At 34.1% G+C, this 70159-nt stretch overlaps 7 protein-coding genes across 11 annotated transcripts; 5 read left to right on the forward strand and 2 right to left on the reverse strand.

Annotated features, from left to right (window-relative positions):
• Positions 1–1671: 1671 nt before the first annotated feature.
• On the forward strand, positions 1672–13911 carry LOC107434359 (DNA (cytosine-5)-methyltransferase CMT2). 3 transcript variants are annotated; one of them, XM_048464137.2, is made up of 23 exons: positions 1676–2608; positions 3371–3405; positions 3489–4215; positions 4836–4870; positions 5013–5115; positions 6005–6109; positions 6200–6319; positions 6424–6517; positions 7373–7578; positions 7686–7751; positions 7835–8065; positions 8548–8606; positions 8692–8758; positions 8842–9171; positions 9643–9711; positions 9803–9889; positions 9968–10055; positions 11383–11501; positions 11610–11711; positions 12565–12608; positions 12696–12765; positions 12853–12956; positions 13630–13911. In XM_048464137.2, exons 1-23 carry the CDS (start codon positions 1967–1969, stop codon positions 13805–13807), a joined length of 3681 nt encoding a protein of 1226 aa, XP_048320094.2. In that variant the 5' UTR covers positions 1676–1966; the 3' UTR covers positions 13808–13911. The 3 variants fall into 3 exon arrangements, 2 of the variants coding, with proteins under 2 accessions (XP_048320094.2, XP_048320095.2); XM_048464138.2 differs by having other exon boundaries at positions 1678–2608; positions 3510–4215; XR_007238043.2 differs by lacking the exons at positions 12696–12765; positions 12853–12956; positions 13630–13911 and having other exon boundaries at positions 1672–2608; positions 11383–11524; positions 12565–12599.
• A 641-nt stretch (positions 13912–14552) lies between these two features.
• Positions 14553–19130, forward strand: LOC107434372 (uncharacterized). The gene is made up of 10 exons (XM_016012385.4): positions 14553–15043; positions 15158–15223; positions 15427–15607; positions 16108–16304; positions 16414–16464; positions 16872–16963; positions 17060–17124; positions 17842–17954; positions 18372–18476; positions 18566–19130. Exons 1-10 carry the CDS (start codon positions 14726–14728, stop codon positions 18701–18703), a joined length of 1326 nt encoding a protein of 441 aa, XP_015867871.3. The 5' UTR covers positions 14553–14725; the 3' UTR covers positions 18704–19130.
• LOC107434378 (myb family transcription factor PHL11) lies at positions 18647–23351 on the forward strand. Of its 2 annotated transcripts, none has more exons than XM_025067475.3 (6): positions 18647–18787; positions 21320–21396; positions 21512–21575; positions 21735–21810; positions 22525–22594; positions 22744–23351. In XM_025067475.3, the coding sequence occupies exons 2-6, from the start codon at positions 21349–21351 to the stop codon at positions 23137–23139; spliced, it is 654 nt and encodes a 217-aa protein (XP_024923243.3). In that variant the 5' UTR covers positions 18647–18787; positions 21320–21348; the 3' UTR covers positions 23140–23351. The 2 variants fall into 2 exon arrangements, with proteins under 2 accessions (XP_024923243.3, XP_015901330.3); XM_016045844.4 differs by lacking the exon at positions 18647–18787 and adding an exon at positions 19970–21090.
• A 307-nt stretch (positions 23352–23658) lies between these two features.
• On the forward strand, positions 23659–25528 carry LOC125419145 (disease resistance protein RPV1-like). Its single transcript, XM_060817859.1, has 3 exons — positions 23659–23710; positions 24056–24623; positions 25013–25528. The coding sequence occupies exons 1-3, from the start codon at positions 23659–23661 to the stop codon at positions 25170–25172; spliced, it is 780 nt and encodes a 259-aa protein (XP_060673842.1). The 3' UTR covers positions 25173–25528.
• Positions 25529–26066: 538 nt separating this feature from the next.
• LOC107434370 (isoflavone reductase homolog) lies at positions 26067–30625 on the reverse strand. Its single transcript, XM_016045836.4, has 4 exons — positions 30097–30625; positions 26838–27078; positions 26506–26709; positions 26067–26368 (listed from the first exon to the last, which is right to left on the reverse strand). The coding sequence occupies exons 1-4, from the start codon at positions 30439–30441 to the stop codon at positions 26205–26207; spliced, it is 954 nt and encodes a 317-aa protein (XP_015901322.3). The 5' UTR covers positions 30442–30625; the 3' UTR covers positions 26067–26204.
• Positions 30626–32674: 2049 nt separating this feature from the next.
• On the forward strand, positions 32675–39695 carry LOC107408331 (uncharacterized). The gene is made up of 9 exons (XM_048463905.2): positions 32675–33117; positions 33200–33261; positions 33359–33473; positions 33589–33712; positions 34857–34937; positions 35709–36047; positions 36512–36678; positions 36774–37609; positions 38033–39695. The coding sequence occupies exons 1-9, from the start codon at positions 32777–32779 to the stop codon at positions 39514–39516; spliced, it is 3549 nt and encodes a 1182-aa protein (XP_048319862.2). The 5' UTR covers positions 32675–32776; the 3' UTR covers positions 39517–39695.
• Positions 39696–42217: 2522 nt separating this feature from the next.
• On the reverse strand, positions 42218–45131 carry LOC107406269 (uncharacterized). Of its 2 annotated transcripts, none has more exons than XM_060818155.1 (4): positions 45048–45131; positions 43167–44902; positions 42857–43054; positions 42218–42485 (listed from the first exon to the last, which is right to left on the reverse strand). In XM_060818155.1, the coding sequence occupies exons 2-4, from the start codon at positions 44871–44873 to the stop codon at positions 42360–42362; spliced, it is 2031 nt and encodes a 676-aa protein (XP_060674138.1). In that variant the 5' UTR covers positions 44874–44902; positions 45048–45131; the 3' UTR covers positions 42218–42359. The 2 variants fall into 2 exon arrangements, with proteins under 2 accessions (XP_060674138.1, XP_060674139.1); XM_060818156.1 differs by lacking the exon at positions 45048–45131 and having other exon boundaries at positions 43167–44709; positions 44832–44978.
• Between the last annotated feature and the right edge of the window lie 25028 nt (positions 45132–70159).

Raw genomic sequence — 70159 nt, forward strand, 5'->3', positions numbered from 1 at the left:
GTGCCTCAAGTCTGAGATTCGGGTTTTTTTTTTTATGTTCTTGAAGCAAAACCACAATTATATGTTATTTCTAATTCCGTCAATATACATGGGACAGCTAGACGCTAAATAACGTGTTTTATAACCAAAACTCAAAGCAAAGCTTACAAAAACGAGGTGGTCTCACAGCCACTCTCCTTGGAAACAAAGGAAGAAAAAATCTTAGGAAAAGAGTTCATAAATAAGGTATCTGTAATGTTATTTCTAATGTATCAATTACAAAAAAAATGAGCTATTAAATTTGTCTTCGTGGGAGACCAAAAGAAGAGCACTTTTTGGAATTTGCTCTTGAGGTATATGATATCCTGGATGATTCCTTTCGTTAACCAATGCGTGAGTTGTAAGTCAGTGTTGTTTAAGTTGAGAATAACGTTTCAGACGTTTGATTCAGACCAAATTTTGAACCACCCTTACTCTTTTGCCAAGATCATACCTTGTAAAATTCCGTAAGCTTTAGTTAGTTCTGGGTTATCCGAAAATAAACAAACAACCATGATTTTTAACATTTCACTATGTTGATCTCTAGCAACTATACCAATTATGCTGGTACAACTTCTGATTACTACATCAGTGTTGATTTTGATGTAATGTGGAGGAGGTTTGTACCATAACATCCTGTTGGAAATGGATAAGGGTCTTGCAAACTTGACGATAGATGCTTTAGCCTCCTTGAATCTTGTCTTCAACCGATCCATTGTGCTCTCCAGAGAGAAAATCTTATTGTCAGACAGAGTACTATTCTTATTATTCACAACTGTTCCAAAATTATAAAGGCATACAGAAAAAAGTCCTCTTGCTCATCAGTGTGTACTGATAGAACACCAATAGAATTAGATAATGAAATCAGCTTCTTATCTAGAGATTTGTCCACAAAAACTTTCCATTTAATACTCCATAGCATGGCAAATCAAATTGCTTTAGTCACTTGACAATGGAAGAACAAATGGCATTGGGATTTGATACACCCGCAACCATAAACACAATCTTTTGTTTCAACCATTGTATTGCGAGAAAATAGAAGTGGTTGCAAGTTCATGATTAGTTAGTTTCCCTAAGAAAAATTTGAATTTTTCATGTATTTTTGAAGACCACAGGTACTTCTGGGATTTTTGTCAATATCTTGTTAGCAACTAATATAGAACCGCCGACAGAAATAATCTATAGCTAGAAAAAATGTTTTTGTAACTTTTTTTAATTAATTCATACTTTCTTTTTTTCAACGTATTTTGTTGTGTAATTTAAGATAAATATAAGACGTTACTGAAACTACTATGACAATACTGATCATATGATTTATGGATTTATTTAAAAATTAAGAAGTGAAATTAAACAACCAGATGAAATAAATACAATAATGCAATGCCATGTGAATATATTTTATTAGATATATAAAAATAACATTTTTCTATATGATTTTAATTTTTCATTAAAATCCTTATATTTTGCCCAAAATTTTAAGTTGTCTAATTCATCCAACTTACATAACTGGACAAGTATCATATCGGAAGGAAAAAAAAAAAAAAAAAAAAAGGGAATGAAAGAAAAATATAATCCCATTGTTTACTGGATGAAGAAAAAAATAATAATTATAATAATAATAAAGAAAAGTATAGTCCCACCCGAACTTTTGAAATAGCGGTGCCGCGTAGAACTCAAAAAATGTTAAGTGCTGCTCCATCCAATCAAATCCCTTCCAGCCCTAAAATTCGAAAAAAAAGAAAAAAAAGAAAAAAAAAGCGGACTCCGCTGCCACGTCAGTATAAGAAAAGCCTGTTTTTCCTCGTGATACTTCGAAAATAGTCAGAGAAGAGTGAGCATCATTTTTATTTTTCACTTTTTACCCATTTTGGTTTCGGTTTTGGATTCTGGATTCGGATTCCCCCTCGTGCCGTCACTGTCGTTCTCCGAAATTGAAAACTAGATCTCAATGACACCTCCTCCAACATCCGAATCCAAATCCGAATCCGTCGGATCCAAATCCGAATCCCTGATAGTTATCGGAGAGGAGGAGGAGGAGGATATAGCGGATGAGGAAGATCGACCAAAGCCATTGAACATGTACCACCCGAATTCGTCGGCGGACAAGATTTCGTTGAGGAAGTCCCCGAGGTTGAATCCGATTCCTAAAGAGCTTAAACCGAGAAATGTAGCTAGAAAATGGCGTTATGTGGGTCCCGAGATGCGTCAGAGGAGGTCGCCGAGACTATCTACGGGCGCAAATGGCAATGCAGAGACGAGTCAGCGTGAATTGGCCGATTCTCCAGCTAAGAAGTTGAAAATGAATTCTCCGGCGATGAATTCCGGCGTTGAGTTCGCCAGGAAGTCTACCAGATTCGCGTCGCCTGTGGTTGTTGTGTCTGGAGGTCATGCAATTGGCAATGCCGTGACCATTTTGAGTGAGTTGGCCGATTCTGCGGCCAAGAGGGAAACTAAGAGAGTTAAGATGGAGTATGGAAATTGTGGTTGGAGAGATGTCGCCGCTGAGTTTGTGAGGAGGTCTCCGAGATTCTCGACGTCTGTGATTGCGGCTGATATTGGGAAATCCATGTCCGACTTCGTTAGGGTTCGCGTGCGTAAATTTCATTTTTCTTTTTGCCCCTTTTTGTCTTGGTCAATTTGTTTTCGTTTTATTATCATTATTATTATATTTTCCTATGATTATTTAATATTTACCTTGCACAGCTTTTGGTTACCTTAAAGATTAAAAATTTCACTTACAAAATTATATATTGTTGTATAAAAATTTAATTTTGTAAAATTTTTGTTTTATGTATAATCAAATGCATTAAGTTACATTTTTTTGAAACTTAACCTGTCAACTCTGCTGTTGGATTTTGTGCATCGAAATTCATCCCTTGTTAACGATTTTGCTTATTTATTGTAAGAGAAAAAAGGGACGGAATAATTACTCTATTTAGCAATTTTCTTATTCATTTGTTAATTTTAATTTGTTTATTTAAAATTATTTTTTTGGGTGAAAAATTTAAAATTAGGTGTTGCTCAAAGAAATTTGTTTATCTTTTATTTATTTATTTCTGTGAAATTTAGTTTTTTTGTCACCGCACTGAGTTATTATAACAATTAATGAGGACTAGATTGGTACGTTAATCCATTTATTAGGATAAGATAAGTATTTTAAAATTTTTATTAAAAAAGATTTAAAGAAGAGATGCTTCTTGAAGTTGTTGTTAAAGGATGTGACAAAAAATTAGTCTGGTTATTTTAATGACTTATTAGGCTTCTAAAATGGATACCCAAGATGCATTAAATGCCATATGCATATCATCTTTTTTCATAATTTAAGTCCTAACCAAAATTTTTTGTCGTGCAGAGTCAAAAGTCCAAGAGTCAAAACTTGAAACCAAAGTGAGTAACATTTACAAACATATTTCTTTACTTGTTTTCATGGTTGTCTAATTCTTTAATTCATTTTCACTGCAAGCTTAAAGTTTGCGTATTTACCATTACAGTGGTAAGGAAGAAGAAAAAGATTCAACTTTGGAATGCTTCGAAGAGGAATGCCGAAGGAGGTCTCCCGGACCGACCTTGACTCAATCTGGAATTGATAGTGGCTTTTCAAAAGCTTCCATGCAGAAGATCTCAATGAAAAAAGTTGTATCACCTAAGAATGGCTCTGTCGAACCCTTGTCCTCAAAATCATTAAATCTGACAACTATTTCAATAAAAAAAAGGGAAAAGCATCCTTTACCAAGAGAACTGACATTGAATGGAAATTGTGATACTGTACCAATGCTGTTAAAATGTTATGAAACCCAGTTCTTTGGTGAGAAACAAGTGAGAAGGTCCCCAAGGTTGGTGTCAGCAACTAAAAATGGTGTTGGTGAAGATGTGAAAATGGATATGGAAACACTGGATGAAACTTCCACCAGATCTACTGGATGTTCCTCCTCTTTGGCCATAGCTGAAAGAATCAGAACTAACTCCAACGGGGAACACTTGCAGTGTCCAAGAGGAGTGACTGATGCTGAAAATGTTATACCCAAGTGTACTTCGGCTAATTTGCTTGAGTCATATGAAAAGCAGCATCCAGAGAAAATTAGAACACAGATATCTTCAAAGAACAAACAGAAGAGTGGAGATTGCACCTTCTTCATTGGAGATCCAGTTCCCAATGAGGAAGCTCAAGAAAGGTGGCGTTGGCGTTATGAATTGAAGGTGATTGACTGGTTTTTAATTATTTTTTCATCTCTTTGATTTGAACTTCATATGCAATTAATGTTCAATAATTTGTTATGAACATGTTTAACTTTTCATTATTTTGGTAGGTTCTTGTTTACCTAGATGGCTTTTCCATGTCATTAGATCAGTAAAGATATTTTTCTCCTTCTTCTTTGTATCATTTATTTATATTTATTATTAGTATTTTTTTTAATATATATTTGCTGTTTAAGTGTAACATAAAATGCAACTTCTATGATTATTTTTGGTTGGTCGATTAATTATCAGCTTTAATTAGATGGCAAGAAATACTGAAAAAAATTGTTATTTGGAGTCTTAGATTAGTTTATGGCAGGGTCAGTTGTAAGTCTGCATTTATGATCAGGTAACCTGCAGCTTCATTATTATTTATTTATTTACCTAAATTTTACATCGCCTTAATGAAGTAATTGGATCTTTGACTTCCTCAATTCACAGAGTAGGCTATGTTCAAGAAAAGAAGCCAAGTTTTAAATAGAAAGTTCTATACATGTCATTAGTAATGATTCACTGTTCAATCTTCTTTAAATTTCACGAAATTGTAGAATTTTCTGATTTTGCTATTTCAAGTTTTGCAGAGTAAAAGACCAAACGCTCAAACCTTGAAGTTAAAGTAAGCACTATTCGACTGGCAAAAGTTTTTTTTTTTTTTTTTTTTTAAATTAATTTTTTGTATCCTTTGCTAGATTCAATGCTGTCCACTTTACTGCTTTATTATATTTTTTAACTTTGTAATATCGTGAATGCTTTTGTAGTGATGATGATGAAGATGAGGTAGTTCTAGATGTGGAATGCCATTTTGCTCAAGCTAAAATTCATAATAACATTTTTAGTCTTGGAGATTGTGCATATATACAGGTAATTTCTCTTTAATTAAGAGCTTATATTAAAAGTGATATTTATTTTCAGTATGCAATTCATACAGTTGTTTTCTTTCTGTGATTTGTACCACTACATTTTGTCATTTAGCATAATTTTAACTTTTACACTATTAATTCTTTATAGTTTGTTGGTACAAAAATGTGCTTTCCTTTGTTTGAGGTTGCGGATTCAATGCTACTTTTTATCCTTTTCATGCTGCTTTCTATTATTAGCAGTTTAACTCGGTAAGAAATAATGGTGGTTGAACTTTTAATGGAGTAACATGGAATATGACCCTAACACATTTTTCCAAATGTCATCATATTTGAGGTTAATCTTGCTTTATTACACCATTAACAGGCCATGGAGGAAAATATAATGTCATGATGAGTCACTTTAGCTGCATTATGCATTTAGATGCTGGCGGTTTATAGAATTGAATGGAAAACAAAGCAGTTATTCAAGCTTATCTCCTAGCAGATAGATAGTTAGGTGCCATTGATCCCTCAGAGTCATAGTTTATTAGGTAATTACCAGCCAAATTGAGTGGTAAGGCTCAATTGCTTAGTTCAGTGCATGTGTTCTTAATAATGGTTATCAAGGGTTGACATGGTTTACAGTTTCATCTTAAAGACTCTTTTTCTTTTTCTAATGGTGAGCTGCAGTATTATAGGTGTACATCAACAACTTTTCTCTTTCTTTAATCTATTTGTTTGTTCATATTTTTTGGTGGTTGAGATTTGGGTGTGGTGGTAGGGCTTACTTATATGGAGCAATCTTCCAAGAGATTATTATTTCTGTATCCATGTGATAAGAGTTGTCCGTAATTGTCCACTTCTTAAAATAATCATATCAAGGTTGATTTAACTGTTAAGCATCATTTCAGGGTGATGAGAAACAAAAGCATGTTGGCAGAATCATAGAATTTTTCAGAACAACCAGTGGAGAAGAATATTTCAGGGTCCAGTGGTTTTATAGAGTAGAGGATACAGTGAGTTAATAAATCTTTGTTGAAGTTTACCTGATCATATCCTTTAACACGTCCTACTAATTATTTTTCTTGTATTGTTTTTGTCCCCAGATCATCAAAGAAGAGGGTGCTTTTCATGATAAGAGACGGTTATTCTATTCTACCGTAATGAATGACAATTTAATAGATTGCATCATTTCAAAAGTTAATGTTTCACAGTTATCACCTAGGGTATAATCCAAATTTTTTTCTGTATTAAACCGCTTTTTCTTCACTTAAATGTTACACTTTCAATGCATTGGATTCCTTCTTCAGTATTTTTTGATTTGTTGCAGGTAGGTGTAAAATTAAACTCTATTTCTCCATCTGATTTCTATTATGATATGGAATACTGTGTCGATTATTCAACATTTCGTTCCTTGGTGATGGGTAAGTAATTTCAACTTTTAGATAATAAACACAACAGTTTGTCTTCCTGGAATTTTCCACATATAGATAGATAAATAGGCATGGTCTATGCACATGACATAATATTGGATGCATAACACAATAGAACTGGAGAAATTCATGCATAGCTACTTGGAGCATGTGAAAGCCATAAGATATAGATAGTTGTCTTTTCCATTTCTAGATCCTTAAGCCTTGCTGCTAGGCATGTTATTTGCTAAGCTGCCTGATGTTTAGCCTGGGTTGTAGTCTAGGAAGGTTCCCCACTCCCAATCATAGATTAAACTTGATTTAGCGTCATCACATGATTGTTTCTTAGATGAAAAATTATTGTTTTCAAACCAAGTTCGTATTTAGCCAAAGCAGATAGTATTTTACCTTTCTGTTAAATGTTTATTATGTTAGCTTGACATGCATAGTTGGATTCTGAGTCTCATCGTTGGTTAACATGACGGTAGAGCGTAGTTGTTTGTGCGGTCTTATGTTCAAACCGTGTATCGTTTACAAAATCTAAATTATGTTGTTCTCATCCATACTTTATCCTTAAGAAGCATAAAAACTCTAGGATTGCATTTAAAATTTTGTTCTTGCCTCAAGATTAAATCATATTGAATGTCTTATGTACAAAAGACAATAACAATTATATATTTAATGCAATCCGAGTTGCACCATTAACCCTAAACAGTTATGTGGCTTTTCTATATTTGTATAGTTTCTGTCCCTAACAGGTTTACTAAAAATTTACTTAAAATGTAAAAATTTGTCAGGGAATCTAAAGTTTTTGCTGAATGCCAAAATCTAATGCTTGACATAACCTAGTTGTCTATTTTGCTTCAGATGACTCTAGATATAATCATTACATGGCAACTCCAAGTGGAATTGAGACAGTCACTACAACAGGCACATCACCTTCTTTGAAAAATAAGGCTGCTACCAAAAATTACACTGAAGAATTAGCGCTTTTAGATCTGTATTGTGGTTGTGGTGGCATGTCAACTGGATTGTGTCTTGGTGCCAAACTTTCTAGTGTTAATCTAGTGACAGTATGTGATGTGTACTTCTAATTTCATTTTTTTTGGGGTGAGTCTTACTTCCCATCCTTGGCCTTAAGATGTTCTGTATCTTATTTATCTCTTTCCTTTTCATTTAGAGATGGGCCCTTGATAGCGATGAGTCTGCGTGTGAGAGCTTAAAGTTAAATCATCCACGGACACATGTGAGTATATCCTGTCAATAGTTTGGTCAGTGGCCAAATCTGCACTGTTTGGGTGTTCTCTAAAACACTATTTCTCTTTGTAGGTCAGGAATGAAGCTGCCGAGGACTTTCTAGAACTATTGAGGGAATGGGAAAAACTGTGCAAACGTTACAAGTTAAATGATGTTGAGAGGACATGTCTATCACGATCAGAAACATCAGCATTAGCTGAAAAGGAAGATAAGGTTTTTACTCGGGAATTTGAAGTTTCAAGACTAGTTGATATTTGTTATGGTGACCCCAATAAGACCGGCAAGCGTGGACTAAATTTTAAGGTAAATAATACATACCTAGAACACCTGTAAAGTGGTTGAAAGAATGAATTTCCTCCGTCTCCATTTTAGCAAAATATTCATTTGCTTCCTGTTGCTTATGGCTCTAAATGGACTTAAAACAGAATACTGTATGCGTTTGTTCTTACGAAGGTTCAATAATTTTTGTAATTGAAAATCTTACTAATGACACAACATATGTTGATAAACTGTATTAATGTAAGTAACAATAATTATTTTGCATATGTTTACAAGATGTTGGCTAGGTTTTTTCTTTGCTAATGTAAGGAAACCATAGTAATGAAGCTTTGGCCGTAATAATTTTTAACTGAATATGCAGATTTATAGTTAAGCATGTTTGTGTAGTCAAGTTTCCTATTTCATGCCAGTTCTTTGGGAACTTGACTAATATTCATATTCATTAACTCTTGTTTGATATTGTAGTTTTGGTGAAGATGATTTTCTACTCTTAGCTGTTTCGTTAGGTGCACTGGAAGGGTTATAGTAGCAGTGAAGATACATGGGAGCCAGTTGAAGGGTTAAGGTACTATAACCTGCTGATAAAGATTTGATTTTATCTAAAGGCTAAAGGGAAAAGGATAAATGTTTTTTCATGTGTATTTTATCAGAAATTGCCAAGAAAGGTTACGAGAGTTTGTAAGAAATGGGATGAAATTGAAGATCTTGCCACTTCCAGTGAGTACTTTTGACCATTAAAATTTTAAATTATTGTTTTCACGTTGCTTCAGACGAGATTCTTATGAATAAATATATTCCAGGGTAGTGCTGATGTTATCTGCGGGGGTCCTCCTTGCCAAGGAATTAGTGGCTACAATCGCTTTAGAAACATTGATTCCCCTTTAGAGGATGAAAGAAATCGACAGATAATAGTCTTCATGGACATTGTAAAGTTTTTGAAGCCAAGGTATGTGTTGATGGAAAATGTGCCTGACATTTTGAGATTTGATAAGGCTTCCCTTGGAAGATATGCCATAAGTCGTTTGGTGCATATGAAGTACCAAGCAAGACTTGGAATGATTGCTGCTGGCTGTTATGGCCTTCCACAATTCCGGTTACGTGTTTTCTTGTGGGGTGCTCATCATAGTGAGGTGAATTTTTTTCTTTTATCTTAGTCCACATTAAGATGATTAATCAATGAGGAAAAAATACTGATCCTTTTATTATGGGCTGATTACATATCACCAGAATATGTTTCAATGTTAAAATTGGCCCATTGGTAAAAGGGAAGTTTACATGCTTCCTTTCCCAAATTGCCAGGGCTATTTCACTGCAATCATCGCTAAATTGTACTCTAGTAATCTGAAAAAAATAATAACAATAATAATATTGGTATTAATAGATCGCAGTGGTAGAGACTCATACACAAAAAGGTGATTCTTATGATAGAGACTCAAATGCAAAAGGGTGATTCTTATTTTTCCTGCATATTAAGTTTATCACTAGTTCTACATTAGATGAATCAAACTTATCCAACATCATAATTCTACTTGTATTAAGGACTTTCTCTCCATGAGGTGATCAAGAGGATCTACATGACTTTTCTTTATTGTCTCTTGCAGAATCTACCCCAATTTCCACTTCCTACACATGATGTAGTTGTTAGATACTGGCCTCCAGCTGAGTTTGAGGTACTGGTTATTTCATTTGCTAGAATTTTTGGAACATTGAGACTGTATTTTTCTTCCACAATTAATTTTAACTTTGTTACTTCATTTGCAGCGCAACACCGTTGCTTATGATGAAGACCAGCCGCGTGAACTGGAAAATGCTGTAGTTCTTCAAGATGCCATCTCTGAGCTTCCAGCTGTACTCTTGTGATTTTTACTTTATTTGTTAGCTGCTTTATTAAGCTCTACAGACTTCTAATCTAGTTTGAGCTTGTAGGTTACAAATGATGAAACACGTGAAGAAATGCCATACCAAAATCCTCCAGAAACAGAATTTCAAAGATTTATAAGGTCGACAAAATTCGGTAATGTCAATCTTCTACTGCATAATTGTAGAAGTTGATATTTATTTGACAATTTATAATGTTAACTTACTTCCTACATTATCAATGTGACATTCTGATTCCCTTCTCTCCACTCCTAAATCTTGGTTCACGAATAACGTGGTTTTATCCACTACTCAGCTTTCTTACTTTTGATGTCTGCGATAAGCTTCTTGAATTATGAATATGCTAATTTCTAATTCTACCCAAAAAAAAAAAAAAGAAAAAAATTATTCTTTTTCTAATTAGATCAAGAATACACTGGTTGGAGAAACCTCTGTTTGATCATAAGTGAGTTAAAATATCATACTTGAGATGTCTTGGATATGTAATTTTGTTTGAGAAATCTTAATACTGCTTTGGCATAGTCTTTCTCTTGAGGTAGATATTTTTTTGGTAATTCCTCTTTAGGTTATTGTTGCTAAGGTAGTAATCCATCTCTTAAGCTACTTATAGCTTGCTGCTGAACTCCATTATTTTGTCCTATGTTTCTGCTTTTTATGCATGTGGTGTTTCAGCTCATTGAAAAAAAATATGTTTAACATTTATTTGACATCTTTTAGGTCAGAAATTATTTTTCAATTTGTGCCCACCTTTCATCGTGCCACCTGATATTGATGTCCAAAATGTTTTATTTTGTGTCAGTTCTGCATCCATTTAAGGTATTACAAGTATAGCTTTCATGAACTTCCATTTTCACACCTGCTGACTTTAAAATTATTCCTCCACAAGTACCTCTGATAGTACGTCTTGAATTATGCCAACCTAAACTTATTACTCTAATGTTTCATCTTTCACAGTTGGGCTTTACTTGTGGGTAAGGTCAGAGTGCATAAGGCATGAGAGGGTACAAGAATATAATGGTAATAGGATAATTATGCTTGAGAAGAATATGATAAAATTGTAAGGATAATATGCAAAAGAAGAAAAGAAATTGGTAGACAGCAAACTGCTTCCTGCACATGCTCTAAGTTGGCTTTCTAGAGATTCTTGAAGTTGGTTTCTTAGAGGTGCTCAAGTTTTGGGCTTCACTGTCTTAGTGGGTTTTTTGAGATGTTGACAAACATCTCAATCTCAAAGTAGGCCGTTTATGACCGCTTCAAATGGAAGTTTGTTTCTTTGAGCTGTACAAAGGGCACAGTGTTTTAGCTGCTACTTATTATGCCCAATAAAATGGATTATCGATTGATTGTTTGATTCTGTATTTATTCAGAACTCATAAGTATTATATTTCAATAAGTTTCTTATTCTGGTCTTTCAGTACAAATTATTGTGTATATGTTTCATTTTGTTTTTCTCTCTTTTCTAGAGATGACTGGTTCTGCTGTAGATGGCACAAAAGAAGCAGAATTTTTACTGTATGATCATCGAGCTTATCAATTGAATGTTGATGACTTTTTAAGAGTTTGTCAAATCCCAAAAAGAAAGGTTGGAAAAATATGACTTTACAGGTTGGATGAATACATTGCAATATACTTCTCTCAGTTCTAAACTTTTTTTGACGGTTTGTTGCTTCTAATTGTAATCAATTTTCAGGGAGCAAATTTCAGGGACCTCCCTGGTGTTATTGTAGGAGGTGATAATGTCGCTAGGCGGGATCCATATAATAATGCATTATTGCCATCTGGAAAGTCATTGGTAAGAAATTTTCTCCTTTTGCTGATATAAAGATTATATAACATGGTACCAAAGTTTTATGTCCTGTCTTGATATTCCTGTCATGGTGATTTCACAGCCCAAAAAGGGCAAGACTTGTATGCTCACATGCTAAATGTTGCTTCTAATTTAGTTTGTTTGGCCGAGAAACACGTATCTGGGCTGATATATGAATCAATGCTAATAGTGATGAATTTCTTCATATTCTCCTTCTATCTGATTAAATTCCATATAATAATAATAATCATGTAAAATAGAAATCTTGTTATAAGTTAAAATCAATGCTAAAAGCTGAAGCTGTTAAAAAGAGCCCATCTATATATATGAAGCTAACACAAACACATAATAACATTCCCCTCTGTGTGTGCAAACAAATTAAATAAGGCCTTAGACATGCAAAACAATGGTGGTAAAAAACAAGGACAAGGACCAGAAGGATTAAGATGAATTAGAGAACTTGAGCTCTTTGTTAAGTTACCATAAATTCCTAATACTTGCTGTTAGGGAGTGGGTACTTTGTATATCAAGATAATGCATAGTCATGCTAACACCATCCTCCTGGATACTCTGTGTAGATCAATGCATTACAGTAATACTTCCGCTAAACTGAATATGGTCAATTTGCTTTTGTGTATATGAATGAGTAGGGAGGCAAAGACTCTTAAATGAAATTATTGTGCCAATCTATTACATATGGTAGTACAAAATAAAATCAACTAAAGTGAAATTGAAACAATAGAAATTTGTGGGATAGACTATTCGCATTCTGGTTCATAACATTTGTCCTAGTGGAAGGAGGTTGACGTGTACTGATTTCCATTTCATTTGCCATTAGGTACCAGATTTTGCCTTCACTTTTGAGCAAGGAAAGTCTAAGAGGTTAGTTATCTTCGACTCTTATCCTTTCTGCAACTTATTCATGTCATATCTTTTGTTTTTGTGTCTAATTTCTAGACATGTTTATAGACCGTATGCAAGGTTATGGTGGGATGAGACAGTGCCCACCGTAGTGACAGTACCAAATTGTCATAATCAGGTCTGGCTCTTTTTCTTCTTCTTTTCCCTAATTATCATGGAATCAATTCTCATGGGTGACGTTGTAATCTTTTTGAAACCTTTTTAGACAGCATTACATCCAGATCAGGACCGAATTCTAACAATACGAGAATATGCAAGGTTGCAAGGGTTTCCTGATTATTATAGATTCTGTGGAACGATTAAACAAAGGTATGACCCCTCTATTCTTCTCCTGAATATGGCAGCTAATATAGATAAAAGCACAGTTACAGGTAATTATGAAAAGAGGATGTCAATTTTCTACTTTACATTGTACTGATCTGCAATTTCATATCTATTCTGCAAAGCTTTGGTTTTTTGTTTTGTTTTGTTTTTTATTTTTATTTTTTAATCTGTTTTCTTCATTTCCTTTAGAGACAATCTCTTAGGAAGAGAAGCAGTTATTTTGTAGTTGCTTGATATTTTTTTGGTGTGTATTTCACTGCTTTTGCAGTTGCTGAAGATTTGAATGATGATGAAACCAAAGTAAGAAAATGATGTACTTAGAGAAGAATGAATCCTGAAAAGGCTAAAACTAAATTAAACTTTCTATGAGAATTGGGAATAATGCATGTCTTGACTTGTAAAAAAGGTTTAGCATGTTTTTTGGCATAGGGAATATATTGGAGCTTGATCAAAATGGTCCAAAACATCTTTGTTCTGTGCAATGAGCACGGTTGAATTGCTAGAAGTCATAGATAAACAAAAGCTAGTTTTAGATAAGAAAATTGCCTTTTTTCAGTTTTCGGATTTCCAGTGTTTAATCATAATACCCTGCCTAAAGTTTACTAATGTTCCGAAAAAGAATTTGAGTCCATTGGAGTATTTCTTTTTCTTCATGCAGGTACTGTCAGCTCGGAAATGCGGTGGCGGTTCCAGTTGCCCGAGCATTAGGTTATGCCTTGGGATTGGCAATTCAGAAGCGCAGTGGCAATGAACCTCTCATGACTCTCCCCTCTAAGTTTTCTCATTCAAATTATTTCCAATTGGAAAAGGTTTTGTCTCAAGAGACTGACCAGTAGTTTTAGGCCGCATCAACTTTAATTTTAGCCCTAGGTCAGAAAAACTGTTGGCCTCTTTAATTAAATGACTATTTTTTTATATTTAAATAATATTAATTACTGCATGTTTACCTTAATAAATATTTTCCTTGCTTCGAATATCGTTGAAGATGTTTGGCTTGAATAAAGTCCTTATTGATTTTGGGAAATTCTAGACTGAGGAAATTTTAACCAAAATTTTGGTATCAGCAATTTGACATTGTTTCCTTGATTTTGTCTCTTATGATTCTAGGACATGGTTAATTTAACAACCATTAATAAACTACCAAATCATTTAATATTAAAATTTTGGTTATTAAATTTGGTATATATAGTACTGCCCATTGATTTTTATTCTTTTTCTAAATGAGTGTCAATTGTAATCGTTTTTATATGTAGGGATGTTGAGAATTAATTCTTTTAAATAATAACTTATATTTTCTTACGATCAAATGAAGAATCCAATGTTTGAACATTATTAATATAATATGCCAATTAAATGTTATAGGAAAATCAAATATATAAAAATAATTACAAATAAGATTAGTTTTGGATATACGAAATTATTATATTAGAAACTACAAGAAAATATAATTTAATAGACTTGTTATTTTTCTTTTTTACTGGGGACTTTTTTTTTTTTAATCTTAATAAAATCATAAAAAAAATTAAAATGTCAAATTTAAATGGTGATATAAATATCCAGCTAATAATTATTATTATTTTAGACTTGAAAAAAAATTAAGCAGAGAATTCTTGTATGCTATAAATACCAGAGGGTTTCAAAACCCTCCAGCCTCCATTGTCAGGGTTTAAGGAAGCTCCAATTTCTTTCTTCCAATTCATTCTTCGAAGCTCGATTTCCTCATTTCGTCTTCCTAACCATTGCTCTGAAAACCGATGGCTGCTTGTGCTAGTACAGCGAGATTCCTAATTTCAAGAGCAACATCGTCCAGAATCTTCCACCAACTTCTCCAACCTCGCCCTCATGATTCTCCTCCAATACACTCTCATTTCCTCAGAAACTTCCACTTCTTCGTCTCCCGAGAGTTCCACTCTCGAAGTTTCCAGAATCTTCGTCCCGCTTTTTCCAAACGCAGCATGGTCTCGGCCCCCGACCAGAGTCTCGACGAGTCCTCCACTGCTGCCACCACCGCTCTCGGCCTCGATAACCGTGTCCCAGCCACCATCATCACCGGTTTTCTCGGTTCTGGAAAGGTTCGGTTCTTTTTTTATTTCACTTTTGGGTTTTTGCTTTTCCGATTTTTATTGTTTGGTTACCGAGAAAGTGTGGGACTTGGAATTTCATGCGGTGTATTGCTTGCGATGCAGACGACTTTGCTGAATCATATTCTCACTTCGCAGCATGGAAAGCGGATTGCAGTGATTGAAAATGAGGTACATGAAATTATGTAAAATGCTTACGTTTTTTCTACTTTCTCATGGAAAGTGCTTTTGTATATATGATACATATCCAATTTATTAGTTTTCTAAGTAATGAAGAAAACTTATTATTCTCATACAATTTCTTATTTAAAAATATATAGGCTATTGCTGTTATTTCTTCTTTAATAAATAACAACGTGATTACTGTAATGCAGTTTGGTGAGGTGGATATTGATGGATCATTGGTTGCTAGTCATTCCTCTGTAGCAGAAGATATTGTCATGGTTAACAATGGTTGCCTATGTTGTACTGTACGCGGAGATCTGGTTAAAATGTTGTTGGAGTTGGTTAAGAAGAAAAGAGATAAATTTGATCACATTGTTATTGAAACCACAGGTAGGTTAGTTACACTTCAACCTTTGGAATTTTATAAATTAACTGGGTTAGCTGAGGTGGGACTTGTTTTAAGTATGTGCTCAAATCTTTTAAGTGCCACAATTTTGATTTCTATTTCTGAAACTAAAATGGTCACAATTTTAAAGACTTATATCAAGTTGATGTTTCCCTTAAAAGAATGAGAAAAAGATATAGAGATAAGAAAAGAAGTGGGTAAGGAAATGAAGAAAGAAATGGTTCCTTCCTTTAAAAGAAGTTTGAGGATTGAATATCAATGATCAGCTTTATATTTGATATGTGTTTGCTGTTCTTTGGTCCTGTGAGATTTGAGTAATATTTTCAGCCATTTGTGCGTGTGTGTGTGTGTGTGTATTTTTTTTTTTTCCATTTATGGATATTAATATACGATAAGGATCAGCTTTGACGCTTGGGGATTTCTCCTCCAAACTGCATGAAGAGCCAGTAAGGGAAACCTGATTGCTATTAAATCTTTTTTGTAGGACTCGCTAAGCCTGGTCCTGTTATAGAAACTTTTTGTATGGATGAACTAGTCTCTCGGTATGTGAAACTGGATGGAGTTGTTACTTTGGTTGATGCCAAGCATGTAGTGCAGCATCTGGATGAAGTGAAGCCAAGATTTGTGGTGAATGAGGCGGTAGAACAAATTGCTTATGCTGATCGAATTATTTTAAACAAGGTTGAGTGTTGTTGCTATTTCGTGCGTGCAACTTATTAATTTTACGCACTATTAGTCTCAAAACTTTGGCTATTTTTGTTTCCTGATGAAACCATAACTGGTTTGACAGATAGATTTAGTGACTGACACTGAGTTGGAGATATTGACTAAGAGAATCAAGGTAAATTCCCCTGTTCTAATATACATGATCTACTGTGTTTGGTTTGCTGATGATGGGACAAATCAGAATATAGACCTATTCGGGATTTGAATTGGATGAATTAAAATGGGCCATGCATCGAAACTAATGTTAAAGTGATGTGCAAGATGGTTGATAGATAATACTTTGATTATAGAATATATTAATATTCCAATTTTGTATATGATTGTTCCCATCAAATTAATTATGCAATTTCAACATAGAAAGCCATGGTGTTGGTGAACTTTAAAAGGTGGTTAATGCTTCTACCATGTTTTTCTGCATCTATTGAGTTTTCCAAGATAGAGGTTTCCCACCTTCCTAGGAAGAAGAAAATCCAGAAGAGTATTATATATCTTAACTTATTACTTTTTGTGAATTGATAACAGCATATCAATGGGATGGCACAAATTAAGCTAGCAAAATTTGGATCCGTCGACATGGACTTTGTTTTAGGAGTGGGAGGATATGATCTTGAAAGGTCGCTGTCTAATCTTTGACTATATGCTTTCTTGCATGTTAAACTAACATCATTGTCAAGGCTATAATATTTCAAGAAGTATACTTTAATTTGCAGGATAGATTCTGAAGTTCAAGTAGATAGTTCCTGTTCTGGAACCCATCTACATGAACCTGGACAAGGTATCATTCTTTTGCCCTTTTTTTTTTTTTTTTTTTGGGGGGGTTCTTTGTCCTGCCTTCTGTTCATCCTTCCTTTGGCCTCATTAGTACCTCATTTTGCAATGGAAGAAATTGAAAGGGGGCACAAAAAATTAAAATCAGTTGTATAAATTTCTATACAACACATTTGGGTCAGCTACCAAAAAACCTGGAATTTTTGGTTGTCTTAATATAGTCCCTAGACTTCTCCTTCTTAAAAAACCTAAATTATCATCCAAGATTTATGATATAATGTCTAATAGGTCATTTGTTAGGGTTGGATGGAGCTGGCCACATGCATACTGATAGGCCGACTACATAAAAATATATTTTTGAGTTAAATTTCGAATAAAGCTGATTGAAAACATAAGAAGACGATGTTGTTTCGGTCCTTAAACCTAAATTGTACTCCATTTTCATGATGAAAGAAGAAATTTGCTCTCTTTTTATGTAATACATGGATATTGGTCTTCCATGTTGATGGGATAGAAACCAATGTAGTAGGTATACCTTTTTGTTGATTACTCCATTGTCCATCCTAACATAGCATATCTATTTGTATTCCAAATTCGATTATTATATAGTTTTTCATTGCATCACAATTCCTTAACATGAGCCTTTCTCAAAGCGAATCTTAGATCCTTTTACTTTTGATCCACTTTTCTGTTGTGTGACTGTGACTTTGCATGGTTATTTCAGAATGCCATGATCATCAGCATCATCATCATCATCATCGTCGTCATGATCATGTACATGATTCAGCTGTCTCTAGCATTAGTATTGTGTCCGAGGGAACCCTTGATCTTGATGAGGTAAATAATTTATGTATTATACTGTACATACGTTGTTTATTTGTGTGTATGAGTGCTTCCTTTGCACAAACACAAACATACCTATGTGAATATTAGTTGAATGCATGTGCTGGGGATACATTGATAAATTGTGCGTTTCTAACAAATAAGGAATGCCTTATTGAAAAAAGAAAAGAAAAGTTAGCTCTTTGTAAGTCTCAAATAAATTCTGCCTTCTATTTGTCGGAACTTTTTTTTTTTTTTTTTTTTAAAATTTTATTTTGGGGTAGAAAATCTGATGTTTGTTTTCCCGATAGAGTCAATAGCCACTTGTATTGGCTATTTGCCTTTCTAGTTTCCTATTAGATTTATTTACCTTTTCCTATAATCTAATTTTAGAGCTTGAATAATCTTTCTTTTTGTCTTTTTATGGACCAGGTTGATGATTGGCTTGAAAGACTAATTGAAGAAAAGGGAGAGGACTTATACAGAATGAAGGGTGTCTTATCTGTAAATGGATCAGATCAGCGTTATGTATTTCAGGTTCTCATTTTTAATGATGGATATCGTGTTTGTTAATTTTGTTAAAATTTACATCTAATTTCTTTTTATTTCTGTTTTCCAACTTCCAGGGGGTGCATTCCACATTGGATGGCTGTCCAGGCAATACATGGGGATCCGATGAAAAGAGGATTAACAAGCTTGTGTTTATAGGAAGAAATTTGGATGAAGTTGCTCTAAGGAAAGCTTTCAAAGGGTGTTTAGTATGATGGAAAAGGTCGGCTCATATTCAATTTTGTGACAGTGGATCAATGCGCTGAGAACATGCTAAGAACGGCACATAGAATCACCGGGTGAGTGTAAGATAATGAATAATTTTTTTTGGCAGACTTGTTACTCAACTATTTATCTTCTGTGATTAATCCATTTTGTTAAAAGATGATAGTTGTTTTCTTCTTTTTTTCCTCGATGATATTGGGGGTGGGAATTTCGAACTCAGTATCATTGTTTAAGGAAGCACTGTATTATATTGACTTTGAAAGATGATGGTTGAAATTTAACTATTGAAGACTTAAGCTAGTAAAGATTGTTAAAGATTTAGTAAACATTGAATATTTGTACTTTCACAATGATGAAGAGTTTGTTTACCGGACATTTAAACGAACATTATTATTGAATGTAGAATTGTTTGAAACATGAGTTAGAAAATATGAGGATGATGAAATATTTCATCTTTGATGATGACGCTAATGATTGTGACATGTACCATTATTTAAAAGTTGAAATATATATGTATATATATATATATTTTATAACTTTTGAGGAAGCTGCTATGCAAATCAATACATAATCTAGTAATAGAAGCACAACGTGTTTTAGGCCATAATTATAAAATTTGTATATTTATTCGACTTCAAATGTATAATTCTATTATTATGTGACTGGCTAACATATACTTGCATAGGTGTTGATATGAGTGGTTGTATTAAAAGTCAATTCATACATAATGGTATAACATAGAAAACTTCAAAAACAAATTCATACATAGAAGTATAACAGAGAAAACTTCAATAACCATACTTAATGGGTATTGATTTGAGTGGTTGTATTAAAAGTCAAATTCAAACAAGCATAAAAAGTATTACATACCGATTAGATTTTTGAGAATTTCCATTATTATTAACTTTTGGAGTTGACTTGTAAATGTGTATATATATATATATATGTTTTTTTTTTCTTTTTTTCTTTTTTTAATTTTTTCCCCGAAATCAGAAAGATGAAATAGAAGAAAGAGACAAACTGTAAATCATCATCAATTTCAAAAGATTTAACGGTACGACAGAGTATATAGCAAATACCAAAATTTCCAATATTGATTTACTAAAAAGCAAACAAATGACATTACCCAGTTGAGAAACTCCAATTAAACTTTTTTATTTTTTGTTTTTTATTTTGGTACATTGTCGGATAATGTACGACATAGAGCTGGTATGGTAAGGAAGGAAAGAGGGAAAGAGGGAAAAGGAGCAAAAAGGCTTTCGAAGGAACAAAACAAAACAGCCACCCCACCACCACCACTACCACTACTACCACCCTTCTCTCCCAAAGTGGGACCCACCCGTAAGGGAATATTCTCGGGTCAACTTCATCAGCCCCGTCGTCTGCGGTGATTACGAAGCGTGTCCTTCTAATCGGGTGGACCCTACATGTCCTCCTCCTCCCACATGGCAATGAAATGACTTTGTGCTCCCACCTCCTTTCCAAAAACCACCCCCCGCCACGTGACTCCTCGAATATTCTTCTCCCTCTGCTCGCCGGCGAATATTCCACGCTGGCATCCACCTGGCATCTAAATTGATTCCTCTACATCCTCACCCTCTTCAATTCCCTATCAAATCCGTCGGATTGTTCCTTAAGTGTGAGAGTATTTCAATCCAACGGTTGTCAAATGAAGTAGAGGAACTCAGGAGGAGAAGACTATAAATCATTGGTAATATTATCAAATAGCGTCCCATCATGGTGTCTTCAGATTCGTCGCCGAGCTTCCCTCTACATGTCCTCCTTCGGATTCTCATTTTTATATATTTTTTTAAAAAAGTCAATAAAATAAATAAAAATGGGTTTTTGTTCGACTTTTTGAATCAAAATCAATGAATTTGTTAAAGAAATGGTGTTTCTTGAGGAATGAACATTAAGAGAGCAGAGAAGAAGATTCTTTCTTCTTTGGTGGGTTTCTAGGAAAAGCTTCCTGATTTTCTTTCTTGTTGTTGTTGTTGCTTACTTTTTTTTTTTTTTTTTTTTTTTGGCCTTTTTGAATTGATTGTGAAATTTTCACGGGGAAGAAAGAATGAGAAGGATTGGTTCGAAAAAGCAAAAGGTGGGGAAATAAAGAAAAGAAGAATCTAATCCGAATTTTGGGCTTTTTTTATTTTATTTTTTTAACGGAATTTAAAAGCATTCAAAAGGAAGGAACACTTAGTGAGTGAGTCAGTGGAAAGAGAGGTTTTTTGTTGAATTTGGGGAAGAGAAATGGAGAGGAATTTCGGATACGAAAATGGGGTGGTGATGACCAGAGACCCAAAACCCAGGCTCAGATGGACGGCTGATCTTCACGATCGATTTGTCGATGCTGTCACTAAACTCGGTGGCCCTGACAGTATGTCATTTTTTTTTTTTTTTAAACCTGAATTATAAAAAAGAAAAATTGGAGATTATTATAGCTGAAATCGAATTATGATAATTCCTGATTTTCTTTTTTGGGTGTATTTTTTGTTTGCATTTTTTGAAGGACATTAAATGTATAAAGTTTGTAACAACTAAAGTAAGGTCTAAATATGGTGTCTCTACCACAATTCTAATGCAAAAAAACTTTTGAATTGTTTCAGAAGCAACTCCTAAGTCTGTCTTGAGGCTGATGGGTTTGAAGGGCTTGACATTGTACCATTTGAAGAGCCATTTACAGGTTTTAAGTTTTTTCATAATTTTCTTTTTGCTGTTTTTTTTTTTTTTTTTTTATATATATATATATATATTTTTTTTTTTTAGTAATTGGACGTTTTTCCTTCTTTGAATTGCAGAAGTACAGACTGGGACAGCAGGCCAGGAGACAAAACCCTTCAGAACAAACCAGAGACATTAATGGTGAGCCAATTTTCCTAAAGCAAAAGTAGTTTCCTCTTTATTCTTCTCTCACTTTGGCATTTTCTTTTAATAATCTCACCCTCTTTCTTTTGTTATTCTGGCAAAAAGAACAAACTTGGAAATTTCTTTATAATGGGCATTACCTTTTGTGGATTCTAGGTGGTTCATATGTACAATTCAGTAACAATTCTCCAGGGACTAGCACAAATTCATCAAGATGTGATCTCGATCAAGCGTATGTGAATCCTCATTTTCTCATTTTTTGATTTTACATTCGAAACCCCTATTATTTTAGATTAGCTTCAATAAGTAGATATTTGGTATTAGTGAAATAGATTTTGATGTTGATGCTGAAGTTGTTTCTGCCTTTTAAGCTATAAATCATCAGTAATTTCTTACTCTGGACTCCCTAATGGAGCCTGGAACGACCAAAACATGGAAAATGTCTTCCTTTTTTTTTTCTTTTTTTTTTTTGGTGTCCCTTTGGTTACATAATTGGACTCCCTTTGCCTTTTAGGTATTTATTCCTTTCTTAAGAGAGTGTTCATTATGGATGGTTTGGCCTTTTAGACCCGATCCTATTGGTTGAAGTACTGTAAAAAGCAAAGAAAAGTCTAATTAAAATATTTAATGCAGTAGGGGGGAAAAAAGTCTGAAGACGTCCCCTGCTGATCTTGCTCAGAATAATGGAAAAGTAGGCTATATATGTATATGTAACGCCAACTTAATTTTACCCTCAGTTTTCCTTTCTGAAAAAAGGAAAATAATGGCAACAAAAACAAAGCAGTTTTCTTCTTTGTTCTCAAAAGCTTAGTGGATGAAATAGAATCTGCCATCTGTCGAAGCATAGATAAAGCATTCATAAACAAAATCCATTTATAATTTTATTGTTTCTTCATTTTAAATATGGCAATACCTTGATACTAATTTCATGCTATTGTGAAAACAGTGAAATCCCAATCGCAGAAGCTTTAAGGTGTCAAATTGAAGTGCAAAAAAGATTACAAGAACAACTTGAGGTATACATATAAATTTACATATATATATATATATATATATATATTGTTTAGCTATCACTGCATGCTATATTTTGCAGTTCACTGTCAAATTCTCTCTTCCATGGTCTGTTTCTTTCGGCTATCTGTGAACTAAACCTTTTCACAAACAGGTTCAGAAGAAACTGCAAATGAGAATTGAAGCCCAAGGGAAGTATTTGCAAGCCATATTAGAGAAAGCCCAAAAGAGCCTTTCAGTGGACATGAATGGCCCTGGTAGCCTTGAAGCTGCAAAAGCCCAATTGACAGATTTCAATTTGGCTCTGTCAAATTTTATGGAGAACATCAATGAAGTAGATAGAAAAGAAGGCATACTTGACATGAATGATGTTTATAAGAAAGCCAATGGTTCGACTTTCAATGTGTATGAAGAGGGAAATAGAGAAGAAGCTAAAGATAGTAAGCTTAAGGGTTCCATACACTTTGACTTAAATGCCAAAGGTGGGTATGATTTTATCAGCTCTAATGGAGTTGAATTGGAACCCAAGATGTTTACATACAGAAGATGATATATATATATATATATATATGTTGTTGGTGATAAAGCATGTGCCTTGACAGTTGCACACTTTTGTTTTCATGTAGTTTATATAAAAATGTAGTTAGAAATACTAATTATTTGATGCGGCCATTACCTCTTCTTGATTCATAAATTGACTCAATCTTTCGATGAACTTCATATGTACAAAAGTAATTAATACATCATATTTGGACTGCGTTAGTATTAGCTGAATTTATCCAAATTACCTGTATTAACAGGATTCAAATTTTTTTTTTCCCCTTTTTTTTTTAACCAAATTCGCATGGCCCTTCGTGAAGAAAATTAAAATTACCATTGTTTAATAACATGTTTAAAGAATACTCAAATAACTCCCTATATATATATATGTTTAATTTTTAGTTTCAGTTAACATGCATATAGTAGCACTAATATATTTATAGTTTGGAACATCCAATTGGGCAATACTCTCAAAGTGGTTTGGAACAAGCACATGCATATAAAATTATATTATTATATAGTTCCTTACATGAGAGATAGTGCTCTGTTTTTCTCTGCTTGTTTTAGCATGTCGAATACCAGTTGATAGTGTAAGAAATCAGAAACACAGTGAGCTTGAGAGTTGAGAGGATCCAACACTCTCGAGGAGCATATGCTCGCGCAATAAATAGAGAGACATAGATCAAACAATAATTTGTATGGGCGCGGAGCTATCAGACAATAATTGCTTGGTAAATATCGTACTATAACATTGTCTCTTTCTATATATTTTGTTTAATTAAGAAAAGAGCGATCCTAACTAGGGTTCTTTGTAAAATTATCAGTTAACTTGATCAAACTATGCTCTCCCTAGAGAATTATTCCCATTCTGAATGCATATAAATAGAGAGACATAGATCAAAGACCCATTTGCTACCCTTTTTGAGTATGTGGATTTACAAGGTTTTTATGTGAATATACATATGTCTTCTTCTTCTTCTTCTTCTTCTTCCTCCCTTCTTCTTCTTCTTCTTCTTATTGTTATATGAATCCTCTACGAGAGTACGATGTGTTTCTTAGTTTCAGAGGTTTGGACACCAGCCATAACTTCAAGAGCCATCTTTATGCTGCATTATGTAGGAAGAACATCAAAACTTTCATAGATGATGATAGACTTAAAAGAGGAGACGAAATATCACCTGCACTTGTGAAAGCTATCAAGGAATCAAAGATTTCTGTGGTCATTTTCTCAGAAAACTTTGCTTCTTCCACATGGTGTTTGGATGAACTAGTTGAAATATTTGAATGCAAGAGAAAAATGGGACAGTTTGTGATACCGATCTTCTTTGGTGTTGATCCATCACATGTAAGGAAACAGGAAGGGATTTATGGAATTGCAATTGCAAAACTCGAGAAACGTTTCAAGAACAACAAAGAGTATTATAAGGTCCAAAAATGGAGGGCTGCTTTGACTGAAGCAGCCAGTCTATCTGGTTGGGATTCACAAGTCACCAGGTAATTAATTAACTCTTAACTTCAAATATTATTTATACATTTAAAGAGAATTTTCTTTTAACTAAGAATTATTTCCAATTTATAATAAATGATAAAATGATGTGACGATGACACCTCAATTAATAATTTGAAAATAAAAACTAAATTGGAAATATGACAACTAAATTAAAGAAATGACAATTTTTTGTTGATATTTGTCATATCACTATGTCTTCTGATACTTCTACATGACATCTCTCGGCAAATATGTGTGTGTGTGTGTGTGTGTGTGTGTGTGTGTTTTCTTCCAAGAATAGATTAAAATTTTCTGTAGATAATTAAATCCTTTTTTACTTGTCTTTGTCTAATTATAATTTATTATTACTAATTTGTCCTTCAATTTATGCCAGGCCTGAGTCAAAATTAGTTGAGGAAATTGTGGATCATATTGCGAAGAAATTGTTCTGTTCTATGTCTTCAAACATGTTAGTTGGAATTCGAATATCATCAGTAATTTTAGTACTGACAGCTGTGGTTCTAATGTTTATAGAGATTGGGAAGCGAAAATAGATTTGTTAGCTAGCTGCTCGAGAAGAAGAAGAAGAATTGTTAGCTAGTTTGGATTGACACCTATATGTATGGCTTAATTAATTGGGTCAGAAAGCTTAACATTGATGGAAGCTTCAAATATCGAATTCTGAACGGGCTTTGATGGAGTGATTTTTTAATAACTTGTTAATAGGAAATTCTAATTACTCTGAGATTTAGCTATATATCGGTCACAATATATCAATGACATTTATGATGGCTAAAAACATTATTTAACTACAAATGGAGACTTTTAGCGACCATATTTATTGTAGCTAATGCCCTTGCTTTTCAAAGTGTGTGGGTTATATTGGAAAGAAATGTATTGTTATGCTCTATATCTTCAAAAGTCATGGTACAGCCCTTGTTCTAATGCTTGTCGAGATACTGCAAAATTAGCTTGGAATGGCTCCTATATATGGCTTATTATATGAGTGATTATTGGAACAACATATATGTATATGTATATGTATATATATATATATATATATATATACAGTCCGTTTATGGTGCGGACAATCCTCATGCAGACCACAGTATTGGTGACGCTTTTTCATAGTATTGGTGATGATTTTCTAAGAAACCGTCATTAATATTATAAAAAACTGTCACTAATACTGCAGTCCTCATGTGGACCGTTTTCACCATAGAATTTCCGTATATATGTATATGTATATATATATATATATATATGTCTAGTATATAGAGAAAAATCAAATTAGTCAAGTAATTTTAAAGAAAAATCAAATCTCTTTTTTTTTTTTTTTTTTTTTTGTGCATTACACATTCAAAGCTGTTACAAAAAACCAAGCTTACACTCTTCACACACTTGCCCCCCACCCCTTTTAATATTGAGATCAAAGATTCCAATTCATATCAATCACAGAAGAAACACTGACCATTATCATTGGTTATTCCCATAACTCATTCAAATTGTTCGCTAATTGATTTCCACAAACTTTTATTACATCACACAATTAGAATATAAATTATATATATAATGCTGTGAGAATCTTAGAGATAAATTTTCAAGAATTCATCCATTCGGGTATATTTGACTTCGGGATATAGTTTGGAAGCTTCTTCTTCATCTTCTCCTAGTTCAAAGTTTGTCAAGCATCCTTCATAGAAAATATGGTAAAAATGCCCCACTCCTACTTGGCCTGCGTAATCCATACCTAAATGTAGACAAAAGACAAAAAAGAAAAATAATAATAAAAACTTAGAATTAAAAATCACCATTTTTATTAACAATATTGGTTTATCTTCGATCTTTTAATTAGACTTGAATTGTGCATATACATAAGACACATACCTTCCATGGAGGCAAGGAAATCTTTTCCAGAAATGCTTGTCTTTTCTAGCTTCTTCCCACTAAGATTTTCCCATTTCTCTACCAATTCTCTTTGGGAGAGAATGTTTTCTGGTGGCCTAATGTAGATTGTTTTGTTCAGTGTTCGAGGATCATCTATTGTCTTAATTGTGTATGTTCCCACATCATCTTCGTCCACATAAATTACTAATACCACATTAAATATTCAATATAAATTATCTGATATATAGAACCTAATAAATAATTCATATATATAATAATTTATATACATTTATTAAAAAAAAAATCCAATATATATATATAGAGAGAGGTACCTTTGGTGTTGCCATCTCCATACAAAAGGACTTTATCTTTTGGAGGCAATAGTGTAGCCATTTGAGAGAGATTGGCGGCAAAATAAGAAGCAAAGCAATTAGCAGAAACATAAGTGAAAGGGATTTTGGCAGCCTCTATTGCTTTTCTCACTTCCATTTTCTCATCAAATGTTACTCTTCCTGGCTCTAGTGCATGTCCCATTCTCGCCGGATCGATACCAAATTCCGATGGCAAAAAACGCTATCAAAAATTCATTTGGAATCATCACTAATTAATCAAATGTTTCATTACATTCATTTGCTCTGTGTGTTTTGATGTTAATTTCCACAGAGGAAAAGAAAAAATGGAAAAGGACAAAAATAAATAAATAAATAAAAATTTTCTCACATGTTTTAAATTTTCAGCTTCAAACACATAACCTCTTAAAGTCAACAATGATAATAATAATAATTAATTAAAAAAAAAAAAAGGTAGGGAAGAAGTGTTTTTCTTCATAAACAGACACATCTCTGTGTATAGGTGGGTAGTGGAGAAAATTATTTTAATTAATTAATTTTTTTGTTTTCAATAGTCAAACCAATGAAACAGATAGGAGACCAGATTTTCGAAAACTGTTGCATTATGTTCCAACCATTTTCAAACAGATAGATTATGCATGGACCAGCTAGGTGCTTTAAAATATACCACATAAAATAATTGGTATCGATAAAAAGTGGTGTGGAGAAGAAACAAAAGTTTTCACATCCATACGGCCATACAGATAATACCAACAAATTAATATTTGTAATAAGTAAATATTAATTAGATTCATTGAAATCTAATAAGTGGTACATGTAATGTCCAGAAGCAGTCGCTGACAACTTTATGTAATTCCTTGTCATTATTTTCCCCTTTGAGGAAGAAAAGTGCTGCACGATACTACTCTAAATGAATAGTGACACTAAAAAATTAATAATCGTCCACTTATAAATGTTTTTAATCGGTTCGTATATGGTGAGGACGGTTTTCGTGCGGACCACAGTATTAGTGATAGTTTTTTATAGTATTGGTGACTATTTTCTAAAAAACCGTCATTAATATTATGAAAAACAATCACTAATACTGTGGTTCTCATACGGACCGTTCTCACCATAAAATTTTCATATTTTTAATAAAAAAAAAAATATATATATATATATATATATATATATATATGTAGCATCAGATTATTTCAGAATGACTATTTATTCTAAGCTTTATAAAATTCTCTACAGTCTTTAATTTGCAATTTGAATAAAAATGACAGACAAAGACATAAATAATTTAATGCTAAATCTCTTTTCCATACCTGTTAATTTAGGGATAAGCTTCTTTTGCTTTGATTTGAAATTGATACAAAAACAAATGAGAGTGATAGTTAATTTTCTAAAATTTCAACTTATATTTATAGTTCATCAAGAATTTTTTTTTTTTCTCTGTTTATATGATCAAGACCACACGACCAGGATTGAATCCCTACTTGTCCATATTCATATAAGCATAATTAAATTCTGCCAACTTGACTGAATTTAACATATCGAAAAAGGAATTACATTTTTTTTAAATCAAAGTTTTCATTTAAGATAATCAATGAGAAAAAGAAATAACGACAATAATGATCTTATCAGTCGGTGAGTGCATGTTACAAATCTTTGATTCTTTATACAATAGTATGATCTGTGGGACCCTTCTCCTCTAAGTGGTCTACGCAGAAGAAAAAGAAACAAACCTCTTTATTAGTTTATTGACTTATCAGCTTTGACTATTTGTTTATGTATAATTTGTTTCAAGGGGCCTCTACAAATTTGATCACCTACCACCTTATGACTTTTTTTCTGTTTTCAGTACTTTAAAATTCTCTACCTATATCTTTGTGCACCAAGTTCAGAAAGGTTAATTTCACTAAATTATGAATAATTAGTATTGCCCAATTATTAATATATATATATATATATATATCAACAACTTTGATAGAAAGCGAATTACCTTTCCATATTTCCCAACCTAATCTATGCTTTTGATCTCCTTCCTTAATCCTTATTCTAGAAACTATATAATGTCGATATACGTTTCAACTACTTCAAGTATATAAATATATATATATATATATATATGTTATATGTTTCAACAAAATGTTTATTTTCAAACTATAGGATACTTAGTCAATCAATTTTATTTGTATTATACAATCTCATGTACTTTTCAAAGTTCATTACTATTCTTTTTTTGGGCAAAGTACTTAAGTTGATTGAATAATATATATATATATATTAAATATATAGGCTTCAAATAGCAGAACCAATGGTTTCTCCAACCTAAATATCTATTGCATGCATTATGTTGTGTATTTAGTTTTGTTAACTCAAACTATACTAGTTAAAATTGTTCAATTACCAAATTAATTAAATTATAACTAATATCCCAAATATATTTAATTAAATTTGTTCAAATGACCAAACTGTTCCATTTGACTCTGTTTTAACTAAAAAAAAAAATGAAAAAAAAAGATGAAAAATATTAATTAAGTACTATTTGGCCACATCTAAAAAGTACTGGGCCAAAATATAATTCAGCTTAATTATCTTTGCTTATCTCCTGAGGTAGAAAACCAAAAATTAGTTTTCCCCAATTGTTTTTTTAACTAGCATAATTATCATTATGATCATGGGACTGTCCAATTACTAGTTGATGTCCAATTAGTAGTTGATAACATATATATATATATATATATATATATTTATATTCTCAAGTTAAATTCTATCATAAAACTTTATGCATGTTAGGAAGTATACATACGATGTCGTTTACCACCACCTGATTAATTTCTTCAGCTAATTCGGGGCATGATCAATACACCTTGAAGCAAAACTTGGAATTATTCCAAAGAATGAGGATGGAATTCAGTACTATTATCTTGAAAGGAATTCTCATTACTTTTCTTTGTTTGAGGCATAATTTTTTCGAATTTAATGTGAATCATTAAAATAAAGACAGAAAAAAGGAAACCAAAACAGAAAGTAAAGACAGGAAAGAGAAAATAACCAAAAAAAAAAAAAAAAAATATTTGCAGAAAGAAGACAAAAAAGAACCAAAAACCCTTTCGAAATTAATTATATTATATACAATATGAATTTTCTTTTATCTGGGAATTCTGGACAAATTTTGTCAGACCTATCATAAGAATAAGTTAATTAATTTAAGTTTTAACCAAATACTTAATAAGAAATTATTTAACCTTACCTTAACATTTCCTGCTAGTTTAATGGCTTCCACAAGCTTGAGCTGCAACAAAATATTGTGACTGCGAAAATGCACACCGGACATGGTGGAAATCACAACATCAACAAGTTTCACCGCTTCAACAAGGCTCTGCAAATCAGAAAACGAAGCTTCGACTAGGATAGCTCCTTGCTTCTTGAACTCCAAAAGAAGTTGAAGCTTTTCAATGTCAAGCCCAATCTCTGGTCGTTTAAGGACATAGGTTGGATATCCTTGGCTTAGACTTGCCTTAACTATTCTCTTCCCTATATACCCTGTTCCACCCACAATAAGAACTTTGCTCTTTCCCATATTTTCCTTTCTCATATAATATTGTTTGGCTTCCGATCGAGAAATTGAAGAGAACCTCAGTGACTTATATGGAGAGAATTATCAAGCTCGTTTTCCGACATTTCATTTTCAGGGAAAAAAAAAAAAAAAAGGAGAAAAGGAAATTCGTTTAGATTGCTTGGCAATTCCTTCTCCACAAGTCACTCTTCATAGTTGGTGACATAAAAATATTGAGAAAGTTTTTTCAACCTGTTGATGGAGTTACGTCAATTATGTTGAATCTGTAGACATTTGTTTTTTTACTCTATGGTTATATAAAAAAAAATATCTTTATTGATTATTATTAATTAATTAACATTGTAACAAATCACTAATTATGGGGATGCACACATAAAAGTTGTTTTTGTAAGATCCAACTGTTTTATGTGTGATTAATTTGTTCTGTTGCCCCCTTTTTTTTTTTTTTTAGGGACAAAAATAAGGAAAATTTTAGACTGTTTAAGATCTAAGGGTTAATTTAGATGTGAATAATGGTAAAGATATCAAATAAATCTAGTTGATTACTTTTAATGTTATTTTCTAGACAGTTTTGTTATAGTGCATATCAGGTATATCGATATTTGTTGTGTTGCCTGGTTTTTTTGCTTTTCTTCAGACGATGTTTAGGGCGTAGTAAGGGACCAATTTAAATATTATTTTGGAAAAAACTAGATGTTAACTTGTCGGCATTTTTCATTAACTTATTTTATTTTTTTTCCCTGGTAATATATATGGTCAATCTTAAACCTTCTTTTTTCGAACTATGGTCAATCTTAAAATTAGAAAACCTTTCTTCAAAAAAAAAAAAAAAAAAGAAAAAGAAAAAAAGAAAAAGAGATTCTAGATGATAATTATTATTTATTTGACCGATTCCATAACTACATTTTTTCAATAAGCGCTAACAATAGTAGACATCCAACGTAGAATATAAGTGGAGCAACATCATTTTCTCGTGGAAAAGTTTTATATATATATATATATATATATTTGTATATAGTTTTAGATTTTTATTCTTTGGAAATCTAATTTCCATGTAACATGGCTCACTATGTTGCTCACAATATGGAAAAATTTGCAACTTGTGTAATACTCGGATGGAGTGGATTAAGGTTGGCCTAGAATTTGTCTTAAAAGAAAAAGAAATTCTACTTTATATTTGACATTTTTAAATGTGACAAATTAATATTAATGATTATCATTTATGCTGTAATACTTCATTTTTATTGAAAAAAATCTGGTATTTTTCTCACTTGATGACATTTTTGATTTAGAATTTTTAAAAAATTATCCATCTTTGAACTGTTATCACATTTAAACTTCAAAATAGTCCAACCATTTAAATTTTAAAATTTAAAATATCAGAATTATTATTATTATATTAAGAACACCTTGCACCATGCCTATATGCATCTTTTTACATTTTTCAAGTCATTACATCACGTGAAGATAACTCCACGTTGTCTACTTTAACAGATATTTAGGGAGGAAACAGAACAAGTGGTTCAAAGGGCTAAAGTGGCCTAGTTCACCTAACTTGGTTCCAAACCAATATAAATGTTACACATTACAAATTGTTTTTATATTTCTGTGGGTTGGCGTTGGCGCATCATTAATCATTAGACTTCTGATCGCTCCAACATCATCATCATCACAACCAAGTTGCTTTTATTTTTTTGGTAATATCATCACAACCAAGTTGGGTGAGCAGAGACACACATATACCAATTTGTGTAAATCATACTAATATGGTAAGAGTATACTTATTATGGTGTTGAACTTCATTTATGTTTTTGCCATGTGTTTACAGCTAAACACAAAACTATACATGCTAAAATATTATATTTATAAATTTAAAAATAATTTATTTTCAAATTTTCTGGATTTTGTGATGTGCAATAAATGAGAGAGTGGTTTTATAAAAGAAATAGTGTATCGTCGCCAAAATCTACACAACTATTAATTTTGGCCGAAATAAAAAAATAGTATTTGAAAATTCGCATTGTTCAAAAATATTAGTTATTTTCTCCCAAAATTACGTCAAGCTGATGAAACAAGAGGGTAATATTGTAATTTTATTCCCAAAAAAAAAAAAAGAAGAAGTTGAACAGATAGCGGCCCAAAAAATATCAGCTAGTGGGCCACCGGAGGATCCTATTCAACTATATGGGCCAATAGAATATGGACCTGGATCAGAGATAGGGGTCGTTGGATTGAAAAATGGGTCGAGACAATGCAAAACAGAGGGAATAGACGAAGAAGATTGATTTTAGAAGAAGAAGAAGAAGAAGAAGAAGAGGAGAACGTTTGGAGTTGGAGTGAGTGAGTGGTGGAAATGGAAGAATATCCGGAGGAATTGAGGAGTCCACCGGTGAGTCTGGTGGCGGTGGTTGGGTGCGGAGAGCTCCACCAGGCGATTACGACGCACCTCCACTCTCAGCAGCCTCCGATCAACTCCCTTGCACTGCCCGACGTTTCCAAGATCTCCTTTCTTATATCCCCTAAACCTAAAACCGATTCATCTTCTTCTGCTGCTGTTGGAATTCTGAAGAGAGATTGGCTGCAGAAGCACCGCACCAGGATTCCCTCCGTCATCGCCGCACTTTTCACCTCCGATCGCATCTCCGGTGATCCAGCTCAGTGGCTTCAGCTCTGCTCCGATCTCGAAGAGCTCAAGTATTATTTTATTTTCTCCAGCCATTTGATTTTGTTTTTTGTTTTGGAAAATTGGTTATGAAATTCTCTGTTTTTGCGGCAGAGCTTCGATTCGTGCGAGGAACATTAGATTGGTGCTTGTTGTTGTGCATTCTCATTCCAAGGGTGTGTTAAGCATTTAATTCGTTTTTTTTTTTTTTCAGTTAATTTTTTTTTGGCTTTGTGGAAAAATTTTGAATTTTGTGAATGTATTTTGGTTTAGATGACATCACTGAAGATCGAATGCTAGCTTTACGAAAACGAGCTGAAGTTGATTCCAAGTACATTATTACGTTTAGCCAAAATGATGCTTTTGAACTCAAACAGTCTCTTCACAGGTTAGTCATTTACTTCTTCTTTATAGCCATGAACCATGAACCATGACTACCTCAATTTGAAAAAAAAAAAAAAAAAAAAATTAGAAAATTTTTCATGTTCATCATATTGATGCAGGTTGGGGAGCATATTTGCGGAACTAGCAAACACATATTACAAAGACGAAGGGCGAAAGATTAAAACAAAAATAGAGAAGAAGAGTTTTAGTTCAATCGAGTTGAGCATTCGCTATTGCTTCAAGGTTAAGGATCTTTTACTTGGATGTTTGAGTAAATAAGTGATTAACTGTTCTGAAGTGTATGATTGTTTTTGTTGCTTTGAATTGTTTACCGCAACCATTACTTTTCAGTTGAATATTGCAAAGTCAAGTGTGGTACAGAAAATCTGACTAAAAGTTATAACAGGGAGATGGTTAAAAAGAGATCTAAAGTAGAATGCAGAGAAATGAAAGGGGTTTATAGTGCCTTTTACCTATGTACACTGAGAGATTAGAAACTTTCACTGGTGAACATAATAATATTAGAAGAACTACTGTCTTACTTTTCTAGCCCTATCCCCAAATACGTGTCTCTGAAGAAATATGACACCCTCTGAAGCTCTAGTTTGAGATGGTAGACAAGTCTTTATCATGATGAAGTGTAAGCACACACATCACACATCTTTCATGATGACATGAAAATTTTCACCTACTGAATCCATAAAGATAGGAGATCTGGGCAGGCTGAGATTCCAACAAAGTGGTTCTTAAAATACATGTTGGAAACCAGCATGGCTCAAAGTTTTGAGTTGTTTAGTTTGGGCCCCTTGTACATTAATCTAGAATTCCATCTTAACTTCGTGATGGTTCACAAATATCTTCAACTAGCTGCCAGGTTTCTTAAGAAGGAATGCATTTATCTGCTTTATTTGGCTATGTAGAAGTCTCTTAATGATGTTGTAGATTTCGCATCATGGTGTTGGTGTGTACGCACTGCTTACGATGTTAGGCTACCAGTTTTGTCCATTGAGTTCACCTGTTGGACTCAGTTAGCCCATTAAAAGCTGAAGAATGATACAAAATGGGACGTCAGTGTTGGTGTGTACGCACTGCTTACGATGTTAGGCTACCAGTTTTGTCCATTGAGTTCACCTGTTGGACTCAGTTAGCCCATTAAAAGCTGAAGAATGATCCAAAATGGGACGTCAGATTAGTTTATGGTTTTCGGATGCAAAACTCTGACATTTGGATATGCGTCCAGTTGACAAAACTTTTATTCAATTAGGATCCTCTATCACTTTGAGCATTTTATAATCCATCCTGGAGGTTTGCATTTTATATCTCCATGAATTTTGTTCTTTCTGATCCTGTTTTAGCTGCTGATTAGTTTTCTTATATGAATTGTTAGGTTGCTGTATATGCAGAGTTTCGAAGAGATTGGGTTGAAGCTTTAAGGTTCTATGAAGATGCATATCATGCACTACGCGAGGTATGTTCACGGTTGCTTCGCTGATTTCCCCATTTACTTTCACTGTCTTAGTCATGCTCCTTGTATGCCTACTTTTATGTGCTAGTTTTAATCAGTAGATGGCAGATACCTAGCCAACCCATGAAACAGGATTTTCTTTATTGTGACAAGCATCATCATTTAATTTCCTTATTTTCTGTTGGAAAAAAAAAAAATATTGTGGAAGTGGCTGCATCATCAAATGCTAGGGTATCTCGACAAAGTTTCAGCTGTAAAATTTGATAGATGGTTGGAGTCTTTCTGGTGCATTTGAACCTTATTCACATAATAAAGAGAATGAGCCGAATTAGTCATGCTCCTTGTATGCCTACTTTTATGTGCTAGTTTTAATCAGTAGATGGCAGATACCTAGCCAACCCATGAAACAGGATTTTCTTTATTGTGACAAGCATCATCATTTAATTTCCTTATTTTCTGTTGGAAAAAAAAAAAAAAATATTGTGGAAGTGGCTGCATCATCAAATGCTAGGGTATCTCAACAAAGTTTCAGCTGTAAAATTTGATAGATGGTTGGAGTCTTTCTGGTGCATTTGAACCTTATTCACATAATAAAGAGAATGAGCCGAATTATTATATTTGACTTCTCAAGTGATTTGGAATCTACGTTGGCTTGCATGTGCAGTTTTGAATCTGTTACTTACAATCATCTATCAAGTGGTATCTGCATTTCTATGACCCAGGGATGTCTTAAGCATTTATATTATCTGTCATTTTGATTTAATAATTATGCAGATGATTGGGACATCAACTAGAACTACAATCCAGCGCTTGGTTGAGATAAAGACTGTTGCAGAACAATTGCATTTCAAAATATCAACTTTGTTATTGCATGGTGGAAAGATTCCTGATGCAGTTACATGGTTTCGCCAGCATAATACTTGGTACAAAAGGATCATAGGATCACCAGAAGCTGTCTTTCTTCACTGGGAGTGGATGAGTAGACAGTTTTTGGTATTTGCTGAGTTGCTGGAGACAAGTTCTATAGCCATTCCTACTATTTCATCTGTAATTGTAGGCACTGCTGAGAGACCTTTGACTGAGTGGGAATTTCATCCTGCTCATTACTATCAGGCCAGTGGTCCTTTTTTCTTTCAGGCATCATAAATTTCACATATCCAAAAGAGTATGATGCATTGTATTGTAAGAAATAATTTTGAGCATAACTTCATTTGAGGGAAATATTTATGTGTACATATACTTCTGACAATAATTTTGATGCTTAGGCCGCCATATAGAGCAATGGTTCTTTTCTGGCTATTAAACTTATGCAAACTTCCCCTTTCCTATTATTTGTGAATCCCTCTCCCTAATTTCGTGAAAAAAAATTCCATTACCCAGCTTTTATTTGTTATTCAATTGTCAATATAGCTAGGGTCAATGATAGTACTGGCAGGATGTTTCCAATTGTCCGACTGAAGTATTCTCTGATTGTAAAGATAGTGTGAATTATGATTAATTTGCTGTTAGCCACTTGCATTAATAATTTTGAACTATAGCTTTTACTGATTTAAAAACAATATGTAACCTTGAAACAGTTAGCTGCTCACTACTTAAAGGAGAAGAGATCTTCCTTAGAATTTGCTGTGTCAATGTCTGAAAGTCTTGGTGAGGTTGACTCTAGTGCTGAATCTGTGGTACCTTCAACATATGTGGGTCAGTTTGCTCGATTAGTTGAGCAAGGGAATGCACATGTTATGCAACCGTAAGTCTCGGTTAAAAGATAATATCTTGTTTGAATATCCTCATTCATTTGCGATGATTCTAACTAAAACTTGATATTTTTATATCTCTTGGCAGTCTTACTGATGATGAGTATACACGTTATGCAGTTGCTGAAGGTAAAAGGTTTCAGGATTCCTTTGAAATTATTGCTCTGCTCAAAAAGTCATATGAATCGTACAGTAATCTTAAAGTCCATAGAATGGGCTCTTTTTGTGGGTTCCAGATGGCCAAAGAATATTATGGTGTGGGAGATTTTAGCAATGCAAAACCACTCTTTGATGGTATTGCAAGTTTATACAGACAAGAAGGGTGGGTGACTTTGTTGTGGGAGGTATTGGGTTACCTCCGAGAATGCTCAAGGAAACAAGGTATGGTAAAAGATTTCATAGAGTACTCACTTGAAATGGCTGCGCTGCCTGTATCATCCAAAACTGGTGACCAGCTTTTCGGATTTAAAGAATGTGGTCCAGCTGGCCCTGTTAGTCTCCAACAAAGAAAACTAATACACAATGAAGTTTTTGGGTTTATTTGTGGAGAACTGGAGTTGGCATCGTCTGACGAGAGTGCAAATCTCAAAGTTACTGTAGATAATCCACTTCACCTTGAGATTGATGTTGTCAGTCCTCTCAGATTAGTTCTTCTTGCTTCTGTTGCTTTCCACGAACATATAGTCAAGCCTGGTTCATCCACATCAATTACACTATCGCTTCTATCACAACTACCCCATACGGTTGAGATTGACCAGTTAGAAGTCCAGTTCAATCAGTCTGATTGCAACTTCATCATTGTGAATTCCCATAGACATTCAGGTGCCTTAGTCGATGGTCACCAGGGTCACCGTGTAGAGACTGCTTCTTCTTTGTCATTGTCTACAAATAGATGGCTACGGCTGACATATGATGTCAAATCTGGTAAGTCCGTTGTTATTTCTGTGTTCACAAATGTATAGATTATACGTGTGTCAACTGTCTTACAAACAGTCATCAATTTCGTCAGTGATCGATCCATGATATATATATATATATATATTTTTTTATTTATGATTGATCCATAATATATTTTTTTATGTGTCTCAGATTTTTATAAGCACTTTTGTTTTGCCATTTTTTGGACGTTGAATTATAAGACTAGTCATTTTGTGATGATACTTGTGTCCTTACAAACAGTGGTCAATCCCATCAGCAACCAATACATGATATATATATATATATATTTTTTTTTTTATGTATGATTGATCTGTGATATATTTTTTATGTGACTCAGATTTTTCTAATCACTTTTGTCTTGTCATTTCTTGTATGTTGAATTATAAGAGTAGTCATTGTGTGATTCAGATGAAAGTGGAAAGCTGGAATGTATATCTGTTATTGCCAAACTGGCACCCCACTTCACAATCTGTTGCAGAGCTGAAAGTCCTGCTTCGATGGATGAGCTGCCTCTCTGGAAGTTTGAAGACCGTGTGGAGACTTATCCAACCAAGGATCCTGCTTTGGCATTCTCTGGCCAGAGGGCTATACAGGTTGAAGAACCAGAGTCACAAGTCGATTTAAATTTAGGTCTTTCTGGTCCTGCATTTGTTGGTGAGAGCTTTTTAGTCCCTGTTACTCTGGCCTCCAAGGGACATGCTGTTTATTCTGGTGAGTTGAAGATTAATCTGGTGGATGTGAGGGGTGGTGGCTTGATCAGTCCTAGTGATACTGAACCCTTCTCTATGGATACTCATCATGTTCAACTTCTCGGTATTTCTGAACCTGAAGGGGAAGATGAATCTCAACAGGACACGGACAAAATCAAGAAAATACAAGAATCTTTTGGATTGGTTTCAGTTCCATTTCTGAAATGTGGAGAATCATGGTCATGCAAACTGGAAATCAAGTGGCATAGGCCCAAACCAGTTATGCTCTATGTGTCACTTCGTTATAGTCCGGATAGCAATGAATCAACTGCTCAGAAAGTTAATATCCACAAGAGCTTGCAAATTGATGGAAAGACTGCAATCATGATCAGCCATCGTTTATTGCTGCCATTCCGGCAGGACCCATTATTACCCTCGAGGATTAAACCAGTTAATGATACTGATCAGTCACCATCACTCCCTTCGAATGAAACAAGTATACTCATCATTAGTGCTAAGAACTGTACTGACGTGCCATTGCGGTTTCAATCCATGTCTCTTGAAGTAGATGGTGATGACTTTGGAAATTCATGTTCTGTGCAACATGGTGGTGAAGACCTTTCAGACCCTGCCCTTGTTGTTCCAGGTGAAGAGTTTAAAAAGGTTTTCAGCATTATTCCAAAGACAAATTCTTCAAAGATTGGGTTAGGGAATGTATGTCTAAGGTGGAGGAGAGATTCTGGGCTTGATGAGCAATCTGGCACCACAGTAAATTCAGTTTTGACTAAACAGAAACTTCCCGATGTGAATCTGGAGGTATCGCCTTTGGTACTGAGATTGGATTGTCCTCCTTATGCAATTCTTGGAGAACCCTTTACATATTTTATTGAAATTCAGAACCAGACACAGTTGCTTCAAGAAGTTAAGTTCTCGTTGGCAGATGCACAAAGCTTTGTAATGTCTGGGTCACATAACGACACTGTCTTTGTTCTTCCAAAGTCGGTGCACGTCCTCAGTTACAAACTGGTGCCACTTGCTTCAGGAGTGCAACAGTTACCTAGATTTACTTTGACCTCCGTGAGATACTCAGCTGGGTTTCAACCATCAATTGCAGCTTCAACTCTTTTTGTGTTTCCCTCAAAGCCTCATTTCAAGATGATTGATGTGCAGGACAAAAGGATAAAGTCCCTTGCAACTGAATAAAAGGTACATATATTCTATGATATAATATTTTTGGAAAAGTTTGGTAACTGTAGGTCGAATAGAATGAATTTAAAGACAGTTGAGTACGGTTGTTGTGCAATTTCTTCATTAAAGTTCATGTATACCACTATATTGATATGTAGTTGCAAAATTATTTAGAAAACAAGAGATTTAAATTACGTTCTTTTGGAAGTGGAAATTGGCTTTCAAATATGTTATTATAATTGAAAATCATAAGCGAAGGCGTAGAACAGAGATAGAATCCATCGTAGCTACTTCAAATTAAAGAAATTTAAACTTAAAAAATGACGGCTATTTAGAATAAAGTTTACAACATAAACACAACCTATAATCACGTATGGAACACTGCGGTAGCATAAAATACTCTAGACTTTGGAGTATCCAAGTCCATGTTTCAAGGCTTGGTCCTTTAACTTTTTACAATACTATTGCATTAAGTAATCCAAATCTCGTGTCTACATGAACGGTTTAAACATAGAACTAAAATGCATTATCTCTTTTGACATCAGAAATTCACTCTATCTGCTTGTATTCAGAGCAGAGTAATAAAAGTTTACCGAAATAATCATCCAAACTAGTCTTTTCAGACTGTTCAAAATAATCCATCTGACACCCGTCCGAATCATGTACCCAGCTCTCGACGTTCTCATTCTTATAAGAAAACTGCAAAATCCAATAAAAAACCAACTTAAATGACAAGAAAGAGAGGAAACGGTAAACAAACTTGAACACACATTGATATGAGAGAAGAAAAAAAAAAAGAAAAAAAAAGAAAAAAAGAAAAAAAGGAAAAGAAAAAGAAATAATTGATAATGATATAACTCTTTACATATCCAATAAAAAGCAATATATATACCTTCAATGATTTTACTCGTGATCCCTCAATGAAAGAGATTATTTGGATGAGGAGCAAGCCAAAGCAAAGCATCAAGCGCTGAAGTAAGATATGTCAGGCTTTCCGAATCTTGAGATTACATAATGGCGGAGGAAGCGACCTTGGTTCCAAATAAAGCCACTCTCACCATTCTATTTCCCATAAAAACCGAACAAACAGAATGTAAGAGAAAAAAACAAAGTAATGAAAACAATTAAATCATCCGGTACACAAAATTAACGCATAAATGTATACTTACATCCTTAGAAGTCCTGAAACTGAGTGTTAATGTCCGGCAATATTCACCAAAGCATTCTAAAAAATTCCTCAAATTGATAAAGAACTTGGATTTCCTGTCAAGTCGACAGTAGGAGAAATTAAGCTTGACATCTAGTTTAGCTTTGGAGTTAAATAGTTGAGGTGCATAAATAATATTACATCCACCCTCAGATGTAAGTGAAACCAGATTTGGAGCTTCAATGTAACTCAAGTATGATAAAGGTAAATAAGTGAAGGAACTACAAGGTAAATAAGTTTGATATTTTTCAATGTAACTCAAGTATGTAACTCCAACGTCTCAAGACAAAGAAATTGAGAGAAGTTATATTTAACCCGTAATTCTGGAACTACATATAAGTGATGAAATCACAGATGTTTGAGACTTGAGAACTACTGCTTATCTTAATTTCAGGAGGTCCAGCTAATAAAGATAAATAAGTGAAGGAAACCATATTTGGAGCTTGAATCTCAATTTTATGAAAATTTGCCTTATCCAAGTCTAAAGTTTTTGGACATTAAAGATGAAACTAATTGATCATCTAGTTGGATGCAAAAACTAATGGAACTTAGAGAAGTTGCTTTTGATTCATCTGCCTTGTATAGTCTGTGTTTCTAATTTGAAATATTTGAGATTTGGAGTGGGGAAGCTGGTGATGTTAAATCTTACAGTAATTTGTGAAGGTAAGTTTTGAATCCCCTGCAACAAATGAGATTGAGATTCTCCATGCAAGGGGAGCTGAAGATCATATCCTGAGACGTCGCTAATTTAAAGATTTGTCATGCCCAAAATTTTTATTGATTAAGCATAAAAGATGAAAGATGTCAAGGTTTTGATTGATCTAGCAGAACTGTCTGAGTTTTCCCATACTATTCCAATATCCGGCTTTAGCTCTCTGACCCTGTTTTCCATGGAAAAGTTTCTTTTCCTGTTAATCCTAGTGGAGGAATCTTTCGTAACACTTCAGGATAAATCAACTCTCCACCATATTTTTCGCAGAGAAAGACAAAAACAAGGGGAAAAAAAAAAAAAAAATGAAAGAACCCATACGAATAAGTAATGCATATATGCCTCAAAAATAGTCCAGCAACGCAGTGTTTGAGCTAATTGTTCAATTAAGTACCTCAAACTTATATGATAGTTCTCTGTTTGAGAACAGAACATGTGGAGCACAATATCTGGTTTAGCTTTGGAGATGATAACTACACAAGGTGTAATATTAACTAATATTACATATATCCCTCCATATGCGAATAAAACAAGATTTGGAGCTTCAATGTCAACTTTAGACAATTCTACACAAGATGCCAACTTCAAACCTTTTAGATATGAATGAATGAAACCAGATTTTGGAGCTTAAATCTCAACTTTAAGACAATGCTCTACTAGAACCAACTTCTAGCTTCCTAATCACTCGAAACAAAGCTTGACATTCGCATATACAATGCATTCATATAAACACCAAAGCCTCAAAGAGAAAGAAAAGTGCAACAAGAAAAAGTTGAGGAAAAAAAAAAAAAAAAAAAAAAGGAATGAATCACACATTATCAGTATTTTTATAAATATCCACCGTTAATAATCCAAAATGCATTAACTGTTTAAATTTTTAAAATAAATAAAATAAAATCTAACTCATGTATTCAACATTCAAAGTATAAATAGGCTCTTATTTTATTTGACAATGTTGGTAAAATAATTCTGCAAAATAGTCCTTTCAGTGTCTTCAAAGTTCTCCATTGTAACTTCTTTCAGATCACGTCTCCAGCTCTCCACGTCCTCCTCATCCTTATAATGAAACTGCAAAATCCCCAAAAACAAAACAAAAAAGGCAAAAAAAAAAAAAAAAAAAAAAAGGGGACTGTAAGAAAATGAACCATTTCTCTAATATACCAAATTCAAGAAAATCTTACTTAATAATTTATGTGGATTTGTTATATATTGAAATAGAAAATTAGGTTTCACACTCTACTCATTTTTAGTTTCTTTCTTTCTTTTGTTTTTCTTTTCTTGACAAATTTATACTCCAAGTATACTCCAAGCTTTAAAGAGTATTTAAATTTGTCGACATACTTGTTTATTTAATTGTATTTAGTTGGTCAGAACATGGCAATTGATACAAAAGGATCCATAATGATAAGACACTAAACTTAAAAGAAAAAAAGGCATACCTTCAAGGATTTTACTTCTGATTTCATAATGAAGGAGATAATATTTGGATGGGGAGAAAGCCAAAGCAGACTTCCAACCAATTGCTCAAGAAATTTGCAATGCAAGCATTCCAATTTAACCTTTAGGTGCTTCAAGTTATATACAGGAGGAACCAGAATATTTCTCAACTCTTCGGAATAAATCAACTCATCACCATTCTTTTCCAGAGACACAAATAAATAAATAAATAAATAAATAGATAAATAAATGTAAGTGAGAAATATTAGAGTACAAATTAAAGAATCCACACAAATAACCAAGCATACATACCTCCAAAAAAGTCGAGCAATGCAGTGTTAATGTTTGGCAATGTTGAGCAAATTGTTCAATTAAATTCCTCAAATTTATAAGATACTTCTCTGTTCCAGAGAAGAAGGATAGATGGATCATAACATCTAGCTTAGCTTTGGAAGTGATAATTGCTGGACGTTTATCATAACTAACATCACAACTCCCACTATATGTGAATGAAACCAGATTTGGAGCTTCAATCTCAACTTCAGACATGTCTACACAAGAATCCAACTTCAAACTTTTTAGATACTCTAGACGAAGCTTGATTTGCTTCATTCTTGTGCATCTAACTAACTCCAAAGTCTCAAGAAAAGGGAATTCTGAGAAGTTGTTTCTGATCCATTTATATGGTACATCGTCGCCTCGAAATACAAGATGTTTGAGAATTGTGGAACTGATACTTATATCAATATCAGGATGATGTCCAGCGCAAAAGGACCTGTAAGCGAAGGAAACCAGATTTGGTGCTTCAATCTCAATTTCAGACAAAGCTTCGCAAGATTCACGCTTCAAACTTCTCCGATGGTACTCTAAAAGAAGCTCGAGTTTATTGAACGTAATGCAATACCTATCTAATTCCAAAGTCTCAAGATTAAGAAATTGAGAAAATTTATGCTTGATCCATATTTCTGGTACATATCTGCCACGAAATTTTAGATGTTTGAGATTTGTACAGCTGCTGCTTGTTATGTCAATTTCAGGGGTTTTAGCAGATTCAAATGAGGGCACAATTGTGAAGGAAACCATACTTGGAGCATTAATCTCAACTCTATCAAAATCTACCCGATTCAACTCCAATGTTTTTAGATATTCAAGATGAATCTGGAGGATGTTGTTGAATGCAAAACTGCCTTCTAACTTTAAAGTCACCAGATATCGAAATTCGGACAAGTTGCTTTGGATCAGACTGTCCTTCAGGCTGCTGTTTAACTTCAAATGTTTGAGATTCGGACTAGTAGAGCTGCTGATATTGAAATCGAAAGGCTTAAAACAAGAATGTACCCCCGTTTCGCATGAAAAATATTCAAGTAAAGAAGCTGGTTCGATGTCAATTTTCTTGAGAGCGGAGCAACTTTCAATCTTTACAGCTTTGAGTTGAGCATTAGAATCCAAAGTAACAGTTTCTAAGGAGTTGCAATCAATGAGATTGAAAATCTCCATACAAGGACAGCTTCTCAAGATCAAATTCTGAGACAAGAAACCAATATTTTTCAGGGTCAAAATCTTGATTGATTTAGACCAAAAGATGGAAGATGGCAGATTGTATTTCCTTTCATATGTTATTCCAAAATCCAGCTCTAGCTCTCTGACATTGTTTTCGATTGCAAAGTTTATCATCCTCATGATCCGACTGTCAAGCTTATAATTATCATACCAACGATCACAAAAACTATGAAGAAAACGAAGATCACCCTTGAACCTCAGTTTTTCTAGATTAACTCTCGGCCGGCTGCTTTCAAGAAAATTTGCTACGAAATCTAAGAAGGAATCTGTCTCTGTGTCACTAAAACTCTGTTTTCTAAAGAATGAATATTGATCGAAGTCAATTATTGGGATTAGGAATGTGCACCATGAAGAGTGGAAGGTCTTTGACAAGATGCTCGTACGGATTGCATCTTTACTTGTAAGATAAGACATTACCTGGTGGATTATGGATTCGGGCAAGTTTGAGTAGTCAACCATGGCAGAGTTTCTCTCTTCCTCTATGAGATCTGAACAAAATAGGAAAAAGAAACAGAGGCGACGGAGAGATCAGCTTTAGTTTTGTAGAAAAATAAATTGTATGAAGCTTTAGTTCTCTAGGTTTAAAATATATAATTATAAAAATTAAACAATTAAAAAAAAAAAAAAACTCACACACACACACAGATTTCTTTCTCCTGTTCCTATAGAGATAATGGAATTAGCAACGGCCTAGGAGTTAACGAGCCTTTTAATCCCATATAACGGCCTAGGAGTTAACGAGCCTTTTAATCTCATATTTAATCCCATATAACGGCCTAGAGTTAACGAGCCTTTAATCCCATATAACGTTAAAAATTCACACCGCTCATGATCTTATCTTTGCTGCGGTTAATATTTTGTTAATTTTCTAATTCAATCTCTTTAAAATCAAATAAGACAAAAAAACAATAATAAACACACAATTATAGTAGCAGTAGAATATTTATGTTATGGTCACTTTTACATACTAACGTGGCAAATATTTTGTCAACATATTAACGGTTGAAAATTAATATAAAATAAATTATAAATGATAGTTACCAAAATTTCTCAAACAAAAAAGACAGTTACCTAAAAGTTCATGAGATTTATATTCCAAACAAGGTGATAAGGTTTAATTAATTTATTTTTTATACGCTTTTATTCATATATATTTAGGTTATTTAGATATATTAACCAATATTATAACAATATTATATGATATTTGGTAAACATTTCTTCTTAGTGTTGCCGTTTAATTATATATAGATATATAGATAAGTGATTTCTTTTTCTCTTCTTTTTGAACTTTAGATTGCTAACCACACAATTTAACTCCATGGCTTTAGATGGCTATTTATGTGGGATCGAGGTTGTAAGAACTTTCAGGATAAATTTTTGCTTAATAAATATTGAAGCGAAAAATTAACCTTAATTAATTTATGATGTATCAATTATTATTCTTTTTTAAAAGTATTTTTTGTAAAGATTGTTTTTGACAGATATTTTTCTTTATAAGTGTGTTATTATATGTTTGCTCTGTCCAAAAGGCCCTCCACAAGTACACTCACCTTGACAGTTTCTCATTTATGCATCATTCTTCTCATTGTAAGATCATATAAAAAATTCACCGACCATATCTGCATTTTTATGAGCGAAATTTTAACCCAAAAAAGAAAACAAAAGAAGTTTTATATATTACAGATTTGGAAAATTAAAGATATTAAATCACAACCAACACTATTTTTACTTGTGTGAGGTGGATTCAAATTGGATTATATACTTTGACAGCCCCTTCATATCTGGGCTAGAATGCTGGCGTACCCTTCTGGGTTATACACTTTTTAAACAAAGAAAAAAAAAATACGTTGTAACAAAATTAGTATTGAAATCCTTTTAACGTCATAAGAATAAGATCACACGCATTGGACACATTTCCAGGGACATAGAAAAGTGGCATTTCAAAAATATGATATACATCTCCTCGGCAATTAATATCAAATCTTCACCATTCTTTTTCCTAGAGGCCAAATAAAAAATAACAAAGAAAAAAGAAAGAAGCAAGAGAAAACTTGAACAAGAAAAGAAAAAAAAAAAAAAAGATGCATTCATACAAAATATAAATTAATGAATACTTGGATGATAATTTGTAACACTCTGTCCCGAAATAAACCGGAAATTTCTCAAATTTGATCGAGGTTGACCGAGTTTGACAGTTGACAGTTGGTATCAAAGCTTTAGGTTCTAGTATTCCTAAGGGAATGTGCATTGTTGTGCGTCCCATCCGCGTCTAATCTCTCGTTTTACCCATCTTGAAGCACTATTTCCTTTTATCTCGAAGCAAATCCATTGCCCGAGTTTAAATAACTCTAATCTTCGAGGGTGTCAATTAGAATCACCTATCCTAACGGGGAATTTCTATGGCCTAGTCAATGGTCGAGGATTGCCTTTTCTTTATCGAAGGTCAAGTATTGGGGGCAGATCCAATTCTGTGAATCTTTTTAGGATCTGAAGTGGTCCTACATATGAATTGAGTAGTTATGAATCTTATGTTCATGGACCACTACCATAAAGGAGTAAAATTAGAGTGTTTCAGCTTACCTGAAGTGGTGCTTCGTGGAGGAGTTAGGAGGCCTTTACCGTGGTTAATTTCTATCCTCGTCTCCAATGAGCTATCGAAGGATGGTTGTCAAGGGTATTTGACCCGTGTGGTTGATGCCCGAGTAGATGGTGAGCGTTTGAAGTGCTCATAGTGGGAAGCAATTTGAAAGCATTTTCCCAACAAGTTACATGGATTACGACCGTAAAAAGGAGATCAAATCACCATTAAATTGGCTTTGGACATCGATCTATTTCAGTACCACCATACCGTGCGAGTCCATTAAAGTTAAAGGACTGAAAGGCTCAGCTGCAAGATTTGGTGAATAAAGGTTTCACTAGATCAAGCTTATCATCGTGAATGGCATCTGTTTCGTTCATGGAGAAGAAGGATGGTTGCCTAAGGGTGTGTATCGATTACCAACAACTTAACAAGGTCATCACCCATAATCGATACTTGTTGCCAAGTATGAATGTGTGTCGATCAACCTCAAGGTGTCAAGATATTTTTCTGATCGATTATAAAAAATTAAATGCTTTTCAAAGTGATATTTGAAATTAAAGTTATTTTATTCATGTTTTTATTATTTATTTAAATTGATGTTTTAGCATGAATATCATTTACATTGATTTTATTATTTATTCAAAATTGTGATTTAGAATGTAACATCCCACATCGATTGGAAAAGGGAACGAAGCACACCTTATAAGGTGGTGTGGATACATTTCCCTTGAGACGCGTTTTGTGGACCCATAGTGTAACGAGGTCGCAGAGCAAAACCGTGCGGGTTGGGCCCAAAGCGGACAATATCTTATACGGGTGGTCTGGGCTGTTACAGTGGTATCAGAAGCGGACAATATCTTATGCGGGTGGTCTGGGCTGTTACAGTGGTATCAGAGCCAGATCCGGATCGGTGTGCCAGCGAGGATGCTGGGTCCCAAGAGGGGAGGATTGTAACATCCCACATCGGTTGGAAAGGGGAACGAAGCATGCCTTATAAGGTGGTGTGGATACCTTTCCCTTGAGACACGTTTTGTGGACCCACAGTGTAACGAGGTCGCAGAGCAAAATCATGCGGGCTGGGACCAAAGTGGACAATATCTCATGCGGGTGGTCTGGGCTGTTACATAGAATGTATTTTGACATGTTTTTATAATTTACCTTAATTATGAGAGTTTACATAAAATGTGTTTTTATCATTTATTCAATTAAAGTTTTAAAGTGCATTTTACTATGACCTTATTATTTAAATTGATTGGATGATTTAAAATGATTCATTATTAATTAATCGATTCATTTTCCTTATTTTAAAATGATTATTAAAATGCATTTATTCATGTTTTTATTTTTGTTTCAATGTGGAATTTTAACAACTAAGTTAAGGTATTTTAAATTGATTAAAATAATTCTCTTATTATTTATTATTTCATTGATTTAATTAGTAAATTTTATAAATTATATTTTGATTGTTGAGGAAATTTGAAAATTAAATTTGGGTTGATGAATTGTATATATTTTATGTTGGTGGGATATTTGAAAAATATATTTATTATTTGTTTTATGTTAAGGTTTTTCCAAGATCGATTTAAGGTTTAGGTATCGTTAATTGAGAATCCAAAATAGGATATCGTTGAGTTAAAAAAAAAAAAAAAGAGATCATAAAGGAAGCACGTGATTCGATATATGCAATACACTCCAAAGGTGTGAAAATGTATCGAACGCTCACTAAGTATTATTGGTGGATTGGCACGATAAAGGAAGTTGCCGAATTGGAATCAAGGTACGTAAGTTGCCAACAAGTGGAAACGGGAAGTAGAAATGTTAGCGCACTTTTTACTGGTACAAGAGTGGTTCTCATTGAGACAAGTCGGTCGAGCTGTTCGTGAAGCATATCATGAGACTACACAGAGTATCAATCACCATCACGACTATTTATGATTTGAGTTTTACTTCAAGACTATGACGAAGGTTAACAGATACACTTGGAGCGAGACTTAACTACTGCATCGCCTTCCATCACAGGCCAATGGACAAGCGAAGTGCAGAATTTATACTTTGGAAGTTATGTTGACACCATGCATTATGTAATGTCGAATGAAGGGGGAATAAGCAATTGTCGTTGATAAGGTCCGTTGTAATATTAGCTACCAAGCGAGCATCGAGATGTCTTTGTATGAGAATCTATATGGAAGGCAGTGTCGAACCCCACTATATTGGAGTGAAGTAGGTGAGGAGAAGCACCATGCGACGACCAACCTGAATTGGATGCGAACACCTACGGATGACTATGAATAAGGAAAAGGCCATCCAAGAGAGTTGAAAGCTGCTCCAGATCGACCAATTAGTTAAGCCGACGTGCATGGAAAGAGGCCCTGAACTTGAAGTCTGAGATTGAGTTCTTGAAATTTTCTCCGTAGAAGAGGGTTGTACGCTTTGGCTAACAAAGAAAGTTAAGTGCTCGTTACCTTAGTTTCTACGAGGTTATTGGAAGAATTGGTTTTATGGGAAGTCCAACCCTTAGGGGAGGTTCTGCCGGATTTTCTTTGGAGGGTCCAGTAGAGTTTGCCTGGGATCAGAACTTGTCTAGGGTTCTGGTAAGGAATTTTGGACGGGTCCTGACATAATTAGTCCTGCAAAATTCAGTGTTAATTTTGGACAATGCTGAGCTAAGCATTCTATAAAACTTCTCCTTCAAGGATTTTACTTGTGATTCCACAATGAAGGAGAAAGTATTTGAATGAGAAGCAAGCCATAGTAAACTATCAACCAATCCCACAAGAAATTTGCAACCATTTCAATTCCACCTTGAGATTCTTCAAGTTATATAGTGGAGGAATATTTTTTAACATTTCATGATAAATCAACTCTCCAGCATATTTTTTCCAGAGAGAGACAAAAACAAGGAAAAGAAAAAAAAAAGAAAAAATGTAAAAGAGATATATCTGAGTAATGAACAAATTGAAGAATCCATACAAATAAGTAATGCATATATACCTAAAAAATAGTGCAGCAAGGTAGTGTTTGAGCGAATTATTCAATTAAATTCCTCAAACTTATATAATAGTTCTCTGTTTGAGAACAGAACATATGAGCACAACATCTAGTTTAGCTTTCGAGGTGACAATTACTCAAGGTGTAATACAACTAATATTAAAAATATTCCTTCTACATGTGAATAAAACAAGATTTGGAGCTTCAATCTCAACTTTAGACAATTCTAAACAAGATTCCAACTTCAATCCTTTTAGATATTCAAGTCGTAGCTCGATTTCCTTCATTCTGCTGCGGTTAAGTAACTCCAAAGTCTCAAGAAAAGGAAATCCAGAGAAGTTGTTTCTATTCCATTTATATGGTACATCGCCACTTTGAAATATATACAATATGTTTGAGATTTGCAGAGTTGATACTCATATCAATTTCAAGGAGTCCATCACAAAAGGATCTGTAAGAGAACGAAACCAGATTTGGAGCTTGAATCTCAAATTTAGACAGAGCTCCAAGAGATTCAAACTTCATACCTTTTTAAGGTCGATTTTATTCAATTTAATGAAATAACTATCTAACTCCAAAGTCCCAATATTAAGAAACTGAGAAAAATTATGCTTGATCCGTATTTCTGTTATATGTGCCACAAAATTTGAACTGTTAGAGATTTGTACAGCTGCTGCTTGTTATGTCAATTACAGGAGTTTTAGCAGATAAAATTGAGTACTTTAATCGCCAAAGAAAATTAGTGCTTGAGCTGGATAATAAGTAGTATAATTAGTACAAGCCAGATCATATATGAATGAAACCAGATTTGGACTTCAGTCTCAACTTTAAGACAATGCTCTACTAGATACCAATTTCAAGCTTCTTAGTCACTCGAAACAAAGCTTGACATTCTTATATACAATGCATTCATATAAACCCCAAACCTTCAAGAGAAGGAAAAAGCGCATCAAGAATAAATAAAAGTTGAGAGGAAAAGAAAAATGAATGAATCATACATTATCAATCTTTTTATAAATATCAACTGTTAATAATCCAACATGCATTAACAATTTAAATTTTTAAAATAAATAAAATAAAATCTCATTTGTGAATTCAACACTGAAAGTATAAATACGCTGTTATTTTATTTTAAGTATATTGGTAAAGTAATTTTGTAAAAGACTCCTTTCAATGTCTTCAAAGTTCTCCATTGTCACTTCTTTTAGATCATGTCTCCAGCTCTCCACGTTGTCCTCCTTATAATGAAACTGTAAAATCCCATAAAAAAAAAAGAAAAAGAAAAGAAATTGAACCTTTCTCTATTATACAAATTCAAGAAAATCTTAGTAAGTTATGTGGATTTGTTATATATTGAAGCGGAAAATTAGTTTTCACACTCTACGCTTTTTCAGTTCCCCCCACCGGGGCGATAAATTTATACTCCAAGCTTTAAATAGTATTTAAATTTGTCCACACACTTGTTTATTTAATTTTATTTAGTTGGCTAGAACATGGCAATTAATACAAAAGAACCCATAATAATAAAACACTAGATGTAAAAGGCATCCTATGTGCATTAAAAAAGGCATACCTTCAAGGATTTGACTTCTGGTCCCATAATGAAGGAGATAGTATTTGGATGAGGAGCAAACCAAAGCAAACTTTCAACCAATTGCACGAGAAATTTGCAATGCAAACATTTCAATTTAACGTTTAAATGCTTCAAGTTATATATAGGAGGAACCAGAATATTTCTTAACTCTTCTGGATAAATCAACTATGATGTGTAGTATCATAATAGTGTGAAAGATAAATAGAACAACACTCTTTTTTTTTGAAGTCTTCACATGTAACACCCCGACCCAAACCACATTGGAATTCGTGCACGTTGATCGAGGTTGACCATTGACCGAGTGGGTCAAAAGCTGACTTTTTGTTCCAGTTGAAATTTCTAGTTGACCATGGTACCGTGGCGAAGTGCATGATGCTCCGAGTTCGTAGACTAGTAGCACATCGAAAACGGAGTTACGGTTTGAAAGTTATGGGCAAAACAAGTCGAGGTGCAAACTGTCCAAAAGGTACCGGGAGTTGACTTTTTATCGTTGTATAATTTTGTTTTGACTTTTGTATGGTTGTAAAGTACTCGTCGATACGAGTTCATAGACTAGCGGCACGCTTAAATTGGATATCTGGTTAAAAAGTTATGGATGTGTGAAGTTCGCCGGATACTGTAATATTTTATTATATCTGGCTTAAGTGCACAGTAATGCCACGTGTTGTCACCTGATTGGTCCACGTGGGTGAACAGTGTCACCCACGGTGGCTTTTATTTGGCAAAAATGACGGGGAGGAGAGAGAAAGAGAGAGAGGAGAGAGAGAGAGGGAGAGAGAGAAACGACCGGCCGTCGGAATCGTCAAATTTTTTGGCCGATCCTTGCTACAAGCACCGGCCAGATGGGAGCGCCTCTCCATTTCTGGCCGAACCCCGAAATTTCACGACTGTCGGTCGCCGGACGAGCCCAGATCGAGCCGGCGAAGCTCGACGGCAATTTTTCCCTCTACCGCCGGCCACCACCGTTTGACCCGTTTTCGACCACTTTCAAGCCACACGCGCCTGACCGGTCTCTCACTCATGGGAATTCCAGCCTACCCACCAAATTTCACGGCCACCGGACCTCCGACGCGCCGGGATCAGAGTATTTTCCGGCGACGCATCGAAAATCTTCAAACCCCGATCTCTTCGCCGTCCGGCCTCCGTTTGCCTCACTGCTGGTCCCGTTGGAACCCTCTCCCCTCGATCTACAAAACCCCCAAAAATCTCAGCCATCGGCCACCGGACACGTCGCCACTGGCTACGGTTGCGGGTGACCGCGGCGGCTCGCCGGAAGTCACTATTCCGGCGAGTACCCAGTTGCACCGCCAGTCCCTGTCCACTAATTCCGACCTCCTGAATCCAAATCCGGCGTCCTTTTCCTCCAATCCGCGATGGTTTGGGAGAATTGAGGAGTTGAATCCCGAAAGCTTTTCGGTGAAATTCCAGCCACCTTGGGTCCGATCTCCGGGAAGTAAGACCGGATCCGTGATCCTCGTCACTCAAGCTTCGATTCAGTATATTATTCATAATTTTTAGTTGTCGTTTGTGTTCGCTCCCCGGGTACCCATTTGGGAGTTACCCGATTAAAATATTAATATATTTGGTTGGTGTACTGTGGATGTTTTAGGTGCACGTGTGGGTAGTGGAATTGATCATGCGGAGGATCTTAGCTGATATATGCACTCAAGGTGAGTGACCCACCTTTAAAAATATTTTGGGGCAATTAATTATATTTAATTGGTGTTTAATTGATATTTGGAATTATGCTCATGTGGTGCAATTTAAGTATTATTTATTGTGATTTAATTTTATTTATTATGCATGAGCAAGGTATTTTCATTAATAAATCGTATGTGGTTTTAATATTATTTTTGGGCATAATTGGTTTAGATATTTTTGAGAAAAATATTTGTTTAATTGGTGGTTTAAATTTTATAATTTTGCCCGTGAAATATTATTTGTTGAACCTCGTGTTACGAGAAAAATTATTATTTATCGTTATCGATGGTTTCGTACCGGGTTTGTTAAAGGAAAATATGTGGGATGGTAAATTTGAAAATTTGTATATTTTCCACGGTGATTTTGGAAAATCGGTACGGTTATAATTAATTTAATAATTATTTTAAACGCACTCATATAGTATTGGTGTTCCGGTGTATATGTGGTTAGCGTGCAAGTTATTATGTCTCCTGTGAGTTGTCATTGGACCGTGGGCAGGCAAGTTTGATATTGGCCATAGCCGCCCCCCTCCTTGGCCGGGATGACGGTTTCAGCAGCGGTACTGTCGGGATGCCGAAGTGCCGTTTGCAACCCGCAAGTCGGTGCTCGGGACGCTGGGTATCGGAGGGCATCACTGGTATATGGTATGGTGCGTCAAGTATAAATTTTTGGATGAAAATTTCAAACCCCAAAGTGTTGAAAAATTATTTATCATATTTTATTACATTTTAATTATATTTGGGATATTTATTTATTTATTGTTTATTAAATTGTTTGATCCCTTGGTTTTCGGAAAATACGAATATCGGGTTTTGTGAAAATGTTTTAAAAAGGGAACATTTCCAACAGAGTGAGTAGTGAGAGTTTTGAGAGAAATTATTATTTTCAACTGTTATTTTTTATTTATCTATTTAATTGCCAGTATTAATTAAATTCCCTTATTTGTTATATTATTATTATTAAAAGTGTTTAGTAGCTAGGGTAGCTCACTGAGATGATTAGCATCTCACGTTTTTAAATTCCGTTCCCTTAGGTGCAAGGGGTGGTAGACGTTCTTCCGGAGCGAACCAAATCTCCACCGCTATCGTAGTTCGAGAAGTACCTTTGTACTCGTTTATTTTAATTGTAATATTTCTTTCATCCTTGTTGTATTCTCTGTTTAATAGTACTTCATGAAGCTCTGTATACTGTTCTAGACACTTATGTATTATTTATGCACTGGATTACTGTTATTCCTGCGAAGTGCTATAAAATTGTGGAAACAATTTGTAGTATTGTGGGAGGAATAAGGGGACAAGTATGAAAGTGTGTTTTCAGTGCAGGAAATTTGTGGTAAGTTCAACCCTTAGGGGAGGTTCTGCCGGATTTTCCGTTGGAGGGTCCGGTAGGGTTTCCCTGGGATCAGGGCTTGTCTAGGGTTCCGGTGAAGAATTTTGGACGGGTCCTGACATCACACGCATAACATGGAAAGGGATGTGTAGAGAATTATTGAGAATAAAGGCAATTTATAAATTTTGAGAAGAAGCTCTATCATAAAAGACCCATTTCCGATAAGGATTTTCGGGTTTCTTATTTAGCTTTGCTTCCTTCACTGAGAAGATTTAAGGATAATATAATGGTTTTATTTATGCATCATTCATCTCATTTTAAAAATATAAATATTTCACTAACGACTACAACATTTCATCGAGCAAATTTTAACTCAGAAACGAAAACAAATACTTGTAAATGAATCACACACGATCAACCTTTTTTATAAATATCAACCGTTAATAATCCAATATTAAGAAACTATTTAAATTATATATATGTATAATAAAATCTAACTTATGAATTCAATATCAAAAGCTAGGAAAAGTGCGCACAACCTTATTTACCTCACTAGGATTGGTAAAATAATTCTCTAACATAATCTTTTCACTGTCTTCAAAATTCTTCTTTGTAACTTCTTTCAGATCGTCTCTCCAGCTCTCCACGTTCTCATATTTATAATGAAACTGCAGAATCCAAAACAAGAAAAAAAAAAAAATCTGTAAAAAAATGAATAGTTTCTCTACTATACCAAAAAGAAGAAAATCTTATGTGGATTTGTTAGATGTTTAAGTAGAAAATTAGATTTCATACGCCAAGCTTTTTTTTTCCTTTGCTTTTCTTTTCTTTTCTTTTCTTTTTGATAAATATTTCACACTCGCAGCTTACTTGTTTGTTTTATTTTATTTAGTTGGCCAGACATGGCAATTGATACAAAAGAATCCATGATAATAAAGCACTAAACATTAAGAGTAATGCTATGTGCATTTGAAAGCATACCTTCAAGGATTTTACTTTTGACCCCCACAATGAAGGAGATAGTATTTGGATATGGAGCAAGCCAAAGCAAACTTTCAACCAATTCCAAAAGAAATTTGCAACTCAACCATTTCATCAATTCCACATTTAGATGCTTCAAGTTATATACTGGAGGAGTCAGAATATTTCTTGACTCTTCTGGATAAACCAACTCATCACCATTTTTTCCAAAGAAAAAAACAAAATGTAAGAGACAAATATTTGAGTAATGAACAAAATTAAAGAATCCATAGCAATGCATATATACATACCTCAGAAAGAGTCCAGCAACGCAGTGTTAATGTTTGGCAATGTTGAGCGAATTGTTCAATTAAATTCCTGAAATTTATAAAGTAGTTCTCAGTTGGAGAGCAGGATATATGGAGCACAACATCTAGTTTAGCTTTGGAGGTGATAATTACTCGAGGTGTATTAGAACTAACATTAGAATTCCATCCATGTGAATGAAACCAAATGAGGAGCTTCAATCTTGACTTCAGACAATTCTACACAAGAAACCAACTTCAAACATTTTAGATACTCTGGACGAAACTTGATTTTCTTCATGGTTGTGCAGTTTCTCATCTCCATAGTCTCAAGAAAAGGAAAATCCGAGAAGTTGCTCGAATCCATTTATGTGGTAACTCGCTGCCTTGAAATACAATATGTTTGAGGTTTGCAGAACTGACACTAATATCAATTTCAGGATGATGTGCAGCACAAAAGGATGTGTAAGTTAAGGAAACCAGATTTGGAGCTTCAATCTTAAATTCAGACAAAGCTTCCCAAGATACAAACTTCAAAGTCCTTAGGTACTCTAAATGAAGCTCCATTTTATTCAATATAATGCAATAACTCTCTAACTCCAAAGTCTCAAGATTAAGAAATTGAAAAAGTTATGCTTGATCCATATATCTTGTACATATTTGCCCCGGAATTTCAAAGACACAATACATATACAATAAAATTTCTTTTCTTTCTCCTTATAGAGGATGGATCCTTAATATCCTAGTGTTTAGAAAGATTGTCAAAAGAGTAAGAACTGGAATTTGTTGAACCGGATGTGAAACTCTGGAATTCCATTGAACCGGATCCAAAAACAACTCTCGGGTCTTTCTCGCTAGCGACTAGCGCTGTGGTCTATTGCTATATGGTGGACTGGTGGAGGGCAGTATAAATTTCCAAAAGTACCCTTCGGGTTTAGGATCTTTATTTGTTAATTTTCTATTATATTTTTCTTATTTTTTTCATACTCAAAAGACATTAAAAATAAAAAAAAAATAAAAAAAATCCAATATAACATGCACCTCAAGAAGCTAAGATTAAGTTACAATATAATTGATTGTATATCATCTGTCTACAGGTTCCACAAAATTTGAGGCATGATATAGACTTACTAAAGTTTTACTTCGTTACCATTAAGAAAATAGATATAAAGAGAAGAGACTTTTTTTTGGTTAGTTGCATAATTTGCGCCGTTATGGGTGCTTAAATCCTGCTGCTATAAATGCATTTTAGGTCGTGTGGGATGGTAAAGAAACAAATGTTGAAGATAACAAATGAAAAAATAATCAAAACTTGAAGCATTTTTGCGTATCGCATTTGTATTATATTCTTCCGAAGGAGCACTTACACTTGAGCAATCCGGATTCTTAAATTTTTAAGAGTGATTAGAACTCACAATCATTTGATTATTACAGCAATTACTAACATTTTACTTTTACTATATTTTCTAGTCTTGCATATCTTCCTCTGTTTTCTGTTTCTTGGCGCACAAGTTACATCTTTTTCATTTGGTTCCTTGAAACTTGTTTTCCACTTGATTGAAATTTGCTTTCCAGTTAAGTAACCAAATCAGTTTCTTTATCTGCGGGTGGCAGGTTTCAAATGTTCTTTGTGATGCTGGGAAGCCTTGTGGTGTGGAATTGGGTTTGCTTGTATGGAGGAACATTTAAAGGACTTCTAAGTATGTCTTCTCTGAAGTCTAGTGCGGTAAGCCACTATGTTCTGTTTCTTTCTCTTTCTCCAGTATAAAGTTCCAGCTGGTATCCAAATCCATTTAATAAATTGGTCTTTTAAAGATAACAATAATATTGAAATAAATAAATTCAAATCTCGTACCTACATGAAGTAAAAAATGATAATAATCCTCCAGAAGACTCTTTCCAAAGTCTTCAAAATTCTTCGTTGCAACCTCTTTCAAATCTCGGACCCAGCTCTGGTTCTTATTCTTATAATGAAACTGAAATCCAGGAAAAACCAACTTAATGACAAAAAAGAAAGGAAACAGTACACAATCATGCACACAAATTGGTAAAATAAAAAAAAAGAGTGCTTGACAATAATTGAACGTGAACTTAAGAATAATTTACATCTAATCAAAAAGCATATATACCTTCAGTGATTTTACTTTTGGTCCCGTTATTGAGGAGACAATATTTGGATGAGAAGCAAGCCAAAGCAAACTGTCAAGCAACATAGTAAGATATTGCAACCTCGGCCATATAAATTCTACCTGCAGATGCTTGAGGTTATATAATGAAGGATCCAAACTCTGTCTCAGCTTGTTAGGAAAAATCCAACGTTCAGCTGTCTGTTTCCCAGAGAGAAACAAACATTAAGTGGAAGAACAATCAATGTAATGAAAAAAAAAAAAAAAAAAAAAGTTAAAGCACCCAAGACATATAATTAATGCATATATATACATACTCACATCAGAATCAGAAATCCTGCAGCAGAGTGTTAATGTTTGGCAATGTTGTGCTAAGCATTCCATAAAATTCCTTAAACCAATATGGTAGTGGTCATCAAGTTGATAGAAGTAGAAAGCAATCTTGACATCTAGTTTAGCTTTGGAGGTGATAATTACTTGAGGTGCATAAATAATTTTACTATGGTCCTCATATATGAATGAAACCAGATTTGGAGCTTCAATCTCAATGTTAGACAACTCTTACGAGATGCCAACTTCAAACATTTTAAGTACTTGAGATGAAGTTTGATATTCTTCAATGTACTGCAATTACTTAGCTCCAAAATCTCATGAGAAAGAAATCGAGAGAAGTTGTTTTTAACCCTTAGATCTGGTACATATATGCCATGGCATAGCAGATGTTTGAGATTTGTATAACTACTGCTTATGTCAATTTCAGGAGACCCATATAATGAAGAAAACCATATTTGGAGCTTGGATCTCAACTTTAGACAATTCTTTACAAGGTAGCAACTTCAAACTTTTTAGGTACTTTAAATAAGTTTGATATTTTTCAATGTAACTCAAGTATGTAACTGCAAGATCTAAAGACAAAGAAATTGAGAGAAGTTATGTTTAACCCGTAATTCTGGAATTACATATAAGCCATGAAATCACAGATGTTTGAGACTTGTAGAGCTACTGCTTATCTTAATTTCAGGAGGTCCAACAAATAAAGGTAAATAAGTGAAGGAAACCACATTTGGAGCTTTTGAATCTCAACTTCATGAAAATCAACCTTATCCAATTCCAAAGTTTTTAGACATTCAAGATGAAACTAATTGATCATCTAGTTGGATGCAAAAACTAATGGAATTTAGAGAAGTTGCTTTTGATTCATCTGCCTTGTATAGTCTGTGTTTCTAATTTTAAATATTTGAGATGTGAAGCGGTGGAGCTGGTGATGTTAAATCTTACAGTAGTTTGTGAAGGTAAGTTTTGAATCCCCTGCAACAAATGAGATTGAGATAATCCATACAAAAGGAGCTGAAGATCATATCCTGAGGCATCGCTAATTTAAAGATTTGTCATGCTCAAAATTTTTATTGATTTAGCATAAAAGATGAAAGATGTCACGGTTTTGATTGATCTAGCAGAAACTACGGCCTCTCTCCAATCAGAAAAGAGGCCGGGTGTTGAACTGTCTGTGTTTTCCCATCCTATTCCAATATCTGGCTCCATCTCTCTGACCTTGTTTTCCATGGAAAAGTTTATCATCCTGTTAATCCTAGTGGAGGAATCTTTCTTAACACTTCAGTATAAATCAACACTCCACCATACATTTCCCAGAGAAAGACAAAAAGAATACAAATAAGTGATGCATATATACCTCAAAAAATAGTCCAGCAACGCAGTGATTGAGCTAATTATTCAATTAAATTCCTCAAACTTATGTAATAGTCCTCTGTTTCAGAACAGAACATATGGAGCACAACATCTGGTTTAGCTTTGGAGGTGATAATTACACGAGGTGTAATACACCTAATAATACACCTAACATTACAAATATGCCCTTCATATGTGAATAAAACAAGATTTGGAGCTTGAATCTCAACTTTAGACAATTCTACACAAGATTCCAACTTCAAACCTTTTAGATATTCAAGCCGTAGCTCGATTTCTGTCATTCTGCTGCGGTTAAATAACTCCAAAGTCTCAAGAAAAGAAATTCAGAGAAGTTGTTTCTAATCCATTTATGTGGTACATCGCTCTCTTTGAAATATATACAAGATGTTTCAGAACTGTAGAATTGATACTTGCATCAATTTCAAGGAGTTCAGCACAAAAATGATCTGTAAGAGAACGAAACTGGATTTGGAGCTTCCATTTCAATTTTAGACAGAGCTCCATGAGATTCAAACTTCATACTTTTTAAGTACTCTAAATGAAGCTCCATTTTATTCAATGTAATGCAGTAACTATCTAACTCCAAAGCCTCAAGACTAAGAAATTGAGAAAAGTTATGCTTGATCCATATTTCTGGTATATTTGCCACGAAATTTAAGCTGTTCGAGATTTGTACAGCTGCTGCTTGTTATGTCAATTACGGGAGTTTCAGCAGATCAAATTGAGTAGCCAAAGAGAATTAGTACCTGAGCTGGATAATTAATAGTATAATTAGCACAACCCAGACCGTATATGAATGAAACCAGATTTGGAACTTCAGTCTCAACTTTAAGACAATGCTCTACTAGATTCCAACTTCTAGCTTCTTAGTCACTCAATAAAGCTTGACATTCTTAGATACAATGCATTCATATTGTTACGGAATTGGGAGAAAAACAAATAGCAACGGAAACAAAGAAAGCGAAGAACAAACACAAAATTAACGTGGAAACCCTTGACGGGAAAAACCACGGGCAGGGAGAACAAATCCAATATCGAAAGATTGGTACAAAAGGTGAGCCTGACTGCGCGATACCTTCTAACCCTAATTACAGCCGAAAACTAAATATATATAGTACAGAAGAAACCCTAAAATTGACGGCCCGAGACCTCCGCTTCCACCACAGAGCCCCAAATTTTTCTCCAAAATTTAGTTTCACCAAATGGGTCGCACCGCGAGCTTTTCGGGTCGGGTCAACAAGAATTCGGGTCACAAACTCTAACACATATAAACCCCAAAGCCTCAAGAGAAAGAAAAAGTGCATCAAAGAATAAATAAAAGTTGAGAAGAAAAAAAAAAAAAAAAAGAATGAATCACACATTATCAGTCTTTTTATGTATATCAACCCGTAATAATCCAACATGCATTAACTGTCTAAATTTTTAAAATAAACAAAATAAAATCTAACTAATGAATTCAACATTGAAAATATAAACACGCTCTTTATTTAAGAATATTGGTAAAATAATTCTGTAAAACAGTCCTTTCAATGTCTTCAAAGTTCTCCATTGTAACTTCCTTCAGATCATGTCTCCAGCTCTCCACGTTCTCATCCTTATAATGAAACTGTAAAATCCCAGAAAACAAAATAAAACAAAAAAGGCAAAAGGTAAAAAAAAAAAAAAAAAAAAAAAAAAAAAAAAAAAAAAGAGAAGAAGAAGAAGAAAAAAGGACTGTAAGAAAATGAATCTTTTCTCTAATATACCAAATTCAAGAAAATCTTACTTAATAATTTGTGGATTTAAAATTGGTTTTCTCACTCTACTCTTTTCTAGTTTCTTTCTTTCTTTTTTCTTTTTTCTTGATAAATTTATACTCCAAGCTTTAAAAAGTATTTAAATTTGTCCACATACTTGTTTATCTAATTTTATTTAGTTGGTCAGAACATGGCAATTGATAGAAAAGAATCCATAATACTAAGACACTAAACTGAAAAGAAAAGCTGTGTGCATTAAAAGGCATGCCTTCAAGGATTTTACTTCTGATTTCATAATGAAGGAGATCGTATTTGGATGAGGAGCAAGCCAAAGCAAACTTTCAACCAATTGCTCAAGAAATTTGCAATGCAAGCATTTTAATTCAACCCTTAGATGCTTCAAGTTATATACAGGAGGAACCAGAATATTTCTCAACTCTTCGGGATAAATCAACTCATCACCATCCTGTTTCAGAGAAACAAACAAACAAATAAATAAATAAAAGTAAGAAATATTAGAGTATAAATTAAAGAATCCACACAAATAACCAATCATACATATCCCCCAAAAATTCCAGAAACGCAGTGTTAATGTTTGGCAATGTTGAGCAAATTGTTCAATTAAATACCTCAAATTTATAAGATGCTTCACTGTTTTAGAGAAGTATAGATGGATCATAACATCTAGCTTAGCTTTGGAAGTGATTATTACTGGAGATTTATTATAACTAACATCACATCTCCCACTATATGTGAATGAAACCAGATTTGGAGCTTCGATCTCTACTTCAGACAATTCTACACAAGAATCCAACTTCAGACTTTTTAGATACTTTAGACGAAGCTTGATTTGCTTCATTCTTGTGCATCTAACTAACTCCAAAGTCTCAAGAAAAGGGAATTCTGAGAAGTTGTTTCTGATCCATTTATATGGTACATCGTCGCCTCGAAATACAAGATGTTTGAGATTTGTAGAACTGATACTTATATCAATATCAGAATGACGTCCAGCGCAAAAGGATCTGTAAGCGAAGGAAACCAGATTTGGTGCTTCAATCTCAATTTCAGACATAGCTTCGCAAGATTCACGCTTCAAACTTCTCAGATAGTACTCTAAAAGAGGCTCGAGTTCATTGAACGTAATGCAATACATATCTAATTCCAAAGTCTCAAGATTAAGAAATTGAGAAAATTTATGCTCGATCCATATTTCTGGCACATATCTGCCACGAAATTTTAGATGTTTGAGATTTGTACAGCTGCTGCTTGTTATGTCAATTTCAGGGGTTTTAGCAGATTCAAATGAGGGCACAATTGTGAAGGAAACCATCCTTGGAGCGTCAATCTCAACTCTATCGCAATCTACCCGATTCAACTCCAATTTTTTTAGATATTCAAGATGAATCTGGAGGATGTTGTTGAATGCAAAACTGCCTTCTAACTTTAAAGTCTCCAGATATCGAAATTCAGACAAGTTTCTTTGGATCAGACTGTCCTTCATGTTGCTGGTTAACTTCAAATGTTTGAGATTCGGACTAGTAGAGCTGCTGATGTTGAAATTGAAAGGCTTAAAACAAGATATCCCCGTTTCACATGAAAACGATTCAAGTAAAGCAGCCGAGTCGATGTCAATTTTCTCGAGAGCGGAGCAACTTTCAATCTTCACAGCTTTGAGTTGAGCATTAGAATCCAAAGTGACACTTTCTAAGCAGTTACAATCAATGAGATTGAGAATCTCCATACAAGGACAGCTTCTCAAGATCAAATCTAGGGAAACGCATCCAATCTTTTTCAGGATCAAAATTTTGATTGATTTGGATGAAAAGATGGAAGGTGGCAAATAGTATTTTCTATCGTCGGGTATTCCAAAATCTAGCTCGAGCTCTCTGACATTGTTTTCTATGGCAAAGTTTATCATCCTCTGGATCCGATTGTCAAGCACATAGTAATCAAACCGACATCATAAAATCTACAAAGAAAACGAAGATCACCCTTGAACCTCAGTTTTTCTAAATTAACTCTCGGCCTGCTGTTTTTGAGAAAATTTATTACGAAATCTAAGAAGGAATCTGCCTTAATGTCAAGAAAACTCTGTTTCCTGAAGAATGAATATTGATCTAAGTCAATTATTCGGATTAGGAATGCGCACCATGAAGAGTGGAATGTCTTTGACAAGATGCTCATACGGATTGCATCTTTACTCGTAACATAAGACATTATCTGGTGGATTATGGTTTCGGGCAAGTTTGAGAACTCGTCCATGGCAGAGTTTCTCTCTTCCTCTATGAGATTAATTATCTGAACAAAACGGGAAAAAGAAACACGGACGAGGGAGGGATCAGCTTTAGTTTTATAGAAGAAAGAAATTGTACGAAGCTTTAGTTTCTAGGTTTAAAATATGTAATAATAAAAAATAAAAAATAAAATAAAATAATAATAATAAACACAGAGAGAGAGAGAGAGAGAGAGAGAGAGAGAGAGAGAGAGAGAGATTTCTTTCTCCTATTCCTTTAGATATAGTGGAATTAGCAAAGGCCTAGGAGTTAACGAGCCTTTTAAATATCAAATCCCATATAACATTAAAAATTGAAGCCGCTCATGGTCTTATCTTTGCTGCGGTTAATATTTTGTTAATTTTTCTAATTCAATCTCTTTAAAATAAAATAAGAGTAAAAAACAATAATACACACACAATTATATAGTAGCAGTAGAATATTCATGTTATGGTCACTTTTAGATGCTAATCAACATATTAATGGTTGAAAAATAATATAAAATAAATTATCAATGATAGTTACCAAAATTTCTCCCCAAAAAAAAAAAAAAAAGATAGTTACCAAAAAAATTCATGAGATTTATATTCCAAATAAGGTAATAATGTTTAATTTGTTTATTTTTTATATGCTCGTATTCATATTTAAATTATATGGATATACCAACAAATACTATACTAATATTATGTGACCAAAAAGTGATTTCTTTTTCTCTTCTTTATGAACTTAGATAACTTAACGCACAAGTTAACTTTTGAATGAATAAAAGCACCTTCAGTGGCTTTAGATGGCTATTTATGTGAGATCAAGGTTGTAAGAACTTTCAGCATAAATGTTTGCTTAATAAATATTGAATCGAAAAATTAACCTTAATTAATTGATGATGTGTCAATTATTATTCTTTTCCCAAAAATGTTTTTTATAAGGATTGTTTTTGATAGATATTTTTCCTTATAACTGGGTTATTAAATGTTTGCTCTATCCGATCGACTCTCCACAAGTACACTCACCTTGACAGTTTCTTATTTATGCGTCATTCTTCTCATTGTAAGATCATATAAAAATTCACCAACCATATCTGCATTTTTATCGACCGAAATTTTAACCCAAAAAAGAAAACAAAAACTTATGAAGTTTTATATATTACAAAATTGGAAAATTAAATATATTAACCCACAACCAGGGACATAGAAAAGTGGCATTTATAAAATATGATACATACATCTCCTCGGCAATTAATATCAAATCTTCACCATTCTTTTTCCTAGAGGCCAAATAAAAAATAACAAAGAAAAAAGAAAGAAGCAAGAGAAAACTTGAACAAGAAAAAAAGAAGAAGATGCATTCATACAAACATATAAATTAATGAATACTTGGATGATAATTTGTCCTGCAAATTCAGTGTTAATTTTCGACAATGCTGAGCTAAGCATTCTATAAAATTTCTCCTTCAAGGATTTTACTTGTGATTCCACAATGAAGGAGAAAGTGTTTGAATGAGAAGCAAGCCATAGCAAACTATCAACCAATCCCACAAGAAATTTGCAACCATTTCAATTCCACCTTGAGATTCTTCAAGTTATATAGTGGAGGAATATCTCTTAGCGTTTCATGATAAATCAACTCTCCAGCATACTTTTCCCAGAGAAAGACAAAAAAAAAAAAAAAAAAGGAAAAGAAAAAAAAAAGTAAGGAGAGATATGTCTGATTAATGGAAAAGAAAAGAAAAAGTAATAGAGATATATCTGATTAATGAACAAATTAAAGAATCCATACAAATCAGTAATGCATATATACCTCAAAAATAGTCTAGCAACGCAGTGTTTGAGCGAATTATTCAATTAAATTCCTCAAACTTATATAATAGTTTTCTGTTTGAAAACAGAACATATGGAGCTCAACATCTAGTTTAGCTTTGGAGGTGACAATTACTCGAGGTGTAATACAACTAATATTACAAATATTCCCTCTATATGTGAATAAAACAAGATTTGGAACTTCAATCTCAACTTTAGACAATTCTACACAAGATTCCAACTTCAAACCTTTTAGATACTCAAGTCATTTCCTTCATTCTGATGCAGTTAAGTAACTCCAAAGTCTCAAGAAAAGGAAGTTCAGAGAAGTTGTTCCTATTCCATTTATATGGTACATCACCGATTTGACATATAAACAATATGTTTGCGATTTTTTTGAGATTTGTAGAATTGATACTCATATCTATTTCAAGGGGTCCATCACAAAAGGATCTGTAAAAGAAGGAAACCAGATTTGGAGCTTCAATCTTAAATTTAGAAAGAGCTCCAAGAGATTGAAACTTCATACCTTTTTAAGGTCGATTTTATTCAATGTAATGTAATAACTATCTAACTCCAAAGTCCCAAGGTAAAGAAATTGAGAAAAATTATGCTTGATCCGTATTTCTGGTATATTTGCCACGAAATTTCAGCTATTTGAGATTTGTACAGCTGCTGCTTGTTATGTCAATTACGGGAGTTTTAGCAGATAAAATTGAGTACTTCAATCGCCAAAGAAAATTAGTGCTTGAGCTGGATAATAAGTAGTATAATTAGCAAAGCCTGATCATATATGAATGAAACCAGCTTTTGGAGCTTCAGTCTCAACTTTAAGGCAATGCTCTACTAGATACCAACTTCAAGCTTCTTAGTCACTCGAAACAAAGCTTGACATTCTTATATACAATGCATTCATATAAACCCCAAACCCTCAAGAGAAAGAAAAAGTGCATCAAGAATAAATAAAGGTTGAGAAGGGAAAAAAAAAAAAAGAATGAATCACACATTATCGGTCTTTTTATAAATATCAACCGTTAATAATCCAACATGCATTAACAGTTTAAATTTTTAAAATAAATAAAATAAAATCTCACTTGTGAATTCAACACTGAAAGTATAAATACGCTGTTATTTTATTTTAAGTATATTGGTAAAATAATTTTGTAAAATACTCCTTTCAATGTCTTCAAAGTTCTCCATTGTCACTTCTTTCAGATCATGTCTCCAGCTCTCCACGTTCTCATCCTTATAATGAAACTGTAAAATCCCCAAAACAAAAAAAAAAAAAAAAAGACTTTAAGAAAGTGAACCTTTTCTCTATTATATAAATTCAAGAAAATCTTACTTAATAATTTATGTGGAACTGTTATATATTGAAGTAGAAAATTAGTTTTCACACTCTACGCTTTTTTAGTTTTTCCTTTTCCCTCCCTTGATAACTTTATACTCCAAGCTTTAAAGAGTATATCAATTGGTCCACACACTTGTTGATTTAATTTTATTTAGTTGGCCAGAACATGGCAATTAACACAAAAAAACCCATAATAACAAAACACTAAATTTAAAAGGCATGCTATGTGCATTAAAAGGCATACCTTCAAGGATTTTACTTCAGATCCCATAATGAAGGAGATAGTATTTGGATGAGGAGCAAGCCAAAGCAAACTTTCAACCAATTGCTCAAAAAATATGTAATGCAAGTGTTCCAATTTAACGTTTATATGCTTCAAGTTATATACAGGAGGAACCAGAATATTTCTTAACTCTTCTGGATAAATCAATTCATCACCTTTCTTTTCCAGAGAAACAAACAAACAAGCAAAAAAGTAAGAGAGAAATTGTAACAGCCCAGACCACCTGCATTAAGATATTGTCTGCTTTGGGCCCGGCCCGCACGGTTTTGCTCTTCTCGACCCCAGTACAACGGTGGGTCATAGGAAAAGGCCTCTTGAAGGGAAAGGTATCCACACGCTTATAAGCCATGCTTCGTTCCCCGTTCCAACCGATGTGGGATGTTACAATCCACCCTCCTTAGGGCCCAGTGTCCTCGCTGGCACACCTATCCGGGTCCTGCTCTGATACCAACTGTCAGGACCCGTCCAAAATTCCTCACCGGAACCCTAGACAAGCCCTGATCCCAAGGAAACCCTACCGGACCCTCCAATGGAAAATCCGGCAGAACCTCCCCTAAGGGTTGGACTTACCACAAATTTCCTGCACTGAAAACACACTTCTATATTCATCCCCTTATTCCTCCCACATTACTACAATTTGATTCCACAAATTTACAGCACTCCAAAAGAATAACAGCAATCCAATGCATAATTAACAACTAAATGTCCAATACAGTATACAGAGCATTATACAAATAAATATAGAATTAATACAATGACAGATAAAGAAGCAATACAAGATGGAGAGGAAAAAGGGAAGAAATACTTTTTGGACTTTCGGCAATGAACTGATACGTCGAGCTCGTCCCGGACGATCAATGTCTCCCAACCTGGACCTAGGGGAACGGAATTTAAAAACGTGATATGCTAATCATCTCAGTGGGTGACCCTATCTACTGAACACCTTTAATATTAATAATATAACAAATAAAAGAATTTAATTAATATCAACAATTAAATAAATAAATAAAAATAAACAATTGAGGTAATAATTTTTCTCAAAACCCTCACTATTCACTCTGTTGGAAATGTTCCCCTTTTAAAACTTTTTCACAAAACCCGATATTCGTATTTTCCAAAAACCAAGGGATCAAACAATTTAATAAACAACAAATAAATACCCCAAATATAAATAAAATGTAATAAATTATAATAAATACTTTTTTGAACACTTTAGGGTTTTAAAATTTCTATCCGAAAAATTTGTACTTGATGCACCACACCATATACCAGTGATGCCCTTCGATACCTAGCGTCCCAAGCACCGACTGGTGGGAGGTTAAAGAGAGAAACTTGCAAACGGTACTTCGGCGTCCCGACAGTACCGCTGCTGAAACCGTCATCCCGGCCAAGGAGGGGAGCGGCTGATGTGCAATATATAAGAATTGCCTGCCCTCGGTCCAATGGAAACTCATGGGAGACATAATACTTGCGCGCTAACCACATATACACCGGAACACCAATACTGTATGAGTGCGTCTAAAATAATTATTAATTAATTATAACCGTACCGATTTTCCAAAAATTACCGTGGGAAATATACCAGTTTTCAAATTTACCATCCCACATATTTTCTTTTAACATACCCGGTACGAAAACATCGATAACAATAAAACAATAATTTTTTCTCGTAATACGAGGTCCAACAAATAATATACCAAGGGCATAATTATAAAATTTAAACCACCAATTAAACAAATAATTTCCTTAAAATATTTAAACCAATTATGCCTGAAAACAATATTAAAACCACATACGATTTATTACTGAAAATACCTTACTCATGCGTAATAAATAAAATTAAATCACAATAAATAATAATTTCCACAATTATAATTAAATTGCACCACATGAGCATAATTTCAAATATCAATTAAACACCAATTAAATATAATTAATTGCCCCAAAATATTTTTAAAGGTGGGTCACTCACCTGGAGCACGCAATTAACCTAAGATCCTCCATGGGATCAATTCCACGACTCACCCGTGCTCCTAGTACAACGATTCACATAGAGTCAAATAAATTAATATTTTATTCGGATAAATAATACCCGGTACCCGGGGGGTCTAACACAAACGTTAACCAAAATTGACAAATTATATGTCTATGGAAAGCTTGTGAGATGAGGATCACATTACCGACCTCCATTGAGCTCAATTCGACCGGCGGTGGCCGGAATTTGGCCGGAAAGCTTCGGCCGAATTTAAACTTGAGGGATCTCTCAAACGGTGGGGATTTTGGGCAATCTAACCCTGGAAATGGACTCAGAGGGGTCGAAAATGGTGGGATAGAGGTATGGGGTGAGCTGGATTGGTCGGAAATGGCGAGAATCGTCGGAAAAACTTAACCCGCCGCCGCCGACTTCACCGGCCCGATCTGGGCGCGTTCGGCGGCGTCTGGCCGGGAAAATTGGAGGTTGGGGTTGCAGGGAACTGGGCTTCACCGGTGGCCCATGCATGTGGCCGTCCGGCCACTGAAATCCGACCAAAATGGTCGATCAAAGAGAGAGGGGGAGAGAGTCAAAGGAGAGAAAGAGAGAGAATTCCTTGCTAGTGCTTGACGGGCTCGGAGAAGAAGGAGAAGGGAAGGAAAGGAAAAGAAAAGAGGAGAAAGGTGTTTTCCCACGTGGGGAAAAGGAAAAAAAAGAAAAGAGAAAAAGAAATAAAAAGAAAATAAATCAAAAATAATTAAATAATATTAAAAATAATATTATTATATAAAATAACAATAAAATAATATGATATTAAACACGGTTGACATGTGGCTTCTCAACATGGTGACACATGGTCACATTTATTAAGTCACACGTGACACATCGTTACATGTTAAAAATAATATTAAAATAATACAGTATTTGAAAAACTCTACAGGTCCATAACTTTCAACCCACATGTCCAAATCGGACGTGCCACTAGTCTACGAACTCGTATCGACTAGTACTTCACAACTATGCATGAGTCAAAGCTCAACTTT

The sequence above is a fragment of the Ziziphus jujuba genome, chromosome 6 (genome assembly GCF_031755915.1).
Source record: "Ziziphus jujuba cultivar Dongzao chromosome 6, ASM3175591v1".
NCBI classification, from domain to species: Eukaryota; Viridiplantae; Streptophyta; class Magnoliopsida; order Rosales; family Rhamnaceae; genus Ziziphus; species Ziziphus jujuba.

Excerpts from the sequence above, each read along its gene's own strand:
- LOC107434359 (XM_048464137.2), top strand. The coding sequence starts at position 1,967 with ATGACACCTCCTCCAACATCCGAATCCAAATCCGAATCCGTCGGATCC. Across the intron at positions 6,518-7,372 it reads ATTTCGTTCCTTGGTGATGG|ATGACTCTAGATATAATCAT; the intron begins GTAAGTAATTTC and ends ATTTTGCTTCAG. Across the intron at positions 12,609-12,695 it reads GAGCAAGGAAAGTCTAAGAG|ACCGTATGCAAGGTTATGGT; the intron begins GTTAGTTATCTT and ends ACATGTTTATAG.
- LOC107434372 (XM_016012385.4), top strand. The coding sequence starts at position 14,726 with ATGGCTGCTTGTGCTAGTACAGCGAGATTCCTAATTTCAAGAGCAACA. Across the intron at positions 15,044-15,157 it reads GTTTTCTCGGTTCTGGAAAG|ACGACTTTGCTGAATCATAT; the intron begins GTTCGGTTCTTT and ends CTTGCGATGCAG. Across the intron at positions 15,224-15,426 it reads TTGCAGTGATTGAAAATGAG|TTTGGTGAGGTGGATATTGA; the intron begins GTACATGAAATT and ends ACTGTAATGCAG.
- LOC107434378 (XM_016045844.4), top strand. The coding sequence starts at position 20,964 with ATGGAGAGGAATTTCGGATACGAAAATGGGGTGGTGATGACCAGAGAC. Across the intron at positions 21,397-21,511 it reads ATTTGAAGAGCCATTTACAG|AAGTACAGACTGGGACAGCA; the intron begins GTTTTAAGTTTT and ends TTTGAATTGCAG. Across the intron at positions 21,811-22,524 it reads AGATGTGATCTCGATCAAGC|TGAAATCCCAATCGCAGAAG; the intron begins GTATGTGAATCC and ends TTGTGAAAACAG.
- LOC125419145 (XM_060817859.1), top strand. The coding sequence starts at position 23,659 with ATGAGAGATAGTGCTCTGTTTTTCTCTGCTTGTTTTAGCATGTCGAAT. Across the intron at positions 23,711-24,055 it reads TTTTAGCATGTCGAATACCA|TATGTGGATTTACAAGGTTT; the intron begins GTTGATAGTGTA and ends ACCCTTTTTGAG. Across the intron at positions 24,624-25,012 it reads TGGGATTCACAAGTCACCAG|GCCTGAGTCAAAATTAGTTG; the intron begins GTAATTAATTAA and ends AATTTATGCCAG.
- LOC107434370 (XM_016045836.4), bottom strand. The coding sequence starts at position 30,441 with ATGAGAAAGGAAAATATGGGAAAGAGCAAAGTTCTTATTGTGGGTGGA. Across the intron at positions 27,079-30,096 it reads AACTAGCAGGAAATGTTAAG|CGTTTTTTGCCATCGGAATT; the intron begins GTAAGGTTAAAT and ends AATTTTTGATAG. Across the intron at positions 26,369-26,505 it reads TTTCCTTGCCTCCATGGAAG|GTATGGATTACGCAGGCCAA; the intron begins GTATGTGTCTTA and ends GTCTACATTTAG.
- LOC107408331 (XM_048463905.2), top strand. The coding sequence starts at position 32,777 with ATGGAAGAATATCCGGAGGAATTGAGGAGTCCACCGGTGAGTCTGGTG. Across the intron at positions 33,262-33,358 it reads TGTGCATTCTCATTCCAAGG|ATGACATCACTGAAGATCGA; the intron begins GTGTGTTAAGCA and ends ATTTTGGTTTAG. Across the intron at positions 36,048-36,511 it reads ATCCTGCTCATTACTATCAG|TTAGCTGCTCACTACTTAAA; the intron begins GCCAGTGGTCCT and ends ACCTTGAAACAG.
- LOC107406269 (XM_060818155.1), bottom strand. The coding sequence starts at position 44,873 with ATGGTTGACTACTCAAACTTGCCCGAATCCATAATCCACCAGGTAATG. Across the intron at positions 43,055-43,166 it reads ATTGCTCGACTTTTTTGGAG|AATGGTGATGAGTTGATTTA; the intron begins GTATGTATGCTT and ends TCTCTGGAAAAG. Across the intron at positions 42,486-42,856 it reads CAGAAGTAAAATCCTTGAAG|TTTCATTATAAGGATGAGGA; the intron begins GTATGCCTTTTT and ends GGGATTTTGCAG.